The 70,000-nt window shown below is 43.8% G+C and overlaps 1 protein-coding gene and 1 long non-coding RNA gene across 3 annotated transcripts in view; one reads left to right on the plus strand and one right to left on the minus strand.

Moving 5' to 3' along the window:
* Nucleotides 1-26,350: 26,350 nt before the first annotated feature.
* On the plus strand, nt 26,351-32,390 carry LOC123758091 (mucin-22-like). The gene is made up of 2 exons (XM_069338457.1): nt 26,351-27,634; nt 32,343-32,390. The coding sequence occupies exons 1-2, from the start codon at nt 26,351-26,353 to the stop codon at nt 32,388-32,390; spliced, it is 1,332 nt and encodes a 443-aa protein (XP_069194558.1).
* Nucleotides 32,391-65,103: 32,713 nt separating this feature from the next.
* Nucleotides 65,104-70,000, minus strand: part of LOC123757925 (uncharacterized) — a 17,954-nt gene continuing 13,057 nt past the window's right edge. For both annotated transcript variants that reach the window (XR_011231010.1, XR_006772824.2), the window contains 2 exons: nt 68,337-68,514; nt 65,104-68,090 (listed from right to left, as the gene is read on the minus strand). This is a non-coding gene — a long non-coding RNA (uncharacterized lncRNA). The remainder of the gene's footprint in view (nt 68,091-68,336; nt 68,515-70,000) is intronic.

Genomic DNA, 70,000 nt, shown 5'->3' on the forward strand with positions numbered 1-70,000 from the left:
CCACCACCACCACCACCACTACCACCACCACCACCACCACCACTACCACTACCACCACTACCACCACCACCACCACCACTACCACCACCACCACTATCACCACTACCACCACCACCACCACCACTACCACCATCAACACTACCACCACCACCACCACCACCACTACCACCACCACCATCACCACTACCACCACCACCACCACTACCACCATCACCACTACCACCACCACCACTACCACCACCACTACCACCACCACCAGCACCACCATCACTGCCACCACCAGCACCACCATCACTGCCACCACCACCACCATTACCACCAGCAGCACCACCACCAACAACCCCCCCCTACACCCACTTACACCCTCCTATATATGTAAATATATATATATATATATATATATATATATATATATATATATATATATATATATATATAATATATATTTGTAACAACGTTTAAATACATCAAATATACATGTATATATTCAAAACAATGGGATTGGTAGGTGAAGAAAACATTTAAGTGAACAAACTCACAAGGGCCGTGACGAGGATTCGAACCTACGTCCGAGAGTATCCCATTTCCCCATGCACTATGTATATATGCATTATGTATATATGCATTATGTATATATTCAAAACAATGGGATTGGTAGGTGAAGAAAACATTTAAGTGAACAAACTCACAAGGGCCGTGACGAGGATTCGAACCTACGTCCGAGAGTATCCCATTTCCCCATGCACTCGAGCTCTGTCTCGAGACAAAGCTCGAGGGCATGGGGAAATTGTGTAAAATCCTGGTTTGTGTCTCGAAGAGTCACAAACCAGGTTTTTGAAGAGGCAGAAAACAGTCTAATAGTGGGGTACACTTGTACCTCCTATCATACTGTTTTACAGAAACTTCTTTTCGACGGCTCATTAAACTGAGGAAAGTGTCCTGAAAGATATTATTAGTAGGAACGTTATCCCTACAGACAAAAATCAGAAGATACAATCGACAATTTACTACAAAAACAAGAAAACGGCCAACCTACTGATGAAGAACTCAACAGACATCAAACAGGACGCCTTGAAAGAAACCAACGTCGTTTATGCCTTCACATGCCCACTTGGAAAATCTCAGCCCCCAAGATCTGAGTATATAGGCAAGACAACAACGTCTCTTTCTTGGCGACTAACAATGCACAAACAACAGGGCTCCATCAAGGAACATATAATCTCCTCACACAACCAGAGAAATCTTAACAAGCATCACCGTCACCCACCAACACCCACCAACACCCACCTACACCCACCTACACCCACCAACACCCACCTTCACTCACCAACACCCACCTACACCCACCTACACCCACCAACACCCACCTACACCCACCTACACCCACCAATACCCACCTTCATCCACCTACACCCACCTACACCCACCTTCATCCACCTACACCCACCTACACCCACCAACACCCACCTTCATCCACCAACACCCACCTACACCCACCAACACCCACCTACACCCACCTACACCCACCTACACCCACCAACACCCACCTACACCCACCTACACCCACCTTCCAGTATTGTCACTTTGTACATCCCTTTCTTTTTTAAAAAAAATTGTACATTTTGAATTGCACGATTGCACTCAACAACAGAGTTTTGTGTTGCAGAGTGACTATGGAAGCGTACATAGTTTGAAAGCGACATTTTACCCTGAAAATTGAAAGCTTTTGTAAGGCGTGTGTGTGTAAATATGTATAAATGTGTGTACGTATACTCTCCTTTTTTTCCCCCCTGGGAGAGGAAGTAATGTATGATATACCCGGGACGTTTTCATGCATGATTGTATATTTCTTCATTATACACATATGTGTATTCTTGATTTTGATGTATATGTAGACTCAGAAGGTATACATGATTCAGGCCTGCCTCTCGAACTCCTGCCGGCAGAAGTAGGTATTAGCAGCAAATTGCAAAAGAGATTGAGATTGATGCAATGTTTCCAGAACCATTTTTTTATAGGCAATTGCTCATGATTTTATGAGGATTTAAGCAAGAACAAATTAGGGTTGAGGTGTTTTATCTCTCTAACCTGTCCTTTCACCTAATAGGTCGCATTATTTACGGAATTGAGCTATTCGTTAAAAATGCGATGTTTTAATACAAATTAAAAGCACGGTAATATTGCCGTTTTCTATGCCTCGGCCTTGATAGGTTAGGTATGGTTGGGTTCAGACATTTCTGGTTAGGTAAAGCGGTTCTATTATTTACGGAGTGGGAAGTCGAGAGAAACAGAGCGGAACAAAAGGATTCGAGCCCAGACTTGATAAAGAGCATGTGTGTGTGTGTGTACTCACCTAATTGTGCTAGCGGGGGTTGAGCTCTGGCTCTTTGGTCCCGCCTCTCAACCGTCAATCAACTGGTGTACAGATTCCTGAGCCTATTGGCCTCTATCATATCTACATTTGAAACTGTGTATGGAGTCAGCCTCCACCACATCACTTCCTAATGCATTCCATTTACTAACTACTCTGACACTGAAAAAGTTCTTTCTAACGTCTCTGTGGCTCATTTGGGTACTCAGCTTCCACCTGTGTCCCCTTGTTCGCGTCCCACCAGTGTTGAATAGTTCATCCTTGTTTACCCGGTCGATTCCCCTGAGGATTTTGTAGGTTGTGATCATGTCCCCCCTTACTCTTCTGTCTTCCAGTGTCGTAAGGTGCATTTCCCGCAGCCTTTCCTCATAACTCATGCCTCTTAGTTCTGGGACTAGTCTAGTAGCATACCTTTGGACTTTTTCCAGCTTCGTCTTGTGCTTGACAAGGTACGGGCTCCATGCTGGGGCCGCATACTCCAGGATTGGTCTTACATATGTGATGTACAAGATTCTGAATGATTCCTTACACAGGTTCCTGAACGCCGTTCTGATGTTAGCCAGCCTCGCATATGCCGCAGACGTTATTCTCTTTATGTGGGCTTCAGGAGACAGGTTTGGTGTGATATCAACTCCTAGATCTTTCTCTCTGTCTGTTTCATTAAGTACTTCATCTCCTATTCTGTATCCTGTGCCTGGCCTCCTGTTTCCACTGCCTAGTTTCATTACTTTGCATTTGCTCGGGTTGAACTTCAACAGCCATTTGTTGGACCATTCACTCAGTCTATCCAGGTCATCTTGTAGCCTCCTACTATCATCCTCTGTTTCAATCCTCCTCATAATTTTTGCATCGTCGGCAAACATTGAGAGGAACGAATCTATACCCTCTGGGAGATCATTTACATATACCAGAAACAGTATAGGTCCAAGGACTGACCCCTGCGGGACTCCACTTGTGACGTCTCGCCAATCTGAGACCTCACCCCTCACACAGACTCGTTGTCTCCTGTTGCTTAGGTACTCCTCTATCCACCGGAGTACCTTCCCTCTCACTCCAGCCTGCATCTCCAACTTTCGCACAAGCCTCTTGTGTGGCACTGTATCAAAGGCTTTCTGACAATCAAAAAATATGCAGTCTGCCCACCCTTCTCTTTCTTGCCTTATTTTTGTTGCCTGGTCGTAGAATTCAAGTAACCCTGTGAGGCAGGACCTGCCATCCCTGAACCCATGTTGATGCTGTGTTACAAAGTTCCTTCGCTCCAGATGCTCCACTAGTTTTTTTCGCACAATCTTCTCCATCAGCTTGCATGGTATGCAGGTTAGGGACACTGGCCTGTAGTTCAGTGCCTCCTGTCTATCCCCTTTCTTGTATATCGGGACTACGTTAGCTGCTTTCCAAATATCTGGCAGTTCCCCTGTTGCCAGTGATTTGTTATACACTATGGAGAGTGGTAGGCACAGTTCTCTTGCTCCTTCCTTTAGAACCCAAGGGGAGATTCCATCTGGGCCTATAGCCTTCGTCACGTCCAACTCTAGTAAACACTTCCTTACCTCCCCACTGGTAATCTCAAACTCTTCCAGTGGTTCCTGGTTAGCTATTCCCTCACTTACCTCTGGAATTTCTCCTTGCTCTAAGGTGAAGACCTCCTGGAATTTCTTATTCAATTCCTCACACACTTCCTTGTCATTTGTAGTGAATCCTTCCGCCCCTATCCTTAATCTCATAACCTGTTCCTTTACTGTTGTTTTTCTCCTAATGTGGTTATGCAACAATTTAGGCTGAGTCTTTGCCTTGCTTGCGATGTCATTTTCGTATTGTCTTTCTGCCTCTCTTCTCATCCTGACATATTCATTCCTGGCATTCTGGTATCTTTCTCTGCTCTCCAGTGTCCTGTTATTCCTATAGTTTCTCCATGCCCTTTTACTTTGCTGCTTAGCTAGCCTACATCTCTGATTAAACCATGGGTTTCTCATCTTCATTTCTCTGTTTTCCTTTTGGACTGGGACAAACTTGTTTGCTGCGTCCTTGCACTTCTGCGTGATGTAATCCATCATATCTTGGGCCGTCTTTCCCCTGAGCTCTGTTTCCCATGCTATATCTGTTTCCCATGCTATATCTGTGTGTGTGTGTGTGTGTGTGTGTGTGTGTGTGTGTGTGTGTGTGTGTGTGTGTGTGTGTGTGTGTGTGTGTGTGTGTGATCAAAGATTGGTGATGGTTGTGGTGGTGGACCACACCTGTTGTTGTGGTGGTGGACCACACCTGTTGTTGTGGTGGTGGACCACACCTGTTGTTGTGGTGGTGGGCCACACCTGTTGTTGTGGTGGTGGACCACACCTGTTGTTGTGGTGGTGGGCCACACCTGTTGTTGTGGTGGTGGGCCACACCTGTTGTTGTGGTGGTGGCCCACAACTGTTGTTGGGGTGGTGGCACACAACTGTTGTGGTGGTGGGCCACACCTGTTGTTGTGGTGGTGGGCCACAACTGTTGTGGTGGTGGTGGTGGGCCACACCTGCTGTGCTGTAGGTGAGCCACGCTTGCTTCAGAGCACCGCTCCCATTCCAAACACGCGACACAACATTACAAGTGAGTTTCATTTAATGTTTATATTTTAATTTATGCACGATATAATCAGCCCATCTGGGGACATACACATCTAAGAGCTCTGCAGCCCCAACACACACCGCTACGCACACGCATCTTCGGTGAAAAGAATTCAATCTTGATACGTCGGTGATGATAGAGGAGCAGCAGCGAGTCCCACATGCCATTAAACGGAACATCTCTTAGGGGATTCTCCCGAGCGGGAAACGCCCGGAAACGCTTACGCAGGAGGCGAAGAGGACGTACAAAAGAGAGTGGTTTATTGGTTGTGTATGGTGATGCTGGGCCGCCAGGGCATCTCTCCAGCATAGGTAGGTAGGTAGGTAGCATCTCTCGCCTCCGCTCCTGAAGTGCGGTAATGATACAGAGACCTGTTTCTGTCTCCCACGGTGCGGGTTCCAATCTTCTTTCTGGGCTCGTGTCTGCTATGTAAGCGGGGGGGTTGCGCCTTCCGCTTTACGTCAGTGCCCTCCTCCGTCTGTTGGCGGGTATACGCGTCTATTGCGCTTCTCTCCGTTCGCTTGACTCATGTGATTGCAGGTGTGTTTCTGTCTGTTTGCAGGGAGCTTGTCCCGATGTGCCTATGGGTCTTGCAATGGCTGATTCCATAGGTCTTCATCTCAGTGTGTGTGTGTGTGTACTCACCTAGTTGTGTTTGCGGGGGTTGAGCTCTGGCTCTTTGGTCCCGCCTCTCAACCGTCAATCAACAGGTGTACAGATTCATGAGCCTATCGGGCTCTGTCATATCTACACTTGAAACTGTGTATGGAGTCAGCCTCCACCACATCACCCCCTAATGCATTCCATTTGTCAACCACTCTGACACTAAAAAAGTTCTTTCTAATATCTCTGTGGCTCATTTGGGCACTCAGTTTCCACCTGTGTCCCCTTGTGCGTGTTCCCCTTGTGTTAAATAGACTGTCTTTATCTACCCTATCAATCCCCTTCAGAATCTTGAATGTGGTGATCATGTCCCCCCTAACTCTTCTGTCTTCCAGCGAAGTGAGGTTTAATTCCCGTAGTCTCTCCTCGTAGCTCATACCTCTCAGCTCGGGTACTAGTCTGGTGGCAAACCTTTGAACCTTTTCCAGTTTAGTCTTATCCTTGACTAGATATGGACTCCATGCTGGGGCTGCATACTCCAGGATTGGCCTGACATATGTGGTATACAAAGCTCTGAATGATTCTTTACACAAGTTTCTGAATGCCGTTCGTATGTTGGCCAGCCTGGCATATGCCGCTGATGTTATCCGCTTGATATGTGCTGCAGGAGACAGGTCTGGCGTGATATCAACCCCCAAGTCTTTTTCCTTCTCTGACTCCTGAAGAATTTCCTCTCCCAGATGATACCTTGTATCTGGCCTCCTGCTCCCTACACCTATCTTCATTACATTACATTTGGTTGGGTTAAACTCTTAACAACCATTTGTTCGACCATTCCTTCAGCTTGTCTAGGTCTTCTTGAAGCCTCAAACAGTCCTCTTCTGTTTTAATCCTTCTCATAATTTTAGCATCGTCCGCAAACATTGAGAGAAATGAATCGATACCCTCCGGGAGATCATTTACATATATCAGAAACAAGATAGGACCGAGTACAGAGCCCTGTGGGACTCCACTGGTGACTTCACGCCAATCGGAGGTCTCACCCCTCACCGTAACTCTCTGCTTCCTATTGCTTAGATACTCCCTTATCCACTGGAGCACCTTACCAGCTACACCTGCCTGTCTCTCCAGCTTATGTACCAGCCTCTTATGCGGTACTGTGTCAAAGGCTTTCCGACAATCCAAGAAAATGCAGTCCGCCCAGCCCTCTCTTTCTTGCTTAATCTGTGTCACCTGATCGTAGAATTCTCTCAAGCCTGTAAGGCAAGATTTACCCTCCCTGAATCCATGTTGGCGATTTGTCACGAAGTCCCTTCTCTCCAGATGTGTTACCAGGTTTTTTCTCACGATCTTCTCCATCACCTTGCATGGTATACAAGTCAAGGACACTGGCCTGTAGTTCAGTGCCTCTTGTCTGTCGCCCTTTTTGTATATTGGGACCACATTCGCCGTCTTCCATATTTCTGGTAGGTCTCCCGTCTCTAGTGACTTACTATACACTATGGAGAGTGGCAGGCAAAGTGCCTCTGCACACTCTTTCAGTACCCATGGTGAGATCCCATCTGGACCAACAGCCTTTCTAACATCCAGATCCAGCAGGTGTCTCTTGACCTCCTCTCTCGTAATTTCGAACTCCTCCAAGGCCGCCTGGTTTACCTCCCTTTCTCCTAGCACAGTGACCTCACCCTGTTCTCTTGTGAAGACCTCCTGGAACCTCTTGTTGAGTTCCTCACACACCTCTCTGTCATTCTCTGTATACCTGTCCTCGCCTGTTCTAAGTTTCAATACCTGTTCTTTCACTGTTGTTTTCCTTCTGATGTGACTGTGGAGTAGCTTTGGTTCGGTCTTGGCTTTGTTTGCTATATCATTTTCAAAATTTTTCTCTGCTTCTCTTCTCACCCTGACGTACTCATTCCTGGTTCTCTGGTATCTCTCTCTGCTTTCTGGTGTTCTGTTATTCCGGAAGTTCCTCCACGCCTTTTTGTTCAGTTTCTTCGCTTCCATACATGCCCTATTATACCATGGATTCTTCTGTTGCTTCTCGGATTTTTCCCTTTGGGCCGGGATGAACCGGGATGATGTGTGTGTGTGTGTGTGTGTGTGTGTGTGTGTGTGTGTGTACTCACCTATATGTACTCACCTATATGTGCTTGCAGGATCGAGCATTGACTCTTGGATCCCGCCTTTCTAGCTATCGGTTGTTTACAGCAATGACTCCTGTCCCATTTCCCTATCATACCTAGTTTTAAAAGTATGAATAGTATTTGCTTCCACAACCTGTTCCCCAAGTGCATTCCATTTTTCTACTACTCTCACGCTAAAAGAAAACTTCCTAACATCTCTGTGACTCATCTGAGTTTCCAATTTCCACCCATGTCCCCTCGTTCTGTTATTATTACGTGTGAACATTTGATCTATTTACACTTTGTCAATTCCCCTGAGTATTTTATATGTCCCTATCATATCTCCTCTCTCCCTTCTTTTCTCTAGTGTCGTAAGGTTCAGTTCCTTCAGCCGCTCTTCATATCCCATCCCTCGTAGCTCTGGGACAAGCCTCGTCGCAAACCTCTGAACCTTCTCCAGTTTCTTTATGTGTTTCTTCAGGTGGGGGCTCCATGATGGCGCGGCATACTCTAAGACGGGTCTCACGTAGGCAGTGTAAAGCGCCCTAAAAGCTTCCTCATTTAGGTTTCTGAATGAAGTTCTAATTTTCGCCAGTGTAGAGTACGCTGCTGTCGTTATCCTATTTATATGTGCCTCAGGAGTTAGATTAGGTGTCACATCCACTCCCAGGTCTCTTTCTCGAATCGTTACAGGTAGGCTGTTCCCCTTCGTTGTGTACTGTCCCTTTGGTCTCCTGTCACCTGATCCCATTTCCATAACTTTACATTTACTGGTGTTAAACTCCAGTAGCCATTTCTCTGACCATCTCTGCAGCCTGTTTAAGTCCTCTTGGAGGATCCTACAATCCTCGTCTGTCACAACTCTTCTCATTAATTTTGCGTCATCTGCAAACATCGACATGTATGATTCCACTCCTGTAAACATATCATTTACGTAAATTAGAAAGAGGATTGGTCCCAGCACCGATCCTTGAGGTACTCCACTTGTTACTGTTCGCCAGTCCGACTTTTCGCCCCTTACCATTACCCTCTGGCTCCTTCCTGTTAGGTAGTTCTTCACCCATACTAGGGCCTTTCCGCTTACTCCTGCCTGCCTCTCAAGTTTGTATAGCAGTCTCATGTGCGGTACCGTATCAAAGGCCTTTTGGCAGTCAAGAAATATGCAGTCTGCCCAGCCTTCTCTGTCCTGCCTTATCCTTGTTACTTTATCATAGAATTCTAAAAGGTTTGTTAGGCATGATTTCCCTGTCCAGAACCCATGTTGGTGCTTGTTTACAAACCCAATGCTCTCCAGGTGCTCAACAAGTCTTAGCCTAATTATTCTTTCAAGTATTTTGCAGGGGATGCTTGTCAGTGATACGGGTCTGTAGTTAAGTGCCTCCTCCCTATCCCCCTTTTTGAAAATCGGTACGACATTTGCCTCCTTCCAGCAACTGGGCAATTCTCCCGACATAAGTGACTCATTGAAGATCATTGCCAGAGGCACGCTGAGAGCCTGCGCTGCCTCTTTAAGTATCCACGGTGATACTTTGTCTGGTCCAACAGCTTTATTTGCATCCAGTGTTGTCAACTGTTTCATTACATCCTCTGCTGTCACCTCTATATCTGATAGTCTTTCATCTTGGGTAATCTCTTCTAACAATGGGAGCTGCTCAGGCTCGGTAGTGAACACTCCATGGAATTTTGCATTCAGTACCTCGCAGATTTCCTTGTCGCTTTCTGTATATGCCCCTTCTGTTTTCCTCAGTCTTGTCACTTGGTCATTTACCGACATCTTCCTTCTTATATGGCTATGTAGTAATTTTGGTTGCTTTTTCGCTTTGACTGCAATATCGTTCTCATAATTTCTTTCCGACACTCGTCTTATGTTAATGTAATCATTCCTAGCTCTGTTACATCTAATCCTGTTGTCCTCTGTCCTTTGCCTTCTGTACTTCCTCCACTCCCTCCTGCTTCTCACCTTTGCTTCCTGACACTGTCTATTAAACCATGGGTTATTATATTCCCTCCTGCTTTTTTCCTTTATTGTTGGAATAAATCTATCTTCAGCCTCCTTACATTTCAATATGACTTGGTTCATCATACCTTGCACTGTTTTTCCTCTAAGTTCTTCCTCCCACTGCACTTCTCCCAGGTAGTCCCTTATCCTTCTGTAGTCCCCTTTTCTGTAATCAAGTCTCCTTTCCCGGACCTCTTGTCCTTTGGTCACAATTTTAAGCTCCATCATGTAGTCAAAGGCTAGGACACAATGGTCACTAGTGTGTGTGTGTGTGTGTGTGTGTGTGCGCGAGAGGCGCTCTTTCAATTTACTGTTGATTAAATCAATTGAATGTTTACGTTGATATTTCGTTTAATAGATGGCTGTGGTTTCCAGCGAAGGGTTTCGTTATCTTAGGAACGGGAGACTGACGATAACCTTAGATATCAATTTTGCGCATATGTACTTTGAGATTTGTTGTGTTGAAATTAATTTTCAGAATGAGCCAATAAGATTGGACTTTCTTCTTCGTCTAGACTCCATTATAGGACTTGATGTGATAAGTTTATGCTTTTCAGAATGTGGTGTCTGGCAAGGTGAGAAATGTGGTGTGGTGTGATGAGGGAGATGGACCGTCCAGTGTGGTGTGATGAGGGAGGTGGACCGTCCAGTGTGGTGTGATGAGGGAGGTGGACCGTCCAGTGTGGTGTGATGAGGGAGATGGACCGTCCAGTGTGGTGTGATGAGGAAGATGGACCGTCCAGTGTGGTGTGATGAGGAAGATGGACCGTCCAGTGTGGTGTGATGAGGGAGATGGACCGTCCAGTGTGGTGTGATGAGGGAGATGGACCGTCCAGTGTGGTGTGATGAGGGAGATGGACCGTCCAGTGTGGTGTGATGAGGGAGATGGACCGTCCAGTGTGGTGTGATGAGGGAGATGGACCGTCCAGTGTGGTGTGATGAGGGAGATGGACCGTCCAGTGTGGTGTGATGAGGGAGATGGACCGTCCAGTGTGGTGTGATGAGGGAGATGGACCGTCCAGTGTGGTGTGATGAGGGAGATGGACCGTCCAGTGTGGTGTGATGAGGGAGATGGACCGTCCAGTGTGGTGTGATGAGGGAGATGGACCGTCCAGTGTGGTGTGATGAGGGAGATGGACCGTCCAGTGTGGTGTGATGAGGGAGATGGACCGTCCAGTGTGGTGTGATGAGGGAGATGGACCGTCCAGTGTGGTGTGATGAGGGAGATGGACCGTCCAGTGTGGTGTGATGAGGAAGATGGACCGTGTAATATGGTGTGATGAGGAAGATGGACCATCCAGTGTGGTGTGATGAGGAAGATGGACCGTCCAGTGTGGTGTGATGAGGAAGATGGACCGTGTAATATGGTGTGATGAGGAAGATGGACCGTCCAGTGTGGTGTGATGAGGAAGATGGACCGTGTAATATGGTGTGATGAGGAAGATGGACCGTCCAGTGTGGTGTGATGAGGAAGATGGACCGTGTAATATGGTGTGATGAGGAAGATGGACCGTCCAGTGTGGTGTGATGAGGAAGATGGACCGTCCAGTGTGGTGTGATGAGGGAGATGGACCGTCCAGTGTGGTGTGATGAGGGAGATGGACCGTCCAGTGTGGTGTGATGAGGGAGGATGGACCGTCCAGTGTGGTGTGATGAGGAAGATGGTCCGTGTAATATGGTGTGATGAGGAAGATGGACCGTCCAGTGTGGTGTGATGAGGAAGATGGACCGTGTAATATGGTGTGATGAGGAAGATGGACCGTCCAGTGTGGTGTGATGAGAGAGATGGACCGTCCAGTGTGGTGTGATGAGGAAGATGGTCCGTGTAATATGGTGTGATGAGGAAGATGGACCGTCCAGTGTGGTGTGATGAGGAAGATGGACCGTGTAATATGGTGTGATGAGGAAGATGGACCGTCCAGTGTGGTGTGATGAGGGAGATGGACCGTCCAGTGTGGTGTGATGAGGGAGATGGACCGTCCAGTGTGGTGTGATGAAGGAGATGGACCATCCAGTGTGATGAGAGACACTCGAGACATCTCTCACCTAACACAGCATATACACACACACGTGTAAACATACATTTTAAAAAAAAAAAAGCATCGTGAATTTTTTTTACTTCTCTCTTTTTTTATGTTTTTATTGTGTTTCTGTTACATGAGAAACGCCACGTGACGTCACAATCCGAGCCGAGGTCCGTGTGCCTTTCATGTGAGTTAAGAAGAACGTGGTAATAACAAGGCCTGCCACAGTCACGTGACACCTTATTCAGGTAATCTCTCATGAAATTTCAATTTAGGAGAGAACACTTTTTCATCTTCCTCGAGCTCCGACGGCGGGCATGATAGCAGCACTAAGCTTAGTCCCTGAATCCCGGCTAGACCCCCCCAAAAAAAGTATTAGGGGCATTTGTTGTTGCTGGTTGGTTGGTTGGTTGGTTGAGTGGTGGTTGGGTAGCATGAGGGTGGTTGGGGTTAAGGGGGGGGGGTAGTAGGTTTAGAGGAGTTGGTTGGTTGGTTGAACGTTCAGTTGATTGATTGGATGATTTTTTTTTTATTTGGTGGGGGATATGTTAGGAAATTATAGGCAAAACGTTCCGAAGCTTATCATGCTGAGGTCAGCTCTATCTTATAGACACACCTTAAGCTTTTCCTTGTCAAATTAGGGGGGTTTAAATCTCCCGTGACTCGCAACACAGCTTAATTAAGCTTGTGTAAATCATCTTGCATTCTTGTGGGGGAAGGGGGGGGGGGGGGTGGAGACGGGTGTTTCTAAGCATGCAGGTGTAGGAGAATTTCAGAACACCGGGTAAAGTCACGTGTGTATACTCATATGTAAGGAAATTACCTCACACCTGCCTTTTGGGCCATCCTAGTCTGTTTTTTCCTGTCACTCCCACGCTCCTCTCTCCCACACACAGTCCTCCCACACTCCAACCTCTTACACCCGCCCCCTCTCCCTCTTTAAAATCATATATATATCTCCCCTCCCACACCCCCTCCACCTCCCACACTTTCCCTCCACACATCCCCCCCCCCCCCACCACCACCCCCACCACCCCAACTCTGGCCACAGAACAGCCATTATCATCCCAAAATCTTGAAGAAAACAAAATTAAAAATAACATACTATCATACCCCCCTTAATTTATTGAAACTATTACTTATAGTAAAATAGTACCCGCAATAGCAGTAAAAATAGTAGTCAGACTAGTAATTAAACTTACAGCTGTTGTGTTATTAAATTATTTAAATTTATGTAAATTTTTATCGCAGGTGAATTTTTTTGGGGTGAATACGTGAGCGTCGGCGGCATACGTCAGCGGGCGGCCCCCTGGTGTAGCCTGCCAGACAAATTGCTTTACATCTGATGTTATCACGTTCGATACCCCAATTTCTTCCGTAAAAGTGGATTCCATGCAACTACCGGTGAGAGAGAGAGAGAGAGAGAGAGAGAGAGAGAGAGAGAGAGAGAGAGAGAGAGAGAGAGAGAGAGAGAGAGAGAGAGAGAGAGTGAGAGAGAGAGACAGACAGACAGACAGACACAGACAGACATAAAGACACAGACAGACAGACAGAGAGACAGACAGACAGAGTTTTTTGTTGTTGTTATTAGTCATAAGTCCCCTAGATAAGATACCCCCCTAGATAAAGATAAATAGGTGGGGGTACCCGGCAGTGCCCGAGTCTCTCCTCCCCTCTTACCCCCCCCAGTCTATCACCCCCTCCCCTCTCCTCACCTCTCTTTTTCCTTATTAACCTCTCCCCACCCACTTCCCCCCCCTCCCAATATCACCATTCCTCCTCCTCTTATATCTCATTCTCTATCACCCCCTTTCTCACCTCTCTCACTTCTCACACCTCTCACCACATTTCTTCTCCCTCTCTCCCCTCATCCCCCGGTCTACCCCCCCCCCCCCCGTCTTCCTCTGTTATTTCAAACGCCGATGAGTACAGGAGTAGACGACTTCTGAGTTCTCTGAGCCGGCTGAGAGCTTCCCTTCCCATAGCTCAAGATAAATCTTGCTAGGATTACTTACTTTTCCCTGCAACACAACCCGGCAATCGGTTTTACTCCCAAGTTCTAAATTATTGCTGGCTGAACAGGGGTGAACAATTTTTTGATTGTTTATCTTCACTGGGTTTTGTCACGAGGCGAATGAGTGTGTTTAGCCAAACTGTCCTCCTACAACCTGTCCTCCTACGGCCTGTCCTCCTACAACCTGTCCTTCTACGGCCTGTCCTCCTACGGCCTGTCCTCCTACAACCTGTCCTCCTACAGCCTACAACCTGCAGCCCGTAGCAGCTGTCTAGCTCCCAGGTACATATTTACTGCTAGGTAATAGTTGCATCAGGGTGAAAGAAACTCTGCCCATTTTAGTTTCCCGCCGACGGGTTTTCTCTCTCTCTCTCTCTCTCTCTCTCTCTCTCTCTCTCTCTCTCTCTCTCTCTCTCTCTCTCTCTCTCTCTCTCTCTCTCTCTCTCTCTCTCTCTCTCTCTCTCAAAAATTATATTATCACTTTTTTTTACACTTATGACACTCCCAAACCCCCTCATGTGTCATCTTCGAAAGTTGGAAGTGGCTACCTACCTTGAGGCTACCTTGAGGTGCTTCCGGGGCTTAGTGTCCCCGCGGCCCGGTCGTCGACCAGGCCTCCTGGTTGCTGGACTGATCAACCAGGCTGTTAGACGCGGCTGCTCGCAGCCTGACGTATGAGTCACAGCCTGGTTGATCAGGTATCCTTTGGAGGTGCTAGCCTCAACCGTCTGCATTGCCAGGCGCTGGGACAGACAGACAGACAGACGGGTTGCTAAAAATTTACTTCCCTTAAAGAAACATTAGCATTTTTATTTTTCAAAATTTTTACTTGAAATCTAAGCTCTATAGAGATACGAGTCCGGGCACGAATTATCGTACAATCTATCATGTGTTTTATTGCTAACACCTGCTTGATACCTGCTTGATGGGGTTCTGGGAGTAGTTCTACTCCCCGGGCCCGGCCCGAGGCCAGGCCTGACTTGTGAGAGTTTGGTCCACTAGGCTGTTGCTTGGAACGGCCCGCAGGCCCACATACCCACCACAGCCCGATTTTTCCGGCACCCCTTGGAGAAAATTATCAATTTTTGTCTTGAAGATGTCCACGGTTGTTCCGGTAATATTTCTTATACTCGCTGGGAGGGTGTTGAACAATTGTGGACCTCTGATGTTTATACAGTGTTCTCTGATTGTGCCTATGGCACCTCTGCTCTTCACTGGTTCTATTCTGCATTTTCTTCCATATCGTTCACTCCAGTACGTTCTTATTTTACTATTTGCTGTTATTTTATTTATACACGTTTGCATTCATACATAATACAAATATAAGTTAATGCAAAATCTAATAATAATACACAAAATATAATTTGGAGCTTAGCCTACAAAATTTAAATATACATTATGCATTTACGAATTAATAAAGTATTTTTTTTCAAGGATGAAGAAAGTATTAGATTTTTGGAAAGAAAAATAATAGCTTTTCAGAACTATAGTTTTTATAAATAAAATATATACAAAAATTTAAAACTGAAAATAACCATGTTTTTTTAACAATGAAGAAAGTAATATTTTAAAGAACGAAAAGCTAAATAATTTGTAAGAGTTTTTGTGCAATTTCTTTTGTGAAGGTCGAATATTGCGAACGATTCATTCGTTTGTTGAAACGACATTCATGAAACTCGCTGAGATATTCGTATGACCTGGAAACCGAACTTTCAATCGTTTCAAATTCGTATTTGAAACGAATGTAAAAACAATAGCCAAAAAAGTTGGAGGAAATATTGACAACTCAAAGAGCCATATGGCCCAACAAAAGCACATACTCTACTGCAAAACATTATAACCAAAATTTCCCTAGTTGGCAATTAAGAGATGGTGTTAAGGGAGTTTCGTTTCTCATTACTCGTGTCATAAAGGTGGTTTTATGCTTCATTATCATGTTTGACTTTTAAGAAGTGATGTCGGTAAATTTTTCAAGTTAGCTCTTTTCCAAGACATTTTTGTAGCTTTATGGTAAAGGTTTTTCGACACTATAGACAAAATTAACCTCACGATCAGTCTCTGTTGTGCAATTTAAGTCGAGTCGTTAAACCCTTCGTTTATCTAGCGAAGGTTCTACTTTCTTCGATGCTATACGCCACAAACTTTCATAAACTAATGTCTTTCTAACGAAGATTATATTATAGTTTTTTTTCCAACGAATATTTTATTATAGTTTCCCTTCCTCCTCTAAGAGATATCACATCTGTTATTTATTTGGAGGTTGACTGAGAAGCATTATCACCAAGATAGATTATAATCATTTGTTGTCCTTAAAAATATATATATATTTTTTTAAAGGGGAGGGAGTACCACCTCTAGCTGGAAGAAAGGGACCCATAGCCTCGGAGGAAAGCACAAATAACGCATTAGAAGGGATGTTTAGGTCCCCTCCAATACAATTTCTCGTGTTCTTTTCTCCTAACACCCCTTCCTTTTGTGTTTTGTTGTACTTTATTAGATATTTAAAGGTTACAAGATGTACATTAGTTAATACAATAGGTGTTTAAAGATTATGGATCTCTTGAAGCTCCTCCGCTTCCGAACAGGAGTCGAGGACGCAGCAGACGTTTCCCCTCTTGATCGCCACACTGAGGCATTGAAACAAAAAACTGGCAGTTCTTGGGTCTCTGGTGATGCCAATAAGCCTAGATTCCAATTCTTTGAGAAATCCCAAGGCCATGCATACCCCAGGGGCCATGCGTCTCAGACGCTATGATAACAAAGGTGTAGTGACCTTCCAGTCACCTGTACTTGATTGATCTTGCTGTTTCCCTGTGCTTGGCCGCCCCACCTGCTTGATCAGCACCGAAGTGTATATAGGTGTCAGCCAGGGTGGATACACATGTGTAGTCCCACACCTACAGTCTGCCACTTTTCCAGGGGTATATTGTAATGCCATCTGGGCGAAGTGCAGGGTCATCCTGGTTTTGGTCCCCTTAGATGCAGGGTTCTATCTCTGCTGGGCACTGAGCTGAGACAAGGCTCCTCTTGATGATGCCATTAAACCCGTTGTGTCTTGCATGCCAGCCCTTTGAGCTTCCGCAGTGCAACTCATGCAGACCATATTGGTCTGCTTCCACCCTGTTGCAAAAACACTTGTATTCAGTGTGAATTGGGGCACCAAGGCGGAGGGCCACTGCTACATGAAAGGATTCTGGATCTAAACGCGTGCCTGTTGCCGATATGGGTACTGCCAGGAGGAAGTCTCCTGCATGGGGGGCACGCACTGCTCTGAGGCGGGCTTTCTCCTTATCTGTTGTTGCGACTCTGAGCATGGCATCAGCTATTTTTTTCCACTAGTGGGTGGTCCCAGCTTGATTGTTTTTCTTGTTGTTGTTGTTGTTGTTGGCTCTATGATGGGTGCTGGGGCTGCAAGAGCATCCCACTGGTTTGAACATTCAATGAAAGCAGGATCGTGTATTCCTGCTGAATCACTCAGGAAGTTCTGGTAGGATATCTATTACAAGGTCGTACGATGCATGGGAGGATGAAAGGAAAGTTGGTAGAGCAATTTGGGAGGCTGTGCGGACACCAAGGCCGCCGAGTCTTACAGGGAGGGTTGCTTGCTCCCATTGAGAGTCGGAAGGTTAAGGACTTTCTCCAGAATGGACCTCAGAAGGGTGCCACACTTATTTAATTTAGGGCTGTTGTAGGATGGAGAACACCTCAGAAAGTAAGTCAACTTAGGGAGCGATAGGCATCTTGTGAGGAGGAAGAGAGCATCATGGGCATTAATCTTGTCAATCCTGTCCAGCATTCTCTTTAGATCAGTGATTTTTGCCTCCAGGACCTCCTCGATACCTTGTGGGCCAATGGGGGCACCCAGGAGGGTGCAGTCAGGTGGCTCGACAACGAGATGTCTGGAAGAACAGTTTTTATTTGGCCTTTTTATTTTATTTTTTTATAATTTTTTAAAGTATATTCTACGTTGTCATGGCCGTAAAAAAAGAGAAAACGGCATTAAAACCGGCGCGGGCCCATACACTCTTTGAAGTCTTTATGTAATTAATAATAAATTAAAAACCAGAACAGTTTAATATTTAGCGGCTAAACAGGCCATAAATGATACAAAATTGCCGTAAAATATGTATATTCCGCGATATTTAATGGGAGAACCAGGCTCAAGACAATTTTTGCACAAATTACCTATAAGTAATGACATGTTTTCTTCGTATGGACACGTTGCCCTCTCAAAGCAAACTGTCCTTCTAACAGAGCGTCGCACTTTGCCGTATACTCTGCTTAAGGCCAAAATTTGTCGTACTAGAAAATAGTAGCGGCTCGCAAAATTGCAATCCGTTCTCCCACTTGCTTATAGTCAATATCTGGCTTAATAATAAGTGCATATGTGACATATTAATTTATTGTGAATATTTGAATTTACCCTTAAAAGCTGAATAGAAAACACCGACCTAACCTAACCTTCTTAGTACGTTAAGATAAGCATCTTATTGCTTCTTAATTACAATTAGTACTTAACCTATACGTATATGTATATTGCAGTTTTATCAAAATAATAAAACAAAACTAAAATATTTAAATAAATTGTAAAGTAACTCAGGATATTGTCAAAATTTTGTATAAAATCTCTATTGTTTAATAAAACTGAAACAAGAAATTCCAAATATTAAAACTGGTGTAAAGCAAATCTGTAGGAAGAGTTTGTACCTTGAAAACAAAATATAACTTGGAATATACCACATATGTACTTATTAATATGCCAAATATTGACTATAAGCAATAAGTCATATATGTACTGTCTTGTGTGAGAGCGGGTTGCAAATTGACATGCTCTCCCGTTTTCTGTTTTCTGTCCTCTGTTAGGTTAAGATAAGGACACTTTAGTACAACAGTTTCTTGACGTTGGAAAACCTTAGGAGAACGGGCTGCTAAATCGGCAGTTTGTGGAATCTTGAGAAATATAGCAAGACGCTAAGTTACTGTTGTCAGGTCAAGGATGAAGGTTGTTGGTTAGACAAGGGGTGACAGGCTGTCCCATTTATACAAGGGGGCAGGCTGCGGCAGCTATGCAAGAGGGGAAGGCTGCGGCAATTATGAGGGGGAGGGCAGGCTGCGCCAATTATATAATGGGGCTGATGAACAACGTTGAACAAATATGAACACAAATAACCAGTTACTGGGTTCAATGTGTGTGGAAGCCTCATTATGGAGCCTTAGAAACAAGAAAAACAATGTAATTTGGCCATAAAATAAAAATAAAATAGTGAAATACCTTCATTTCAGCGGCAATGATTTGGACCCCCTGGCGCGATAGGCAGTAATGTTATATAATGATTTCTGCCATGACAGTGAGAGCAAATTATATTATTACAGTTCTTTTTTGTCATTGTTATTATATCAGTATCTTCAACAATACTATCAGCATCACATTCATCACCATCGTCACTATCATCAGCATGATTATCACCATCACTATCAACAGCATCTTTATCACCAGAATCACAATTGCTTTTACTCTTTCATCATCACCATAACTCTCAGTTCAATCACTACCACCATCAAAATAAGAAGTACTGTATTAGAATATGCATTTCATCAGACAATGTAATCCATATCCATATGTATGAATTAGATTGTGTGTCAGTCTGGGGTCAGAGGCCAACTGATGGTGGGTACGTGCTCAACATGGGCAGGTTCGACGTCCACTTGACACAGTGCCAATAATACCCTCCACAGCGAGTCTTGCAATGCCATATTAACTGAAATCTGAATTATTAGTAGTAGTATTTTTTAATCTTGCCGTTAGGGAGCCGGCCGGCCGAGCGGACAGCACGCTGGACTTGTGATCCTGTGGTCCTGGGTTCGATCCCAGGCGCCGGCGAGAAACAATGGGCAGAGTTTCTTTCACCCTATGCCCCTGTTACCTAGCAGTAAATAGGTACCCGGGTGTTAGTCGGCTGTCACGGGCTGCTTCCCGGGGGTGGAGACCTGGTCGAGGACCGGGCCGCGGGGACACTAAGCCCCGAAAAAAAACTCAAGATGGTCAAATATTCACACTGGTGTCTGCAAAATTTTCGAAAAACTCTATCATACTTTGCCCGTAATAGCCTGTAGAATGTTTTCATGATATCACCTTACCCTGGATCCCCCAATATCCGCCCTCCTGCTGCCTCCCTAGTGCCAACCCTTCCATTTTGCATGGCCAAAGTATGCTTGTGGCCTACAAACTGGTACCAAAAGAGACAGATATATAGACACATATAGAGACAGAAACAGAGAGAGAGAGAGAGACAGTGAGAGTCAAAAACAGAAGTCAGGTACAGAGACGTGAGACAGACACAAAGAGAGGCACAGAAAGAGATCCGGTTGACATAGACAACGCTGGATGCCTCACGCAGTAAAGAATAAGTAGTGTGAGAGAGCACGCTTGGAAACACGGCACCAAAGGAGACACAGGAAAACAAATGAAGGAAGCTGGGCACGTCTCTGATCTGGAAATGCGAACCTGGATAAAGCAAAACAAAAATATGGAAGAATTCAACAATATGAATATGAATATTAACATCAGAAAGAAGAAAAGACTAGAATCTGGAAAAAAGAATATTGTCTATGAGACATGGCTAGATGGATAAAAGCTGGAATTAAGAACATAACGGGCCTGGAGAACATTCCACGAAGAACACCTCCTGGAAGGAACTTCCTGGGTAGGTGAGGTTTTCCAAGTTTTCCAAGTGTTTCAGTTTCCAAGTTTTCCAGTTTTCCAAGACACGTGGGTTGTGGTGGGGGGCTCCTTGTATATATATATATATATATATATATATATATATATATATATATATATATATATATATATATATATATATATATATGTCGTACCTAGTAGCCAGAACGCACTTCTCAGCCTACTATGCAAGGCCCGATTTGCCTAATAAGCCAAGTTTTCATGAAATAATGGTTTTTCGACTACCTAACCTACCTAACCTAACCTAACCTAACTTTTTCTGCTACCTAACCTAACCTAACCTATAGAGATAGGTTAGGTTAGGTTAGGTAGGGTAGGTTAGGTTAGGTAGGGTTGGTTAGGTTCAGTCATATATCTACGTTAATTTTAACTCCAATAAAAAAAATTGACCTCATACATAATGAAATGGGTAGCTTTATTATTTCATAAGAAAAAAATTATATTAAATATAATAATTCAGGAAAACTTGGCTTATTAGGCAAATCGGGCCTTGCATAGTTGGCTGAGAAGTGCATTCTGGCTACTAGGTACGACATATATATATATATATATATATATATATATATATATATATATATATATATATATATATATATATATATATATATATATATATATATTAGAACAGTGTCCTAACAGCTATTCCAAAAGACCAGACGAAGGACCAGCATCCACGAATATCTCCGAGGCTACTCGGGCCAATAAGGACCCGTATATTCCCCGCGGGAAGTGGGTGAGAACAGCCAGGAATATTTATGAAACCTTGGAATATATGTGAAGCAAATTTTTACCCCTTGTGTAGCAGTCGGTGTAATACATTCAAAGGGGGAGAGGCGGGAATTAAATGATGTTTAATGTTTTTATTGGGTGAAATGTCAGCGGGGGGAAATGTAGATTAGTGTGGGTTCCTTCACGTGTGCTTATTGGAGCAAGTGCGTGTTGAGGGTAAAGTGTGCGGCTGGAGGGATTCTGAGCTAGTGGCACTTACGAACGATAGAGGTAAGGGAGAGGAAAAAGGGGTACAAAGTGAAGCAAAATGGCATTCAAGAATAGAGATAAAGAGAATTGAGAAAATAGATTTGTGTGTGTGTACTCGCCTAGTTGTGTTTGCGGGGATTGAGCTTTGGCTCTTTGGTCCCGCCTCTCAACTGTCAATCAACTGGTGTACACAATCCTGAGCGTATTGGACTCTATTATATCTACTTTTGAAACTGTGTGTGGAGTCAGCCTCCACCACATTACTTCCTAGTACATTCCACTTATCAACTACTCTGACACTGAAAAAATTCCTTCTAATGTCTCAGTGGCTCATTTGGGTACGAAGTTTCCACCTGTGTCCCCTTATTCGTGTTCCACCCGTGTTGAAGAGTTTGTCTTTGTCCACCCAGTCAATTCCCTTGAGAATTTTGTAGGTGGTTATTATGTCTCCCCTTACTCTTCTGTTTTCCAGGGATGTGAGGTTCAGCTCCCTTAGCCTTTCCTCGTAGCTCATACCTCTCAGTTTCAGGACCAGTCTGGTGGCATACCTCTGAATCTTCTCTAACTTCGTCTTGTGTTTAACCAGGTATGGATTCCAGACTGGAGCTGCATACTGCAGGATTGGTCTTACGTAAGTGGTATTCAGGGTCCTGAACGATTCCTTACACAAGTTTCTAAAGGCAGTTCTTATGTTATGTCAATACACTGTGGTCACTAATTCCTATTGGGGCTTCAAAATTGACTTCCCTTATTTTTGAGACATTCAAGGTGAATATTAGGTGGAGTCTAGCTGGTTCGTCATTCCCTCTCATTCTTGTGGGTCCCTTGACATGTTGACTCAGAAAGTTCCTTGTAGTCACTTCCAAGAGTTTAGCTCTCCATGTATCTTCACCTCCATGTGAGTCCCCATTCTCCCAGTCTATCTTTCCATGGTTGAAATCGCCCATGATTAAGAGTCTGGATCCATTCCTGCACGAAACTGAAGCTGCTCTCTCTATTATGTTAATGGTAGCCATGTTGTTTCTCTCTAACTCTTGTCTGGGTCTTCTGTCATTTAGTGGAGGGTTGTAAATGACTGCCACTATTAATCTTAGGTCCCCTATTGGCATAGTTCCTGTTATGTAATCTGTGTGTGTGTGTATTTCCGAGGGGAATAAATTTTTGAAATAAACATTGAAGACGAAGCGTCTTAAATAAAAGAAGGAAGCAAGCACGAATTAAAGAACAAGTACCAAGAGAGACAGTCTTTACGTAGGCCAAGACGAACAGTAGACTTGAGAGAGAAGAAGCGGAGAAAGACTAGAGAGAGAGGAAGATGAGAGAATTGAACTAAGACTATGGAAGTATTACAAGAAAACTTTATCAAATGATAGCTCTGGTGCACAGTAATAATATAGTTGATGCTAATATTAACCTTCCGAAGCACGTTCTTCAAGTGACTGTCAACGGTACCGAAGCCGTTCTCAGTTTCTAAAGAGTTTGCGATCTCGATGATTCGTCACGGGTTTGTGGTCTTTTGCGAGTTCGTGACCTCTTCTGAATTTGATGTGGTCTCAGGGGCAGGAGATGGGATAAAGAGCTGAGGGATTTAGTGGTCATATCACCCTTACCTGTTCTCCAAACCAGCGTAATCAACCCGGGTTCGAACCCTAGACAGGTTGGGCTTCGTCTCACCATTCCTTCCCTGTTCGCCCATGAGCAAATACCAGCAAGTGAGGGGGGGGGGGGAAGACCTCTTCGTCTGCACATAAGAGTCGCAACAAGTCAGCTCCTGCTTTTTCTGCAAGTCTAGTCAACACAAAATGTTTTCTGGTCAACACAAAATCTTTTCTGATCAACACAAAATGTTTTCTGGTTATGTCTTCCAGTTCACAGGAGGCAGCGTTCATAAGCTCGATGTTGTCACGCTTAAGGAAAACATTTGTCAACTCAAGGAGCCGTGGCAGGTGTTGGTCGTAGAGCCGTGGCAGGTGTTGGTCGTAGAGCCGTGGTAGGTGTAGGTCGTAGAGCCGTGGTAGGTGTTGGTCGTAGAGCCGTGGTAGGTGTTGGTCGTAGAGCCGTGGTAGGTGTTGGTCGTAGAGCCGTGGCAGGTGTTGGTCGTTGAGCCGTGGCAGGTGTTGGTCGTAGAGCCGTGGCAGGTGTTGGTCGTAGAGCCGTGGTAGATGTTGGTCGTAGAGCCGTGGTAGGTGTAGGTCGTAGAGCCGTGGTAGGTATAGGTCGTAGAGCTTTGATTATTGTTGTTGGTCGTGAACGCTGACTAGTGCTGACCAGAGCGCCCTGAATCCCATCAAGGCATAAACGCAGTCAAAACATATATATACAACTTATGCCCGAGAAGAATTTAAATGAGTGAGAAGACGTTTGAGATGGATTCCAAAACCTTAAAATAGGAGATTAATGGAGAGTGCCAAACGGAATGGAAACAGAAAAGAAATGAACGACACCTGATAACCATCTCCCATTTCCGAATCCCCAGGAATATGTTTTGGGGTCGCAATGCCTAGCATGAATTGGTGAAAAGGGGAAAAGTTAGATCACATTTTGAAAAAACGAAGCCTACTTTGTTCCGCATGTTTGACATTTTTGTTTAGAAAGTTCCGGAATTTGATATTGCCAGCAAAGGTAATTAGTTTTAGTCAGCGGGGCCAGATAAACGCAACCAGGTTTGGGAATGGTTGGGTTGATATTTTTGCCAGTGGTGGAATTTCAGTCAACCTTTCCTACTAGTCCAGGAACTATCATAAGGGAAGGAGGGAGGTGGCTGAGAATCCCGGGTGCTGAGAGTGCTGGATGCTGAGGTTGCAGGCTGCCAGGAGTGCAGGCTGCCAAGAGTGCAGGCTGCCAAGAGTGCAGGCTGCCAAGAGTGCAGGCTGCCAAGAGTGCAGGCTGCCAAGAGTGCAGGCTGCCAAGAGTGCAGGCTGCCAAGAGTGCAGGCTGCCAAGAGTGCAGACAAAAAAAACAGAATTTGGAATATGTTTGTAAGGAATATTTTTTTGGTTCAAATGATACACGTCAAAAGAACAGACATTCCATTTTTACCTACGAACTTTTCCATATTTTTATATATTTTTTATCTGAGAACAGTTTTTTTTCCTTTTTGTTAACATGTTTTAAACACGTCTGTGACAGAATATATTCGAAATAAATCATGGAATAACTGGCTGAGCGTTCAGGTTCAGACTGAACTAGACAATGTATTTTTAAATCACATATATTGCCTGACTAATTGCGCTTGTTGAGGTGTTGAGGTAGAGCTTCGGCTCTTTGTATTTGTCTCTCAACCATTTATGAACTCTCCTACGTACTCACCCGGTTGTACTCACCTAGGGTTGAGGGGCGGGGGTTGAGCTCTGGCACTTTGATCCCGCATTTCAACTGTCAATCAACTGGTATACAGATTCCTGAGCTTGCAGGGCTCTACATATCTACATTTGAAACTGTGTATGGAGTCTGCCTCCACCACATCACTGCCTAATGCATTCCATCTGTTAATTACTCTGACACTGAAAAAATTCTTTCTAACGTCCCTGTGGCTCATTTGGATACTCAGTTTCCACCTGTTTCCCTTTGTTCGTGTACCACCCGTGTTAAAAAAAATGACATTTTTATCTACCTGTCAATTCCTCTGAGAATTTTGTAAGAAGTGATTATGTCTCCATGAGTTTTCTTGTCTTCCAGCGACGTGAGGTACATTTCCCGCAGCCTTTTCTCGTAACCCATGCCTCTTGTTCTAGAACTAATCTAGTGGCATACCTCTGAATTTTTTCAAACTTCGTCTTGTGCTTGACAAGGTTTGGGTTCCATGCTGGGGCCGCATACTCCAGGATTGGTCTTACATATGTTAGTATACAAGTTTCTGGATGATTCCTTACACAGGTTCCTGAAGGCAGTCCTGATGCTAGCCAGCCTTGCATACGGCCGCTGATATTATTATTTTGATGTGGGCTTCAGGGAACAGGATTGGCGTGATATCAACTCCTAGATCTTTCTCTCTGTCCGTTTTATGAAGGACTTCATCTCCCATTCGGTATCCTGTGGCTAGCCTCATGTTTCCACTGCCTAGTTTCATTACCTTACATTTACTCGGGTTGAACTTTAGTAGCTATTTGTTGGACCATTCCTTCAGTCTGTCTAGGTCATCTTGTAGCCTCCAACTATCTTCCTCCGTCTTAATCCTCCTCATAATTTTTGCATCATCAGCAAACAATGATGAAAACGAGTCTATACCATCTCGGAGATCATTTACATATTTCAGAAACAGTATAGGTCCAAGGACTGATCCCTGGGGACTCCACTGGTGACGCCTCGCCAGTCAGAGCCCACACCCCTCACAGTGACTCGCTGCCTTCTGTTGCTTAGGTACTCCCTTATCCAATGGAGTACCTCTCCTTTCACTCCCGCCTGCATCTCCAGCTTGTGCACTAGTCTCGTGTGTGGTACTGTCACGTGTATTTGAAGCTATGTATCTTATAAATCTTATATATCTTATAAATATTCTATCACTAAATAATCTTTACCGTAATAGACAATTACTGGTACATGTACCGGACGAGGAGGTACTGGGGGGGGGGGGGGTTCAGGAGTCCCGGTATAACCTACCAGTCAAAGGTCGCGAGTTTAATGACTAAAAGCTAATTTTCATGCATCTCCACATGCCTAACTCCAAGCAATCCTTCTTAACACTTGTTAAGATTAGACATCCAACCGATACGTCTCAAAATAAAGGCAGTAACGATGTTTCAGTCCATCCTGAAACATTTTCAGGTCTTTCTTTACAAGACTCGGTAATCGTCCGGAACGGACCGAAATGTCGTCAATTCCTCAAGATTCTTTCTAAATATATAAAAATAGGCTCTGCGCCACATTAATATGCAAATAACCATGGCAGCACCACCATGACCTCTAACCATGGCAACACCACCATGACCTCTAATCATGGCAGCACCACCATGACCTCTAATCATGGCAACACCACCATGACCTCTAATCATGGCAGCACCACCATGACCTCTAACCATGGCAGCACCACCATGACCTCTAACCATGGCAACACCACCATGACCTCTAATCATGGCAACACCACCATGACCTCTAATCATGGCAGCACCACCATGACCTCTAATAATGGCAGCACCACCATGACCTCTAATCATGGCAGCACCACCATGACCTCTAACCATGGCAACACCACCATGACCTCTAATCATGGCAACACCACCATGACCTCTAATCATGGCAGCACCACCATGACCTCTAATCATGGCAGCACCACCATGACCTCTAACCATGGCAACACCACCATGACCTCTAATCATGGCAACACCACCATGACCTCTAATCATGGCAGCACCACCATGACCTCTAACCATGGCAGCACCACCATGACCTCTAACCATGGCAACACCACCATGACCTCTAATCATGGCAACACCACCATGACCTCTAATCATGGCAGCACCACCATGACCTCTAACCATGGCAGCACCACCATGACCTCTAACCATGGCAGCACCACCATGACCTCTAATCATGGCAGCACCACCATGACCTCTAATCATGGCAGCACCACCATGACCTCTAACCATGGCAGCACCACCATGACCTCTAACCATGGCAGCACCACCATGACCTCTAACCATGGCAACACCACCATGACCTCTAACCATGGCAACACCACCATGACCTCTAATCATGGCAACACCACCATGACCTCTAACCATGGCAACACCACCATGACCTCTAATCATGGCAACACCACCATGACCTCTAACCATGGCAACACCACCATGACCTCTAATCATGGCAACACCACCATGACCTCTAATCATGGCAGCACCACCATGACCTCTAACCATGGCAGCACCACCATGACCTCTAACCATGGCAGCACCACCATGACCTCTAACCATGGCAACACCACCATGACCTCTAATCATGGCAACACCACCATGACCTCTAATCATGGCAACACCACCATGACCTCTAATCATGGCAGCACCACCATGACCTCTAACCATGGCAGCACCACCATGACCTCTAACCATGGCAGCACCACCATGACCTCTAACCATGGCAGCACCACCATGACCTCTAACCATGGCAACACCACCATGACCTCTAATCATGGCAGCACCACCATGACCTCTAATCATGGCAGCACCACCATGACCTACCAGTCCGTATGCCATTTCTGCGAGTCTTTAGCTTATAAAATGTTAAAGACCTCAAGCACCTGTTTGAGGACCCACACCTGGACGACGACCCCTCCTCCCCCCCCCCCACAGTGTCACGGTCTAAGGGGCGTCCGGGTGTCTCATCAACAACACACATCCACCCCCAGTGATACTAATTTTCCCTCAACTCAACTCAACAAAAACTAAGGATTGACTTCTGCTTTTCTTGTGCCTACAATTCTGAATATATTCTGTAGCCTGTACCTGGACGCGGGGAAACACTGTCAGCTCGACCCACTGTCTGGCCGACACAGTCCAGTCGACCACAGCTTCCCGGGCAAAGACGTGCAGACGATGTTGTCACGCTAACGTAGCTGAAGATGTAATGACCAAACCACACACCAGATGATGACGAGACGACGACGTTTCGGTCCGTCCTGGACCATTATCAAGTCGAACTAAAATGTCCTCCACTCTGACTTACTGTCAGATCACTTATTTTCAATAAATTCTATCGTAATCTCAGCTAGGTCATATAGTTTGTCAGAATCTTCTATGATCGTTCCACAGATCTCAAGGCACGAGTGAGTACAAGTTATGGCAATCTTTAATATAAGTTTACTGAAATCAGTAATTTTCACACTTCTTTATCAAACATAAATCAACGAATCATCAATACTCATGACCACTTCTGAATATCGTCGTCATGAGTCTTCAATTGCTTGACCACTTCTGAATATCGTCGTCATGAGTCTTCAATTGCTGAAACTGTGTAGCCTAGTTGCTCGCGCCGACACAAAAATCATTGTTGTCCTTGCACAATTCAAATTTATCACAATGTCTTCCTCTGTCCAGTATAATATTAATTCATTAAATCAATGCCATAAAGTCATGTACACAAAATCATGGCAATAAAAGATGAGTATCTCACAGTCGAAGGAAATAATAATAATAATAGGATATCACCTCTCGTAGAGACAAGAATGAATAATTCTTGTTATACAGCCCCTAACATACATTCGAAATCAATCTCTCAATAAATCTCTTACCCACAGGAAATGATTCATTTCCTGCATCACTCACCACTTTTGTTCCTCACTTTATAATTCAAATCTCGCTTACGCAAAAACAAACAAATGTGCAGTAATGAAACCACATTTCCCTGATGCTGGAAATAAAATCATTTCTAGGGCTACCAAAATTCACCCTCCAACATCTGGATTAGGTTAGGTTTACTTAGGTTATGTTTGGTTAGGTTAGGTTAAATTAGGGTTAGTTAGGTTAGGATTGGTGAGATTTTGTTAGATTTGGTCAGGTTAGGTTCATTTTGGGTAATGATTAGTTAGGTTAAGGTAGGCTAGGTTAGGTTATGTTAGGTTCGATTGAGTTAGATTGGGTTTAGTTAGCTTAAATTTAGTTAGGTTTGGGTTTGGTTAGGTTAGGTTTAGCTTGGTTATATTAGTTTGGGTTCTGTAGTTTCGGGTTAGCTTAGGTTGGTTTAGTTCATGCTGGTTTGGTTAAGCCCAGGACTGATAAGGGTTGACGAGTGATTGACAAACATATATGATTTTTGTTGTTAGTGTATAATTAAATAAACTGAGCAAAAAAGTGGTTAATTTTTATTTATTTATTTATTTATTTATTTATTAAAGCACGTGATATTCTCTCCGATCTCTTCATATATTCTGCTACTTTCGAGTGTCTATTATTTTATTTTTTATTTGGAAGATAATGAATTCAAAGGATAACAAAAACTCTATCCAGAGTTGGTATTGATTGAAGGCCATTTGTTCATTCAGTGCAAGGTTCTGCTCCTCCTCCATGACCTGCGATCGAAAATGCGAGCTATTTGCAATTGATGTCACTATTGTTGCATCTTATGATGCTAATGTTGCTGTTTAGTTAGATGTTATCGTGCAAACAATGAGCGTGTGACAAAGGGGACACACACACCCTGACCTATCTATCTCCAAACATGGCTTCTCTACATTTCGAAAATTTTTAGTCCTGTTTTTTTTTGTGTGTCCCTCTAATCTGACGCCCTTGTGTGATTTTTTTTTTTTGGGGGGAAGGGGGGTTGAGTCTGCTTGTCCGGATGTGTTGGAGTGTGAGGCTACGTTGTCTGCGTATCTTTATGTCTGCCGGTGTACATGATTGCGTTTGACTGTATATCTGAATGTCTGCTGCTGGCATATGGGATTGCGTGGATCGGAATGGCCGGTCTGCTGGCGTGTGTGTATCTGCGTGTAGCGCTGCCTCCTGATCCTATCTCCGTAATGAAACAATAAATCAATCCCCCTCTTCTTCCTATCCACCACCGGCATGGGCGCCTTCTTCTGCGCCAACCTTTTTTTTTTTGTTTGCTTCTCGAAGCTTCCTTGCCGATAGATGAATCAAAATATGGGTGATAGATATGAATACCTCGAAGACCAAGGCCAGGCTTTATCAAGCATTTACGCAACCACTAACGAAACCTGTACATCTTTCTTCAGTCATGGATACTTTATTTTCACTTATTAAACAGTTTATGAGCTCCGAAGCACCACGATGGTTGTTTATAACAATAACAACCTTGGGTTGTGAAGTTTTTCCAAGCTCGTAAACTAATTATTATATAACTGCAAACAAAGCCGCCATGATTAAGAAAAGATGTACAGGTTTCGTATATGATTGCTTGATGAATGCTGCCTATCAGTCGGATTCGGAGGAAGACAAAGACCTCGGGGAGACAAGAAGGATGCGATCACAATGTTGATCGCCTGTGTCCTGGCTGATGACAAAATGCTTCAGTTTGTTTCTTGTGTTGAGATAGGATGAAAGACAAGGGTTACTGGTGTTAAATGCATAGTTTGCGTAGCTCTTGAGCATCCATGTACTGGTGGTTGGCGACAGGTGTCCCGGAACTCACCTAGTTGTGCTTGCGGGGGATGAGCTCTGGCTCTTTGGTCCCGCCTCTCAACCATCAATCAACTGATATACAGATTCCTGAGCCTACTGGACTCTTATCATATCTACATTTGAAACTGTGTATGGAGTCAGTCTCCACCACATCACTGCTTAATGCATTCCATCTGTTAACTACTCTGACACTTAAAAAGTTCTTTCTAATGTCCCAATGGCTCACACACAGAGATCACACTAACGTGATGCATCAAATGAACAATTCCACAAGGATTTGTGGATTTGTGCAAGCTCAGTCGATTAAGGCAGTGTCTGGGATGCTCCCGGACGCAGGTTCGAATCCTCGTCACGGCCCTTGTGGATTTGTCCCAATGGCTCATTTGGGTACTCAGTTTCCACCTGTGTCCCCTTGTTCGCGTACCACCCGTGTTAAACAGTTTATCCTTATCTACCCTATCAATTCCTCTGAGAATTTTGTAGGTAGTGATCATGTTTCCCCGAGCTCTCCTGTCTTCCAGTTTCGTGAGGTGCAGTTCACTCAGCCTTTCCTCATAACTCATGCCTCCTAGTTCTGGGACTAGCCTAGTGACATACCTCTGAACTTTTTCCAGCTTCGTTTTGTGCTTGACAAAGTACGGGCTCCATGCTGGGACCGCATACTCCAGGATTGGCCTTACATATGTGGTATACACATATGGTTGGTGGTTGACGACAAGTCTACTAGTGATTCACTCCATCAAGTCGGGATAGGAAAAAAATATATATAATCCAACTTTAGTTGAGTTTCAACACAAAACTCTTAATTACGTTTAAATTTTTAAATCATATATTAACGTTAAAGATAATTATTGTGTTTGAATTACCACCTTGAGCTTCATAATATTGGTAAAAAAAATATATTTTTCAAAGAACATGTCGTAATATATATATTTTAAGTCACAAGCAGAAAATAAAGTTATATTAAGGGTGAGAATCATACTTAAAATATTTTTGTTCCCAAAAATAATGGTATTTATGAATTACCTGTAAACTGTAGAGAGGGGATGTCAGAGGCAGGGAATAGGGAATCGATCCAGTGAAGAGTATAGTTGCCGTAGACACAGTGAGAGAAGTACATCCTCTGTGTAAAATATCAGAGGCCCCGCGGCTCCTCAATATCCTCCCAGCCAAAAACCTTTTCCAGATCACGGTGTATGAGTGTCATGCCTCATGACGTGTGCAGTACTGTGCCCACTCTGCCAGCAGACTGTAGTTTTAAAATACTGAATCCTTCAGGGGGTCAAGAGTTTTCTGAGGCATGTTGGCTTGGGGACCATTCAAGTTTGACGCGCAAATGTTACTCCTGCGGCCCACAGCGTGATGATGAAGTGATTTGATGAAATATCTGCGGCCCAAAATTGTCACGAGCCCTGTCGGGTATTGGAGTTAAAAGTCAACCGACTTTCCGAAACTGTTTAAAAGTACAGTCTGCTGGCAGAGAGGTTACAGTAATGGATACGCCAAGGGGCATGGAGGCCCTGGCTGATATATATATATATATATATATATATATATATATATATATATATATATATATATATATATATATATATATGATGAAATTAACATTTTAAACTCAAGGTATTTTTCAGCTAACATTTATACTGAAATAAGACTTACACAACCATCCAAAAACGTGCAACAGTTTAAAGTGTTAATTGTCGACTCATTTCTTTAGCATCTTGTTTAGTATCGCTCTTAGCTAATGGACCATTGCTAATAACATCAGTTAATTTAATATCTAAACACATTCATGTAATATTGGTGTCCTCAGTTGAAGGTTCCTCTTGGCCGCGGTGAATATCGTCAAATGTCTTTTTAAGAGACGATACAGTATTTCATTTTGGCTTTTATACAAGTAATAAAAAAAGCATGTCGCTTCATATTTTTATCGTAGGACGCGAAGAGATTTCATACATGCAACCTGTGGAAAAATAAGGGCAATAATATATTCAAATTTGCATTCGAGTGATATAGGAATCGTGTACATGTTTTATATTCGTCTTGGAAAGGGTATTTCCTGTCCTGAGGGAGACGGAACTTTCAAATATATTAAACTTAATCTCTTTTTCACAATAGGGATAGAAGGTGTAAATGTTTAAGGGCGACCAAATGGACATTCCCTGAATCACTATTACCTCAGCTGTAATTACCTCCAGCAGGTAAGAAACAGTTTTCAAGATCAAGTTGTATCAGTGTCATCCAACCTAATTCTTGGGCCAGGATTCGTCAAGGATTTACGCAATCACTTACGAAGCCTGTACATTCTTCATCATTACTTAATCATAGCGCCTTTGTTAACATTTATTAGATTGTTGATGAGCTTCGACACGCTACAACACTCTTTGTATAAACAACCTCATAGTGTTTCGGAGCTCATAAACTGTTTGAAATACGTAAACAAGGGAATTCGACAAAAAACAGATGTATGTATGTATATATATATATATATATATATATATATATATATATATATATATATATATATATATATATATATGTCGTACCTAGTAGCCAGAACGCACTTATCAGCCGACTATGCAAGGCCCGAATTTGCCTAATAAGCCTAGTTTTCATGAATTATTGTCTTTTCGACTACCTAACCTACCTAACCTAACCTAGCCTAACCGTAACTTTTTCGGCTACCTAACCTAACCTAACCTATAAAGATAGGTTAGGTTAGGTTAGGTAGGGTTGGTTAGGTTCGGTCATATATCTACGTTAATTTTAACTCAAATGAAAAAAAAATTGACCTCATACATAATGAAATGGGTAGCTTTATCATTTCATAAGAAAAAAATTAGAGAAAATATATTAATTCAGGAAAACTTGGCTTATTAGGCAAATCGGGCCTTGCAGAGTAGGCTGAGAAGTAGTGTTCTGGCTACTAGGTACGACATATATATATATATATATATATATATATATATATATATATATATATATATATATATATATATATATATATATATATATATATATATATATATGGCGATCGAAATCGACAATTTTATCTGCAAATGTTTGTTGTGTTCTGGGAACTTGTTCTCACGATTCATCACTGTTAAAATCCAACTATTTTTCCTGACCAGATACGTAAGAACCTCCACATAGCCTATAGAACCAATGTACAGAAAACGTCAATATTGCAGTGCTTTAATTGTTAATTCTACATCGCATTTATAACGGATTGGCTAAATTCGTAAAAAAAAATCAACGTATTAAGTTAAGTAGCCGAGACAGCACAGTGTGACAAATTTGTCCACTAGGTACACAGAGCTACTAATCCCGCCAATAGATGGCGGTAAAAGGTAATATTTACTAACTGCAAACTAGACTAAGACAGCGCTGTGTACCGCGAGAGCCGGAATAAATAGTTCGCTATTTTGATAGTGTGTTCCGGTATTTGTCACAGAAAAGGGTTATAATACAAATTTGTGTTAAATACACAGTTTTATTAATACTACATATTAAATTAAATTAATGTGACGAGACCAGAGGTAAGGGAATTCTCACTACTCAGTCAGCAGTGAGTGAGAATTGCACCCCCCCCCCACCCTCGGCCAAGCGGCAGTCAGTAGTGACAGACGACGAGACCAGACGAGGGTCAGCAGTGACACTTCAGCACTGTCAAGGGGCAGGTATCCGTTCATCCCCGCCAAAGAACACTATAGTCATCCTTCCACTAGTGAACGTAGACCCACCAAGGGTCACTGGTTAAGAACTCGTCGTCAGACTAGTCGTTGAAGAACAATCTTGATGCAGTGTACGACCCGTCACTCTTCTGACCATATTTTCCAAGGACCATCCGACTCTTGTGTTCCGGCCTCGTCACCGCATGTTGGTATGCACAACTACGTCAGCTTTTACTGCTGTAAATTACCGAGTGGTGATTTTGCGGTTCTGCATAATCTGAACCATTGTCCATCCTGGAACCCAGCAATTGGTAAGACCTCCTTTATTTTAATTAGGCCAATTGTATATTAACTGGAGTTAAGGAATTTCTCAAGGGGTCCCGTTTATCAAGTAGGAAAACCAAACATTTCGCAGGAACGTGATATACTCCAGGTGTACGTGATATACTCCAGGTGTACGTGATGTACTCCAGGTGTACGTGATATACTCCAGGTGTACGTGATATACTCCAGGTGTACGTGATATACTCCAGGTGTACGTGATGTACTCCAGGTGTACGTGATATACTCCAGGTGTACGTGATATACTCCAGGTGTACGTGATATACTCCAGGTGTACGTGATATACTCCAGGTTGACTGACTTTTATAGCGAGTCCAGTAGAGCTTAACGTACAACAAGCCTAACCTGCGATCCATAAGCTGCCGCGGTCCAGTATTTAACTAATATTTAACATGTGGGTATCGCAAGCTTGGACAAGTAGCGGCCAACCTGAAAACTAGACTAAGAGCGGGTACATCCCTACTAAGCTTCTCCAGTTAAGAAGGACAAGATTTGACAACTATTTAGATTCATTTATTTATTATGCACCCCATACCCGTCCTGTGGGCGGTGGTGAAAGAGGCTACAGAGGCACATAATGGGATCAGGAACTGAACCCCATAGTTCGTTTTAGCTAAGCAAGTGACAACCTTGTCAGCTGAGAGATTCTATTTCATTACTACTAATTGCATGGGGGAGACCACTGTAATTGCAGTGTTGCCCTAACTCGGCAACTTGTTAGGGTGTTGCATTAGCTTTGATCAATATTTTTAGCACCGAGTTTTGTAAAAGGAAAACCTAGTTCGTAAACACGAAATCGACGTTAACACTCAATTACCGTTTCTCCAAGCTAACGTCTCTATTGTAACGTAAAATCAACGAAGATTCGACGTTGGGTTTACGTGACTTGAGCCTAGTTTACCTGCCGGGACGATCAATTGTTTGCGAGGATTGGCAGGAGACGATAATGATTAGGGCTGACAGAGTGAGTGTGGATATCTGGTTTTACAGCGGGGCTGCATGACCCCGTGAACACCAGCGATGATAACATGTGTACATGTGTCGCTTTTATCGTGAACATTTGTTTAATGGCTTCCTGGCGTGTCCCTTTGAGTGTTGGCATTGATTTTATATATATATATATATATATATATATATATATATATATATATATATATATATATATATATATATATATATATATATATATAATGTCGTACCTAGTAGCCAGAACGCACTTCTCAGCCTACTATGCAAGGCCCGATTTGCCTAATAAGCCAAGTTTTCATGAATTAATGTTTTTTCGACTACCTAACCTACCTAACCTAACCTAACCTAACTTTATCGGCTACCTAACCTAACCTATAAAGATAGGTTAGGTTAGGTAGGGTTGGTTAGGTTCGGTCATATATCTACGTTAATTTTAACTCCAATAAAAAAAATTTACCTCATACATAATGAAATGGGTAGCTTTATCATTTCATAAGAAAAAAATTAGAGAAAATATTAATTCAGGAAAACTGGGCTTATTAGGCAAATCGGGCCTTGCATAGTAGGCTGAGAAGTGCGTTCTGGCTACTAGGTACGACATTATATATATATATATATATATATATATATATATATATATATATATATATATATATATATATATATATATATATATAATACATCGATTTATGAGTTTTTTTACGGGAGGCGTTGATTTATTAGTTCTTTTGATGTAGTTTTGGTAATTTGTGTTTTAATTTCATCAACTGTGACAGGGTGTAAATAGAGATTTGAAGATACAACTAGCCTAACGGGGGAATACTGGTTGGCGTGGCACTGAACCGTCCCCCTCCACACTCGCTTTTCAAACCAATATGTTTTCAAGTTTTTGTGTATATATATAAAAGCCACAGTGTCGGCTGGTCCATCAGTGCTCCGGTATTATTAAATTAAAACGTTGGTTCGTCCGTCGATCCAGAATTCGGACGTAGCTTCACCGAACTGAACCTACCTGCCGGGCTTTTACAGGTTCGCTGATTGATATTAAGAGACGCTTTAGGTTATGTTTGTGAGAAGCTAGAAGAGTATTAAGTAAGGTGTGTGTGTGTGTTCACATTTAGCAAGACGAGAAGCAAGATCTAAATTGTTGTAGCTTCTCGTGCCTTGGCCACCGCGTGTCCTCCTGCTTCTGTAGCCTCGTTCAGTTACGTTTTTGCACTCTTTACTAACCACAACTACAAAGATATTATAAATTGACTTTGAGGATATAATTGTCAATGGAGATCTTAGCTTTTTCATTTGATAATTACTTAAGGCATTGGCGGATGTTGGGTAAACTTATGTGTATTATGAAAGGCTCTTTAGAACCTGAAACCCATAAAACGTGGCGTACAGAAATTAGTGGTAATGTGATGACTAACCTGCGGAAGTACTTTTTTTTCTCTAGTAAATAATATACAGTATAAAAGTCATATATATACATCAATTTACAAGGAAAATATTACATTACATATAGTTTATATAATTCTCAGTAAACCAATGTTTCCTATCACAGAGCATTAGCCTCAAACCCCCAAATGTTATACATGATCCTGTCTCGCAAGAACTTCAATATTTTGTTTACTGAGAAATCCTCCTGCCTGCCTATCTACATAAAAAAATTAATCAGAAAGTAGCATAATTATTGTATTCCTAATTTTCTTGCATTTTATATCAATATTAAACATTTAGACCTTCATTAATTCCACTCTAATGCTTGGTCCTCATAAAACTTTAAGAAAGTCTAATCCAGTTTATAAGAACAACTCTTTGCTTACAAAAATAAAATATATGCATATTCTCAATTTCGGTACACTTGTCACTCTTCCTATGGCCCATATAAGGCAACTCCTATATTTCCTGCTAATGTAGACTTGGCCAAATGTAAGCTGTGTCAGCTAAATTATTCTCATACCCTCCGTTACTGTGATAGAGAGAGATCAGCGAGTTTAGAGACAGCTCTATAACAAGTGTTCAAGAAGTGTGTAAATATTTTATTCAAAATGATCTACTAACACAAATTTTGAAAAAAGTACCCCCAGTTTGCTAACTGTAAGTAGAAAATGTGGGCGATTAACCTTTCCACCGCTGCTCACAGGTTTGGCTGGGAGGGGTGCAGGATGAACACATTAATTGTGAAACTTGCTCTCTACATATGTAAGTTGTTCAACTTAGAGACTGCACTTGTGGTCGGTTTCTAACCCATTGTTGATATAACAATGTGCATTAAATAATGTAACTAGCTTATCAAGACTGTAACCTGCTTAGTTAAATGAATTTTTGGGTTCAGTCCCTGAGCCCCTTATGTGCCTCTGTAACCCTTCCCACTAAAAAAAAAGGACGAATACATTATTGTATTGCTAATCTGGCATTTTTTACTTTAACATTTCAATTACGTTCGAAGCCTCAACGGTGGACCTCTTCAACGCGTTGATTAGTTGAGCTGTAATTCGTGTAATTACGCCTGCTAATTACCACTGAAGTAATTAGTACAACAGGTAATTAAGGATGTTTTGATTTACTGGACTCGCTCTATATAAAATGGTTGGCGCCAATTCCTATGCGTATCTAGTTTTTTCTGTGCTTAGTGATTGCCTTGTGTTTACTTCTGTAGTTCTTTGTGGACGATTTAGATCTATTTCTTTAATTATTTATGAATATCAGGTCATATATATATATAATATATATATATATATATATATATATATATATATATATATATATATATATATATATATATATATATATATGCGAACAAGCCTGAATGGTCCCCAGGACAATATGCAACTGAAAACTCACACCCCAGAAGTGACTCGAACCCATACTCCCAGATGCCACGCAACTGGTATGTACAAGACGCCTTAATCCACTTGACCATCACGACCGGACATAATGAGGTGATAGCCGAGGCTATTTGAACCACCCCACCGCCGGCACTCGGATAGTAATCTTGGGCATAGCATTTTACCAAATCACCTCATTCTTTGGGGCACACGTGAGGAACACAAATGCGAACAAGCCTGAATGGTCCCCAGGACAATATGCAACTGAAAACTCACACCCCAGAAGTGACTCGAACCCATACTCCCAGATGCCACGCAACTGGTATGTACAAGACGCCTTAATCCACTTGACCATCACGACCGGACATAATGAGGTGATAGCCGAGGCTATTTGAACCACCCCACCGCCGGCACTCGGATAGTAATCTTGGGCATAGCATTTTACCAAATCACCTCATTCTTTGGGGCACACGTGAGGAACACAAATGCGAACAAGCCTGAATGGTCCCCAGGACAATATGCAACTGAAAACTCACACCCCAGAAGTGACTCGAACCCATACTCCCAGATGCCACGCAACTGGTATGTACAAGACGCCTTAATCCACTTGACCATCACGACCGGACATAATGAGGTGATAGCCGAGGCTATTTGAACCACCCCACCGCCGGCACTCGGATAGTAATCTTGGGCATAGCATTTTACCAAATCACCTCATTCTTTGGGGCACACGTGAGGAACACAAATGCGAACAAGCCTGAATGGTCCCCAGGACAATATGCAACTGAAAACTCACACCCCAGAAGTGACTCGAACCCATACTCCCAGATGCCACGCAACTGGTATGTACAAGACGCCTTAATCCACTTGACCATCACGACCGGACATAATGAGGTGATAGCCGAGGCTATTTGAACCACCCCACCGCCGGCACTCGGATAGTAATCTTGGGCATAGCATTTTACCAAATCACCTCATTCTTTGGGGCACACGTGAGGAACACAAATGCGAACAAGCCTGAATGGTCCCCAGGACAATATGCAACTGAAAACTCACACCCCAGAAGTGACTCGAACCCATACTCCCAGATGCCACGCAACTGGTATGTACAAGACGCCTTAATCCACTTGACCATCACGACCGGACATAATGAGGTGATAGCCGAGGCTATTTGAACCACCCCACCGCCGGCACTCGGATAGTAATCTTGGGCATAGCATTTTACCAAATCACCTCATTCTTTGGGGCACACGTGAGGACCAGGAATTGTCCTGGGGACCATTCAGGCTTGTTCGCATTTGTGTTCCTCACGTGTGCCCCAAAGAATGAGGTGATTTGGTAAAATGCTATGCCCAAGATTACTATCCGAGTGCCGGCGGTGGGGTGGTTCAAATAGCCTCGGCTATCACCTCATTATGTCCGGTCGTGATGGTCAAGTGGATTAAGGCGTCTTGTACATACCAGTTGCGTGGCATCTGGGAGTATGGGTTCGAGTCACTTCTGGGGTGTGAGTTTTCAGTTGCATATTGTCCTGGGGACCATTCAGGCTTGTTCGCATTTGTGTTCCTCACGTGTGCCCCAAAGAATGAGGTGATTTGGTAAAATGCTATGCCCAAGATTACTATCCGAGTGCCGGCGGTGGGGTGGTTCAAATAGCCTCGGCTATCACCTCATTATGTCCGGTCGTGATGGTCAAGTGGATTAAGGCGTCTTGTACATACCAGTTGCGTGGCATCTGGGAGTATGGGTTCGAGTCACTTCTGGGGTGTGAGTTTTCAGTTGCATATTGTCCTGGGGACCATTCAGGCTTGTTCGCATTTGTGTTCCTCACGTGTGCCCCAAAGAATGAGGTGATTTGGTAAAATGCTATGCCCAAGATTACTATCCGAGTGCCGGCGGTGGGGTGGTTCAAATAGCCTCGGCTATCACCTCATTATGTCCGGTCGTGATGGTCAAGTGGATTAAGGCGTCTTGTACATACCAGTTGCGTGGCATCTGGGAGTATGGGTTCGAGTCACTTCTGGGGTGTGAGTTTTCAGTTGCATATTGTCCTGGGGACCATTCAGGCTTGTTCGCATTTGTGTTCCTCACGTGTGCCCCAAAGAATGAGGTGATTTGGTAAAATGCTATGCCCAAGATTACTATCCGAGTGCCGGCGGTGGGGTGGTTCAAATAGCCTCGGCTATCACCTCATTATGTCCGGTCGTGATGGTCAAGTGGATTAAGGCGTCTTGTACATACCAGTTGCGTGGCATCTGGGAGTATGGGTTCGAGTCACTTCTGGGGTGTGAGTTTTCAGTTGCATATTGTCCTGGGGACCATTCAGGCTTGTTCGCATTTGTGTTCCTCACGTGTGCCCCAAAGAATGAGGTGATTTGGTAAAATGCTATGCCCAAGATTACTATCCGAGTGCCGGCGGTGGGGTGGTTCAAATAGCCTCGGCTATCACCTCATTATGTCCGGTCGTGATGGTCAAGTGGATTAAGGCGTCTTGTACATACCAGTTGCGTGGCATCTGGGAGTATGGGTTCGAGTCACTTCTGGGGTGTGAGTTTTCAGTTGCATATTGTCCTGGGGACCATTCAGGCTTGTTCGCATTTGTGTTCCTCACGTGTGCCCCAAAGAATGAGGTGATTTGGTAAAATGCTATGCCCAAGATTACTATCCGAGTGCCGGCGGTGGGGTGGTTCAAATAGCCTCGGCTATCACCTCATTATGTCCGGTCGTGATGGTCAAGTGGATTAAGGCGTCTTGTACATACCAGTTGCGTGGCATCTGGGAGTATGGGTTCGAGTCACTTCTGGGGTGTGAGTTTTCAGTTATATATATATATATATATATATGTCGTACCTAGTAGCCAGAACGCACTTCTCAGCCTACTATACATGGCCCGATTTGCCTAATAAGCCAAGTTTTCATGAATTAATTATTTTTCGACTACCTAACCTACCTAACCTAACCTAACCTAACTTTTTCTGCTACCTAACCTAACCTAACCTATAAAGATAGGTTAGGTTAGGTTAGGGAGGGTTGGTTAGGTTTGGTCATATATCTACGTTAATTTTAACTCCAATAAGAAAAATTGATCTCATATATAATGAAATGGATAGCTTTATCATTTCATAAGAAAAAAATTAGAGAAAATTTATTAATTCAGGAAAACTTGGCTTATTAGGCAAATCGGGCCTTGCATAGTAGGCTGAGAAGTGCGTTCTGGCTATTAGGTACGACATTATATATATATATATATATATATATATATATATATATATATATATATATATATATATATATATATATATATATATATATAATGTCGTACCTAGTAGCCAGAACGCCCTTCTCGGCCTAATATACAAGGCCCGATTTGCCTAATAGGCCGAGTGATTTACTTTTTTTCAATAAATTGTTTCCAATTAGTTTATTTGAATTATTATTATTATATTATGTTAAGAACATAAATTATTGACTTAGTTGTGTTAGTTTAGGTTAGGTTAGGTAGGGTTGGTTAGGTTTGGTCATATATCTACTTTAGTTTTAACTCTAATTTAAACAAATTAACTTATACATAATGAAATGGACAGATTTATCATTTAATAAGAAAAAAATTGGGAATATATTAATTCAGGAAAACTTGGCTTATTAGGCAAATCGGGCCTTGCATATCGGGCCGTCGTATCGGGCCAGATACGACGTTCTGGCTACTAGGTACAACATATATATATATATATATATATATATATATATATATATATATATATATATATATATATATATATATATATATATATAATATGGAAATGTTCGTTTGTTCAAAATCGCTAATCTCCGAAAGTTCTTCACCGATTGCTTTGAAATTTTCACACAACGTTCCATTAGCATTCGAGCAGGTTTTTATATACATACTATATAGATGTCACGTCTGTGAGGGTAAAAAAAAAAAAACATGCTTTTCCTGTAAAACTGTGTTTTTCATGTGAGGGAAATCTTCGAAACCTCTTTACCGATTGCTTTCAAATTTTGACACAACGTTGCATTCGAATAGGTGCGTCTTTTTATATATCTACTATATACATGCTTCACCTGTGACAGGAAAAAACATGTTTTTTTTAAAAACAGCGCCATCTGTTGGACGTAAGAGCAACATACGCTGTAATCTCCGAAAGTTCTTCACCGATTACTTTGAAATTTTGACTCAACGTTGCATTCGAATAGACGCGTCCTTTTATATCCCTACTATATAAATGCCACCCCTCTGACAGGTAAAAGCATGCGTTTTTGAAAAACAGCGCCATCTGTTGCACATAATAGCAACATGCACGCTATACTAAATATGTCACGAATTCCATTTCAATGTTTCCAATTGCATTATAAATTGTATTTTCATATATTTCGATTTATTTTATTTTTTATTTTATTATTTTGTGACATTGTGTTGGAATTGAGCTGTGTTGTTTACCATACCGTTCATTTCGTAAGAATATGTATAAATGCCACACCTGTGACGGTTAAAACTATACTGTTCTTGAAAAACAGCGCCATCTGTTGCATGTAAGAGCAACACACACACATGCCATACTAAATATGTTACAATTTCATTTCAATGTTTCTGATTGCATTGATAAATGGAATTTTCATTGATTTTGATATATTTTCATTTTTATTTAATTATTTTGTGTGAATTGCATTGGACTTGAGCTGTGTTGTTTACCATACCGTTCATTTCATGATTATAGTTTATTTTTTAATTTTTTCATCTTTTCATTTCATTTTTTAACTGTTTTTCTTATATTTCAGTGATGGGAACATCAGATCACTTGATGTTCCCAATTTCCCAAACCCCCCTGCAGTTTTCAAAATGTCTGAAATGTCCGAAATTTGACTCCTGAGCGTGATTTTTTATCCGAATTCTGACTCTCTGCACCTATTTTCAGTTTCAAATTACGACTTTTTATACCGAAAATATGCCAATTACTGAAAACGGCGATGGGTCATATTTTGCCCAAACCCCCCTGCAGTTTTCAAAATGTCTGAAATGTCGGAAATTTGATTCCTGAGCGAGATTTTTTATCCGAATCCTGACTCTCTGCACCTCTTTTCAGTTTCAAACTACGACTTTTTATACCGAAAATATGCCAATTACTGAAAACGGCGATGGGGCTAATTTTGCCCAAACCCCCCTGCAGTTTTCAAAATGTCTGAAATGTCGGAAATTTGATTCCTGAGCATGATTTTTGAGCCAAATCCTGACTCTCTGCACCTATTTTCAGTTTCAAATTACGACGTTTCATACCGAAAATATGCCAATTACTGAAAACGGCGATGGGTCATATTTTGCCCAAACCCCCCTGCAGTTTTTAAAATGTCTGAAATGTCGGAAATTTGACTCCTGAGCGTGATTTTTGAGCCGAATTCTGACTCTCTGCACCTATTTTCAGTTTCAAATTACGACGTTTCATACCGAATATATGCCAATTACTGTAAACGGCGATGGGTCATATTTTGCCCAAACCCCCCTGCAGTTTTCAAAATGTCTGAAATATCGGAAATTTGAATCCTGAACGTGATTTTTTATCCGAATTCTGACTCTCTGCACCTATTTTCAGTTTCAAATTACGACTTTTTATACCGAAAATATGCCAATTACTGAAAACGGCGATCGGTCATATTTTGCCCAAACCCCCCTGCAGTTTTCAAAATGTCTGAAATGTCGGAAATTTGACTCCTGGGCGTGATTTTTTATCCGAATTCTGACTCTCTGCACCTATTTTCAGTTTCAAATTACGACGTTTCATACCGAAAATATGCCAATTACTGTAAACGGCGATGGGTAATATTTTGCCCCAACCCCCCTGCAGTTTTCAAAATGTCTGAAATTTGACTCCTGAGCGTGATTTTTTAGCCGAATTCTGACTCTCTGCACCTATTTTCAGTTTCAAATTACGAAGTTTCATACTGAAAAAATGCCAATTACTGTAAACGGCGATGGGTCATATTTTGCCCAAACCCACCTGCAGTTTTCAAAATGTCTGAAATGTCGGAAATTTGACTCCTAAGCGTGATTTTTTATCCGAATTCTGACTCTCTGCACCTATTTTCAGTTTCAAATTACGACTTTTTATACCGAAAATATGCCAATTACTGAAAACGGCGATGGGTCATATTTTGCCCAAACCCCCCTGCAGTTTTCAAAATGTCTGAAATGTCGGAAATTTGACTCCTGAGCGTCATTTTTAAACCGAATTCTGACTCTCTGCACCTATTTTCAATTTCAAATTACGACGTTTCATACCGAAAATATGCCAATTACTGTAAACGGCGATGGGTCATATTTTGCCCAAACCCCCCTGCAGTTTTCAAAATGTCTGAAATGTCGGAAATTTGACTCCTGAGCATGATTTTTGAGCCAAATCCTGACTCTCTGCACCTATTTTCAGTTTCAAATTACGACTTTTTATACTGAAAATATGCCAATTACTGAAAACGGCGATGGGTCATATTTTGCCCAAACCCCCCTGCAGTTTTCAAAATGTCTGAAATGTCGGAAATTTGATTCCTGAGCGTGATTTTTTATCCGAATCCTGACTCTCTGCACCTATTTTCAGTTTCAAATTACTACTTTTTATACCGAAAATATGCCAATTACTGAAAACGGCGATGGGTCATATTTTGCCCAAACCCCCCCTGCAGTTTTCAAAATGTCTGAAATGTCGGAAATTTGACTCCTGAGCATGATTTTTGAGCCAAATCCTGACTCTCTGCACCGATTTTCAGTTTCAAATTACGACGTTTCATACCGAATATATGCCAATTACTGTAAACGGCGATGGGTCATATTTTGCCCAAACCCCCTTGCAGTTTTCAAAATGTCTGAAATGTCGGAAATTTGACTCCTGAGCGTGATTTTTTATCCGAATCCTGACTCTCTGCACCTATTTTCAGTTTCAAATTACGACTTTTTATACCGAAAATATGCCAATTACTGAAAACGGCGATGGGTCATATTTTGCCCAAACCTTCCCCTGCAGTTTTCAAAATGTCTGAAATGTCGGAAATTTGACTCCTGAGCATGATTTTTCAGCCAAATCCTGACTCTCTGCACCTATTTTCAGTTTCAAATTACGACGTTTCATACCGAAAATATGCCAATTACTGTAAACGGCGATGGGTCATATTTTGCCCAAACCCCTTTGCAGTTTTTAATATGTCTGAAATGTCGGAAATTTGACTCCTGAGCGTGATTTTTTATCCGAATTCTGACTCTCTGCACCTATTTTCAGTTTCAAATTACGACTTTTTATACTGAAAATATGCCAATTACTGAAAACGGCGATAGGTCATATTTTGCCCAAACCCCCCTGCAGTTTTCAAAATGTCTGAAATGTTGGAAATGTGACTCCTGAGCGTGATTTTTTATCCGAATTCTGACTCTCTGCACCTATTTTCAGTTTCAAATTACGACTTTTTATACCGAAAATATGCCAATTACTGAAAACGGCGATGGGTCATATTTTGCCCAAAACCCCTGCAGTTTTTGAAATGTCGGAAATTTGACTCCTGAGCGTGATTTTTGAGCCGAATTCTGACTCTCTGCACCTATTTTCAGTTTCAAATTACGACGCTTCATACCGAAAATATGCCAATTACTGAAAACGGCGATGGGTCATATTTTGCCCAAACCCCCCTGCAGTTTTTAAAATGTCTGAAATGTCGGAAATTTGACTCCTGAGCGTGATTTTTTAGCCGAATTCTGACTCTCTGCACCTATTTTCAGTTTCATATTACGACGTTTCATACCGAAAATATGCCAATTACTGAAAACGGCGATTGGGTCATATTTTGCCCAAACCCCCCTGCAGTTTTTAAAATGTCTGAAATGTCGGAAATTTGACTCCTGAGCGTGATTTTTGAGCCGAATTCTGACTCTCTGCACCTATTTTCAGTTTCAAATTACGACGTTTCATACCGAAAATATGCCAATTACTGAAAACTGCGATGGGTCATATTTTGCCCAAACCCCCCTGCAGTTTTAAAAATGTCTGAAATGTCGGAAATTTTACTCCTGAGCGTGATTTTTGAGCCGAATTCTGACTCTCTGCACCTATTTTCAGTTTCAAATTACGACTTTTTATACCGAAAATATGCCAATTACTGAAAACTGCGATGGGTCATGTTTTGCCCAAACCCCCCTGCAGTTTTCAAAATGTCTCAAATGTCGGAAATTTGACTCCTGAGCGTGTTTTTTGAGCCGAATTCTGACTCTCTACACCTATTTTCAGTTTCAAATTACGAAGTTTCATACCGAAAATATGCCAATTACTGTAAACGGCGATGGGTCATATTTTGCCCAAACCCCCCTGCAGTTTTCAAAATGTCTGAAATGTCGGAAATTTGACTTATGAGCGTGATTTTTTATCCGAATTCTGACTCTCTGCACCTATTTTCAGTTTCAAATTACGACGTTTCATACCGAAAATATGCCATTTACTGTAAACGGCGATGGGTCATATTTTGCCCAAACCACCCTGCAGTTTTCAAAATGTCAGAAATGTCGGAAATTTGACTCCTGAGCATGATTTTTTATCCGAATTCTGACTCTCTGCACCTTTTTTTCAGTTTCAAATTACGACTTTATATTCCGAAAATATGCCAATTACTGAAAACGGCGATGGGTCATATTTTGCACAAACCCCCCTGCAGTTTTCAAAATGTCTGAAATGTCGGAAATTTGACTCCTGAGTGTGATTTTTGAGCCGAATTCTGACTCTCTGCACCTATTTTCAGTTTCAAATTACGACGTTTCATACCGAAAATATGCCAATTACTGAAAACGGCGATTGGGTCATATTTTGCCCAAACCCCCCTGCAGTTTTTAAAATGTCTGAAATGTCGGAAATTTGACTCCTGAGCGTGATTTTTGAGCCGAATTTTGACTCTCTGCACCTATTTTCAGTTTCAAATTACGACGTTTCATACCGAAAATATGCCAATTACTGAAAACTGCGATGGGTCATATTTTGCCCAAACCCCCCTGCAGTTTTAAAAATGTCTGAAATGTCGGAAATTTGACTCCTGAGCGTGATTTTTGAGCCGAATTATGACTCTCTGCACCTATTTTCAGTTTCAAATTACGACTTTTTATACCGAAAATATGCCAATTACTGAAAACTGCGATGGGTCATATTTTGCCCAAACCCCCCTGCAGTTTTCAAAATGTCTGAAATGTCGGAAATTTGACTCCTGAGCGTGTTTTTTGAGCCGAATTCTGACTCTCTACACCTATTTTCAGTTTCAAATTACGAAGTTTCACACCGAAAATATGCCAATTACTGTAAACGGCGATGGGTCATATTTTGCCCAAACCCCCTTGCAGTTTTCAAAATGTCTGAAATGTCGGAAATTTGACTCCTGAGCGTGATTTTTTATCCGAATTCTGACTCTCTGCACCTATTTTCAGTTTCAAATTACGACTTTTTATACCGAAAATATGCCAATTACTGAAAACGGCGATGGGTCATATTTTGCCCAAAACCCCTGCAGTTTTCAAAATGTCTGAAATGTCGGAAATTTGACTCCTGAGCGTGATTTTTTATCCGAATTCTGACTCTCTGCACCTATTTTCAGTTTCAAATTACGACGTTTCATACCGAAAATATGCCAATTACTGAAAACGGCGATGGGTCATAGTTTGCCCAAACCCCCCTGCAGTTTTCAAAATGTCTGAAATGTCGAAAATTTGACTTATGAGCGTGCTTTTGAGCCGAATTCTGACTCTCTGCACGTATTTTCAGTTTCAAATTACGACGTTTCATACCGAAAATATGCCAATTACTGAAAACGGCGATGGGTCATATTTTGCCCAAAACCCCCTGCAGTTTTTAAAATGTCTGAAATGTCGGAAATTTGACTCCTGAACGTGATTTTTTATCCGAATTCTGACTCTCTGCACCTATTTTCAGTTTCAAATTACGACGTTTCATACCGAAAATATGCCATTTACTGTAAACGGCGATGGGTCATATTTTGCCCAAACCCCCCTGCAGTTTTCAAAATGTCTGAAATGTCGGAAATTTGACTCCTGAGCGTGATTTTTTATCCGAATTCTGACTCTCTGCACCTATTTTCAGTTTCAAATTACGACGTTTCATACCGAAAATATGCCAATTACTGTAAACGGCGATGGGTCATATTTTGCCCAAAACCCCCTGCAGTTTTCGAAATGTCTGAAATGTCGGAAATTTGACTCCTGAGCGTGATTTTTTTATCCGAATTCTGACTCTCTGCACCTTTTTTTCAGTTTCGAATTACGACTTTTTATACCGAAAATATGCCAATTACTGAAAACGGCGATGGGTCATATTTTGCCCAAACCCCCTTGCAGTTTTCAAAATGTCTGAAATGTCGGAAATTTGACTCCTGAGCGTGATTTTTTATCCGAATTCTGACTCTCTGCACCTATTTTCAGTTTCAAATTACGACGTTTCATACCGAAACCATTAGCGGCCAAAAATCGTGCGAAATTCGCCGCTAGCGGCCAAAAATCGCGCGATTTTCGCCGCTACCGGCTAAAAACCGCCCGATTTTCGCCGCTTGCGGCAAAAAACCGTGCGATTTTCGCAGCTGGCGGGCAAAAATCGCGCGCTTTTCGCCGCTACCGGCCAAAAACCGCGCGATTTTCGCCGCTAGCGGCCAAAAACCGTGCGATTTTCGCCGTCCAGTGGCGAAATTCACCCGATTTTTGCCCGCTAGCTTCGAAAATCGCATGGTTCTTGGCCGCTAGCGGCGAAAATCGCGCGGTTTTTGGCCCGTAGCGGCGAAAATCGCGCGATTTTTGCCCGCCAGCTGCGAAATTCGCCCGATTTTCCGGCTACCGGCGAAAATCGCGCGATTTTTGGCCGCTAGCAGCGAAAATCGCACGGTTTTTGGCCGCTAGTAGCGAAAATCGCGCGGTTTTTGGCCGCTAGCGGCAAAAATCGACCGATTTTCGCCGCTAGCGGCCAAAAAATGGGCTATTTTTGCCGCTAGCGGCCAAAAATCGCGCAATTTTCTCCGCTAGCGGCCAAAAATCGCGCAATTTTCTCCGCTAGCGGCAAAAATCGACCGATTTTCGCCGTTAACGGCCAAAAATTGGGCGATTTTCGCCGCTAGCGGCCAAAAATCGTGCGAATTTCGCCGCTAGCGGCCAAAAATCGCGCAATTTTCTCCGCTAGCGGCCAAAAACCATGCGATTTTTGCAGCTCGCGGGCAAAAATCGCGCGATTTTCGCAGCTGGATGGCAAAAATCGGGCGATTTTTTCTGCTACCGGCCAAAAACCGCGCGATTTTCGCCGCTAGCGGCCAAAAACCATGCAATTTTCGCAACTGGCGTGCAAAAATCGCGCGATTTTCGCCGCTAGCGGCCAAAAAAGTGGCTATTTTCGCCGTTTGAGGCGAAAAATCGGGCAATTTTCGGCACTAGCGGGCAAAAATCGTGAGAATTTCGCCGCAAGCGACCAAAAATCGTCCGATTTTCGCCGCTAGCGGCGAAAAACCCGCGAATTTTGCCCCCTAACGGCGAAAATCGCCCGATTTTTAGACGCTAGCGGCGAAAAATCGTGCGAATTTCGCCGCTAGCGGGCAAAAATCGCGCGATTTTCGCTGCTAACGGCAAAAATGGCTAGATTTTTGGCCGCTAGCGGCGAATATCGCCCGATTTTTGCTCGCTAGCGGCGAAAATCGCACGATTTTTGGCCGCTAGCGGCGAAAATCGCGCAATTTTTGGCCTTTACTCTCGAAAATCGCGCGATTTTTGACCGCTAGCGGCGAAAATCGCGCGGTTTTTGGCCGCTAGCAGCGAAAATCGCGCGATTTTTGCCCTGTAGCGGCGAAAATCGCGCGATTTTTGCCCGCCAGCTGCGAAAATCGCACGGTTTTTGGCCGCTAGCGCCGAAAATCGCGCCATTTTTGGCCGGTATCGGCGAAAATCGCGCGATTTTTGCCCGCCAGCTGCGAAAATCGCATGGTTTTTGGCCGCTAGCGGCGAAAATCGCGCGGTGTTTGGCCGGTAGCGGCGAAATTCGCACGATTTTTGGCCGCTAGCAGCGAAATTTGCACGATTTTTGGCCGCTAGCAGCGAAATTCGCACGATTTTTGCCGCCAGCGGCCAAAAACCGCGCGATTTTCGCCGCTAGCGGCCTAAAATCGCGCTTTTTTAGCCGGTAGCGGGCAAAAATCGGGCGAATTTCGCCGCTAACGGGCAAACATCGGGAATCGGGACTTTTGGCCAGTAGCGGCGAAAATCACGCGATTTTTGGCCGCTAGTGGCGAAATTCGCACGATTTTTGGCCGCTAGCAGCGAAATTCGCACAATTTTTGGCCGCTAGCGGCGAAAATCACCCGATTTTTGGCCGCTAGCAGCGAAAATAGCCCCTTTTTTGGCCGCCAGCGGCCAAAAATTTCGCGATTTTCGCCACTACCGGCCATAAATGGCGCGATTTTTGCCGCCAGCGGTAAAAAACCGCGCGATTTTCGCCGCTAGCGGTCAAAAATCGCGCGACTTTTGCAGTTAAAGGCCAAAAATTGCGCGATTTTCGCCGGTACCGGCCAAAAACGGCGCAATTTTCGCCGCTACCGGCCAAAAATGGCGCGATTTTCGCCGCCAGCAGCCAAAAACCGCGCGATTTTCGCCGCTAGCGGTCAAAAATCGCGCAATTTTCGCAGGTAAAGGTCAACAATTGCGCGATTTTCTCCAGTAGCGGCCAAAAAACGCGCGATTTCCGCTACTAGCGGCCAAAAACCGTGCGATTTTCGCCGGTAGCGGCCAAAAACCGCGCAATTTTCGCCGCTAGCGGCCAAAAACCTTGCGATTTTCGCAGCTGGAGGGAAAAATCGCGCGATTTTCGCCGCTACCGGCCAAAAATGGCGCGATTTTCGCCGCCAGCAGCCAAAAACCGCGCGATTTTCGCCGCTAGCGGTCAAAAATCGCGCAATTTTCGCAGGTAAAGGTCAACAATTGCGCGATTTTCTCCAGTAGCGGCCAAAAAACGCGCTATTTCCGCTGCTAGCGGCCAAAAACCGCGCGATTTTCGCCGGTAGCGGCCAAAAACCGCGCAATTTTCGCCGCTAGCGGCCAAAAACCTTGCGATTTTCGCAGCTGGAGGGCAAAAATCGCACGATTTTCGCCGCTACCGGCCAAAAATGGCGCGATTTTCGCCGCCAGCAGCCAAAAACCGCGCGATTTTCGCCGCTAGCGGTCAAAAATCGCGCAATTTTCGCAGGTAAAGGTCAACAATTGCGCGATTTTCTTCAGTAGCGGCCAAAAAACGCGCGATTTCCGCTGCTAGCGGCCAAAAACCGCGCGATTTTCGCCGCTAGCGGCCAAAAACCATGCGATTTTCGCAGCTGGCGGGCAAAAATCGCGCGATTTTCGCCGCTAGCGAGCAATAATCGGGCGAATTTCGCCGCTAGCGGCCAAAAACGGGCGATTTTCGCCGTTAGCGAGAAAAATTCGCGTGATTTTCGCCGCTAGCGGGCAAAAATCGGTCGATTTTCGCCGCTAGCGGCCAAAATCCCGCGAATTTTGCCCCCTAACGGCAAAAATCGCTCGATTTTTGGCGGCTAGCGGCCAAAAACCATGCGATTTTCGCAGCTGGCGGGCAATAATCGCGCGATTTTCGCCGCTACCGGCCAAAAATCGCGCGATTTTCGCCGCTAGCGGCCAAAAATCGCGCGATTTTCGCAGGTAAAGGCCAAAAATTGCGCGATTTTCGCCGCTAGCGGGAAAAAATCGGTCGATTTTCGCCGCTAGTGGCCAAAATCCCGCGAATGTTGCCACCTTACGGCAAAATTCGCCCGATTTGTGGCCGCTACCGGCGAAAATCGACCGATTTTTGGACGCTAGCGGCAAAAATCGGTCGATTTTCGCCGCTAGTGGCCTAAAAAGGGGGTATTTTCGCCGGAACAACCGTGGACATTTTCAAGAGGAAACTAGATTTATTCCTCCAAGGAGTGCCGGACCAACCGGGCTGTGGTGGGTATGTGGGCCTGCGGGCCGCTCCAAGCAACAGCCTGGTGGACCAAACTCTCACAAGTCGAGCCTGGCCTCGGGCCGGGCTTGGGGAGTAGAAGAACTCCCAGAACCCCATCAACCAGGTATCAACCAGGTATCAACCAGGCTAGCGGCCAAAAATCGGGTGATTTTCGCCGCTAACGGCCAAAAATCGGGCGATTTTCGCCAATAGCGGCCCCAAAATCGGGCGATTTTCGCCGCTAGCGGCCAAAAATCAGGCTATTTTCTCAGCTAGCGGCCAAAAATCTGGCGATTTTCGCTGCTAGTGGCCAAAAATCGGGCGATTTTTGGCCGCTAACGGCAAACTAATCGGCAAACTACTTTACAAAGTAGCGAAAGTAGCCCAATTTTGGGCTATAAAGTAGCGAAAGTAGCCCAATTTTGGGCTACAAAGTAGCGAAAGTAGCCCAATTTTGGGCTACAAAGTAGCGAAAGTAGCCCAAATTTGGGCTACAAAGTAGCGAAAGTAGCCCAAATTTGGGCTACAAAGTAGCGAAAGTAGCCCAATATTGGGCTACAAAGTAGCGAAAGTAGCCCAAATTTGGGCTACAAAGTAGCGAAAGTAGCCCAATATTGGGCTACAAAGTAGCGAAAGTAGCCCAAATTTGGGCTACAAAGTAGCGAAAGTAGCCCAATATTGGGCTACAAAGTAGCGAAAGTAGCCCAAATTTGGGCTACAAAGTAGCGAAAGTAGCCCAATTTTGGGCTACAAAGTAGCGAAAGTAGCCCAATTTTGGGCTACAAAGTAGCGAAAGTAGCCCAAATTTGGGCTACAAAGTAGCGAAAGTAGCCCAAATTTGGGGTTCAAAGTAGCGAAAGTAGCCCAATTTTGAATAGAATAGTAGCGCAATTTTTGCAGGTAGCGGCCAAAAATCGGGCGTTTTTTGCTCCTAGCGGCCAAAAATCGGGCGATTTTCGCTGTTAGCGGCCAAAAATAGATCGATTTTCGCCGCTAGCGGCCAAAAATCGCGCGATTTTCGCAGGTAAAGGCCAAAAATTGCGCGATTTTCGCCGCTAGCGGGAAAAAATCGGTCGATTTTCGCCGCTAGTGGCCAAAATCCCGCGAATGTTGCCACTTTACGGCAAAATTCGCCCGATTTGTGGCCGCTACCGGCGAAAATCGACCGATTTTTGGACGCTAGCGACAAAAATCGGTCGATTTTCGCCGCTAGTGGCCTAAAAAGGGGGTATTTTCGCCGCTAGCGGCCAAAAATCGGGCGATTTTCGCCAATAGCGGCCCCAAAATCGGGCGATTTTCGCCGCTAGCGGCCAAAAATCAGGCTATTTTCTCAGCTAGCGGCCAAAAATCTGGCGATTTTCGCTGCTAGTGGCCAAAAATCGGGCGATTTTTGGCCGCTAACGGCAAACTAATCGGCAAACTACTTTACAAAGTAGCGAAAGTAGCCCAATTTTGGGCTATAAAGTAGCGAAAATAGCCCAATTTTGGGCTACAAAGTAGCAAAAGTAGCCCAATTTTGGGCTACAAAGTAGCGAAAGTAGCCCAAATTTGGGCTACAAAGTAGCGAAAGTAGCCCAAATTTGGGCTACAAAGTAGCGAAAGTAGCCCAATTTTGGGCTACAAAGTAGCGAAAGTAGCCCAATTTTAGGCTACAAAGTAGCCCAAATTTGGGCTACAAAGTAGCGAAAGTAGCCCAATATTGGGCTACAAAGTAGCGAAAGTAGCCCAATATTGGGCTACAAAGTAGCGAAAGTAGCAGAAATTTGGGCTACAAAGTAGCGAAAGTAGCAGAAATTTGGGCTACAAAGTAGCGAAAGTAGCCCAATTTTGGGCTACAAAGTAGCGAAAGTAGCCCAATTTTGGGCTACAAAGTAGCGAAAGTAGCCCAATTTTGGGCTACAAAGTAGCGAAAGTAGCCCAAATTTGGGCTACAAAGTAGCGAAAGTAGCCCAAATTTGGGCTACAAAGTAGCCCAAATTTGGGGTTCAAAGTAGCGAAAGTAGCCCAATTTTGAATAGAATAGTAGCGCAATTTTTGCAGGTAGCGGCCAAAAATCGGGCGTTTTTTGCTCCTAGCGGCCAAAAATCGGGCGATTTTCGCCGTTAGCGGCCAAAAATAGATCGATTTTCGCCGCTAGCGGCCAAAAATCGCGCGATTTTCGCAGGTAAAGGCCAAAAATTGCGCGATTTTCGCCGCTAGCGGGAAAAAATCGGTCGATTTTCGCCGCTAGTGGCCAAAATCCCGCGAATGTTGCCACCTTACGGCAAAATTCGCCCGATTTGTGGCCGCTACCGGCGAAAATCGACCGATTTTTGGACGCTAGCGGCAAAAATCGGTCGATTTTTGCCGCTAGTGGCCTAAAAAGGGGGTATTTTCGCCGCTAACGGCCAAAAATCGGGTGATTTTCGCCGCTAGCGGCCAAAAATCGGGTGATTTTCGCCGCTAGCGGCCAAAAATCGGGCGATTTTCGCCAATAGCGGCCTCAAAATCGGGCGATTTTCGCCGCTAGCGGCCAAAAATCAGGCTATTTTCTCAGCTAGCGGCCAAAAATCTGGCGATTTTCGCTGCTAGTGGCCAAAAATCGGGCGATTTTTGGCCGCTAACGGCAAACTACTTTACAAAGTAGCGAAAGTAGCCCAATTTTGGGCTATAAAGTAGCGAAAGTAGCCCAATTTTGGGCTACAAAGTAGCGAAAGTAGCCCAATTTTGGGCTACAAAGTAGCAAAAGTAGCCCAATATTGGGCTACAAAGTAGCGAAAGTAGCCCAAATTTGGGCTACAAAGTAGCGAAAGTAGCCCAATATTGGGCTACAAAGTAGCGAAAGTAGCAGAAATTTGGGCTACAAAGTAGCGAAAGTAGCAGAAATTTGGGCTACAAAGTAGCGAATGTAGCCCAATTTTGGGCTACAAAGTAGCGAAAGTAGCCCAAATTTGGGCTACAAAGTAGCGAAAGTAGCCCAAATTTGGGCTACAAAGTAGCGAAAGTAGCCCAAATTTGGGCTACAAAGTAGCGAAAGTAGCCCAAATTTGGGCTACAAAGTAGCGAAAGTAGCCCAATTTTGGGCTACAAAGTAGCGAAAGTAGCCCAATATTGGGCTACAAAGTAGCGAAAGTAGCCCAAATTTGGGCTACAAAGTAGCGAAAGTAGCCCAATATTGGGCTACAAAGTAGCGAAAGTAGCCCAAATTTGGGCTACAAAGTAGGGAAAGTAGCCCAATTTTGGGCTACAAAGTAGCGAAAGTAGCCCAATTTTGGGCTACAAAGTAGCGAAAGTAGCCCAAATTTGGGCTACAAAGTAGCGAAAGTAGCCCAAATTTGGGGTTCAAAGTAGCCCAATTTTGAATAGAATAGTAGCGCAATTTTTGCAGGTAGCGGCCAAAAATCGGGCGTTTTTTGCTCCTAGCGGCCAAAAATCGGGCGATTTTCGCTGTTAGCGGCCAAAAATAGATCGATTTTCGCCGCTAGCGGCCAAAAATCGCGCGATTTTCGCAGGTAAAGGCCAAAAATTGCGCGATTTTCGCCGCTAGCGGGAAAAAATCGGTCGATTTTCGCCGCTAGTGGCCAAAATCCCGCGAATGTTGCCCCCTTACGGCAAAATTCGCCCGATTTGTGGCCGCTAGCGGCGAAAATCGACCGATTTTTGGACGCTAGCGGCAAAAATCGGTCGATTTTCGCCGCTAGTGGCCTAAAAAGGGGGTATTTTCGCCGCTAGCGGCCAAAAATCGGGCGATTTTCGACAATAGCGGCCCCAAAATCGGGCGATTTTCGCCGCTAGCGGCCAAAAATCAGGCTATTTTCTCAGCTAGCGGCCAAAAATCTGGCGATTTTCGCTGCTAGTGGCCAAAAATCGGGCGATTTTTGGCCGCTAACGGCAAACTAATCGGCAAACTACTTTACAAAGTAGCGAAAGTAGCCCAATTTTGGGCTATAAAGTAGCGAAAGTAGCCCAATTTTGGGCTACAAAGTAGCGAAAGTAGCCCAATTTTGGGCTACAAAGTAGCGAAAGTAGCCCAAATTTGGGCTACAAAGTAGCGAAAGTAGCCCAAATTTGGGCTACAAAGTAGCGAAAGTAGCCCAAATTTGGGCTACAAAGTAGCGAAAGTAGCCCAATTTTGGGCTACAAAGTAGCGAAAGTAGCCCAATTTTAGGCTACAAAGTAGCCCAAATTTGGGCTACAAAGTAGCGAAAGTAGCCCAATATTGGGCTACAAAGTAGCGAAAGTAGCCCAATATTGGGCTACAAAGTAGCGAAAGTAGCAGAAATTTGGGCTACAAAGTAGCGAAAGTAGCAGAAATTTGGGCTACAAAGTAGCGAAAGTAGCCCAATTTTGGGCTACAAAGTAGCGAAAGTAGCCCAATTTTGGGCTACAAAGTAGCGAAAGTAGCCCAATTTTGGGCTACAAAGTAGCGAAAGTAGCCCAATTTTGGGCTACAAAGTAGCGAAAGTAGCCCAAATTTGGGCTACAAAGTAGCGAAAGTAGCCCAAATTTGGGCTACAAAGTAGCGAAAGTAGCCCAAATTTGGGGTTCAAAGTAGCGAAAGTAGCCCAATTTTGAATAGAATAGTAGCGCAATTTTTGCAGGTAGCGGCCAAAAATCGGGCGTTTTTTGCTCCTAGCGGCCAAAAATCGGGCGATTTTCGCTGTTAGCGGCCAAAAATAGATCGATTTTCGCCGCTAGCGGCCAAAAATCGCGCGATTTTCGCAGGTAAAGGCCAAAAATTGCGCGATTTTCGCCGCTAGCGGGAAAAAATCGGTCGATTTTCGCCGCTAGTGGCCAAAATCCCGCGAATGTTGCCACCTTACGGCAAAATTCGCCCGATTTGTGGCCGCTACCGGCAAAAATCGACCAATTTTTGGACGCTAGCGGCAAAAATCAGTCGATTTTCGCCGCTAGTGCCCTAAAAAGGGGGTATTTTCGCCGCTAACGGCCAAAAATCGGGTGATTTTCGCCGCTAGCGGCCAAAAATCGGGTGATTTTCGCCGCTAGCGGCCAAAAATCGGGCGATTTTCGCCAATAGCGGCCTCAAAATCGGGCGATTTTCGCCGCTAGCGGCCAAAAATCAGGCTATTTTCTCAGCTAGCGGCCAAAAATCTGGCGATTTTCGCTGCTAGTGGCCAAAAATCGGGCGATTTTTGGCCGCTAACGGCAAACTACTTTACAAAGTAGCGAAAGTAGCCCAATTTTGGGCTATAAAGTAGCGAAAGTAGCCCAATTTTGGGCTACAAAGTAGCGAAAGTAGCCCAATTTTGGGCTACAAAGTAGCGAAAGTAGCCCAATATTGGGCTACAAAGTAGCGAAAGTAGCCCAAATTTGGGCTACAAAGTAGCGAAAGTAGCCCAATATTGGGCTACAAAGTAGCGAAAGTAGCAGAAATTTGGGCTACAAAGTAGCGAAAGTAGCAGAAATTTGGGCTACAAAGTAGCGAAAGTAGCCCAATTTTGGGCTACAAAGTAGCGAAAGTAGCCCAAATTTGGGCTACAAAGTAGCGAAAGTAGCCCAAATTTGGGCTACAAAGTAGCGAAAGTAGCCCAAATTTGGGGTTCAAAGTAGCGAAAGTAGCCCAATTTTGAATAGAATAGTAGCGCAATTTTTGCAGGTAGCGGCCAAAAATCGGGCGTTTTTTGCTCCTAGCGGCCAAAAATCGGGCGATTTTCGCAGTTAGCGGCCTAAAATAGATCGATTTTCGCCGCTAGTGGCCAAAAATCGGGCGATTTTCGCCGATAGCGTCCAAAAATCGGGCGATTTTCACCGTCAGCGGCCAAAAATCGACCGATTTTCGCCACTAGCACCCAAAAAACGGGCTATTTTCGCCCCTAGCGGCCAAAAATCGGGCGATTTTCGCCACTAGGGGCCCAAAAATCTGGAGATTTTCGCCGCTACCAGCCAAAAATCTGGCGATTTTCGCCGCTAGCGGCCAAAAATCACGCGTTTTTTGCAGGTAGCAGCCAAAAATCGGGCGATTTTCGCCACTAGCGGCCCCAAAATCGGGCGATTTTCGCCGCTAGCGTCCAAAAATTGGGCGATTTTCACCGCTGGCGGTAAGAAATCGACCGATTTTCGCCACTAGCAGCCAAAAAACGGGCTATTTTCGCCCCTAGCGGCCAAAAAATCTGGCGATTTTCGCCACTAGCGGCCCAAAAATCGGGCGATTTTTGCTGCTACAAGCCAAAAATCGGGCGATTTTTGCTGCTACAAGCCAAAAATCGGGCGATTTTCTCCGCTAGCGGCCAAAAATCGGGCTATTTTGGCCGCTAGCGGCCAAAACTCCGGCTATTTTTACCGCTAGCGGCCAAAAATCTGGCGTTTTTCGCCGCTAGCGGCCAGAAATCGGGCGAATTTCGCCGCTAGCGGCCAAAAATCGGGCGATTTTCACCGGTAGCGGCCAAAAGTCGAGCGAATTTCGCCACTACGGGGCAAAAATCGGGCGATTTTCGCCGATAGCGACCAAAAATCGCGCGATTTTTGCAGGTAGCGGCCAAAAATCGGGCGATTTTCGCCCCTAGCGGCCAAAAATCGGGTGATTTTCGCCACTATCGGCCCAAAAATCGGGCGATTTTCGCCGCTAGCGACCAAAAATCGCGCGATTTTTGCAGGTAGCGGCCCAAAATCTGGCGATTTTCGCCACTAGCGGCCCAAAAATCGGGCGATTTTTGCTGCTACAAGCCAAAAATCGGGCGATTTTCTCCGCTAGCGGCCAAAAATCGGGCTATTTTGGCCGCTAGCGGCCAAAACTCGGGCTATTTTTACCGCTAGCGGCCAAAAATCTGGCGTTTTCGCCGCTAGCGGCCAAAAATCACGCGATTTTTGCAGGTAGCAGCCAAAAATCGGGCGATTTTCGCCACTAGCGGCCCCAAAATCGGGCGATTTTCGCCGCTAGCGTCCAAAAATTGGGCGATTTTCACCGCTAGCGGTAAGAAATCGACCGATTTTCGCCACTAGCAGCCAAAAAACGGGCTATTTTCGCCCCTAGCGGCCCAAAATCTGGCGATTTTCGCCACTAGCGGCCCAAAAATCGGGCGATTTTTGCTGCTACAAGCCAAAAATCGGGCGATTTTCTCCGCTAGCGGCCAAAAATCGGGCTATTTTTATCGCTAGCTACCAAAAATCTGGCGTTTTTCGCCGCTAGCGGCCAGAAATCGGGCGAATTTCGCCGCTAGCGGCCAAAAATCGGGCGATTTTCGCCGCTAGCGGCCAAAACTCGAGCGATTTTCACCGGTAGCGGCCAAAAGTCGAGCGAATTTCGCCACTACGGGGCAAAAATCGGGCGATTTTCGCCGATAGCGACCAAAAATCGCGCGATTTTTGCAGGTAGCGGCCAAAAATCGGGCGATTTTCGCCCCTAGCGGCCGAAAATCGGGTGATTTTCGCCACTATCGGCCCAAAAATCGGGCGATTTTCGCCGCTAGCGACCAAAAATCGCGCGATTTTTGCAGGTAGCGGCCAAAAATCGGGCGATTTTCGCCTTTAGCAGCCAAAAATCGGGTGATTTTCGCCACTATCGGCCCAAAAATCTGGAGATTTTCGCCGCTAGCGGCCAAAAATCGGGCGATTTTTGCCGTTAGCGGCCCAAAAATCGGGCGATTTTCGCTGTTAGCGGCCAAAAATCGTTCAATTTTCGCCTCTAGCGGCCAAAAATCGGGCTATTTTCACCGCTAGCGGCCAAAAATCAGGCGATTTTTTACCCTAGCGGCCTAAAATCGGGCGATTTTCGACGCTAGAGGCAGAACTGTGGCGATTTTTGGTGCTTGCGGCCAAAAATCGGGGTATTTTTGCCCGTAGCGGCCAAAAATCGGGCGATTGTCGCCACTAGCGGCCCCAAAATCGGGCGATTTTCGCCGCTAGCGGCCAAAAATCAGGCTGTCCTGTAGACCCGCTACACCGCTACATACAGCACTTATTCTTAAGATATATTTCCCCAAGACTCGAGCCTGCGTCCCTGGACCCCCTGGCACCCGTGGGGGCGTCCCTGGACCCCCTGGCACCCGTGGGGGCGTCCCTGGACCCCCTTACACCCGTGGGGGCGTCCCTGGCTCACTTGGCACCCGTGGGGGTGTCCCCTGGACCCCCTGGCACTGGTGGGGGGGGGCGTCCGTGGACACCCTAGCACCCGTGGGGGGCGTCCCTGGACCCCCTTACACCCGTGGGGGCGTCCCTGGCTCACTTGGCACCCGTGGGGGTGTCCCCTGGACCCCCTGGCACTGGTGGGGGGGGCGTCCGTGGACACCCTAGCACCCGTGGGGGGCGTCCCTGGACCCCTGGCACCCGTGGGCGTCCCTGGACCCCTGGCACCCGTGGGGCGTCCCTGGACCCCTGGCACCCGTGGGGCGTCCCTGGACCCCTGGCACCCGTGGGCGTCCCTGGACCCCTGGCATCCGTGGGGGGCGTCCCTGGACCCCCCTGGCACCCGTGGGGGGGGGGGAGTCCATTCACACTAAACGATGACATTCGTTTGTGAATTAGTTCTTCAAGTGTAAGCGTGGACACGAGGCCAGGTGGGGGAATGTGGGGAGTCTGGGGTTCGACTACCAAGTTACATCTTGAACATTTAAGGTCCTGTACCACAGTGGTCTTCGTCTTCGGCTCATAATCTAGAAAACCGGGTTTAATATCTGGGCTGGAGGGAAACGGTTGAGCACATTTCCTTCCACCAGATGCCTCTTTCTCGTCAAGCAGAAAATAGGTTCCCGAAAGCTAGTAAATTATTGTGGGTTGCATCATGACCTTGCATCATGTGCAAGGTCAGTAATTAGCTTGCACGTGGCGTGGGGGGGGGCCGTAGGACCCCTCGATAAACCAAAATAGTGTTCTTGTCTCTAACATCGAGCCCGACCTCAGACCAAATCCAGTGCCCCCCCCCCACCCCGCCCTCAAACCACCTGGATAGTAAATATATAGATGTTATCTACATATTTGTGATAGTCTGAAACCATACGGTTCCAGTACTAGTCTACATGTAAACTGGGAAGAAACCTTTGTCTTAAACATAAATTATTCTTAAATTATAGCTTTATTGTATTATAAATTGTTAGTTTAAAATTGAAAAGTGTGTTTTGAAAATGTTTTCTTTAGAGAATTTGGTTTTCTGTAAATGGAATTCTCGAGTACACTGGAAAAGTTCTCAGACTCCGTATTTGATATTGTTAATAATGCACCGTATTAACGTAACTGGAAATGTGGAAGCCTAACCTAACCAAATCTCAACCTAGTATATCATTAATCTTACCTAACCATGGGTAGAGTAGATAATAGAACTACTGTAATTATGTACTCATTCTCAATCTATTCCCCTGAGTGTATTTCCGCCCCGAGGATATTTTGCAATATTGGAAATTATTTCCTCCATACCCAATGCAGCTTATCCAGGTATGCATTTTGAACGTCCCCATAGATCTTTGATCAACATTGTAAGGTTACGAGGTCATTACAGCCAGCTATAGTGTTTACTTAGAATTACCTACTTCATATCGCAACATTACTGCTACTTGTATTTTGTTGAATAAAGGTGCAGATAAGTAGCCTACATTATGGAGACTGCTGGCGCGGCCGAGCCAATGAATGCATCAACAGCCAAAAGTTGTAATACAAGTGGGAAGCGAGTTGCTCGCTCACACCCGCCTTTGGTTCTTCTAAATGCAAAAAAGGTGGCGAGCGGAAGTTGTTTACCCTGGCACCTCCCAGATTGCTGCCTCGACTTGCAGATTAAATCTTCATCCCTCCCTTTCTTCGTTACTGCCTTCTCTTGCGTCCCTTCACCGATCCCCCTCCTTCCGACCTCTCCCTCCCTCATTCCCTTCCATTTCCACGAATCGCGATATATCATGGTGGCCAACACAGGGCTTTCACTTTCAAGTTTTCATGTTGATATCCTGTCTGGTCTCGTCGCCTCAGTTGTGTCCTGCTCCACTGGTTGTCTCCTTCATTTCTGCCATTCTCAGTCTTTCATTGTTGTTGCCCCATGAAGACCTTTAGATTCTTGTGTGTGTATTCACACACACACACACAGGAAGCAGCCTGTAGCAGCTGTTTAACTCCCAGGTACCTATTTACTGCTAGGTAACAGGGACATCAGGGTGAAGGAAACTCTGCCCATCTGTTTCCGCCGGGTGTGGGGATCGAACCCCGGTCCCTAGGTCCACGAATCTAGAGCGCTGTTCACTGAGCCACCAGAGTGTGTGTGTGTGTGTGTGTGTGTGTATTCACTGAACAAACTATATTAAAATTGCACAATCTTCAGTTCAGTTCCCTCTACATTCACACCCAAGGTTCCACTTGCCACGCTGAATTCTGCAAGAAAAAGTGGTCATTTGGATAATTAGTCTCATTAATGACCAAATAAATAATTAGTCGGGCAGGGAAGTAGGAACACTTATAATTAGCATAACTGAATATTAAGAACCTTAACTTTAGATTCTCTTACTTTCTTGTAGGAATTGATAAATTAAATGAGATACCTCTTAGTTATTGAGTTGAAAATCGGATAAATTTCTTTAGATGTAATAGATATTTCCTATAAAATCTTACAGGTGACTAGTCCATGAAATGTTCAATAAAGCGTTGCTATTGACAAATTTTAGTTTCGGCAATGATTTAGTTGGTTGTCTAATTTATTTATATATTTGTCTAAGCAGGCGCTTGCTTGGGATTACCCAGAAGATAGGTTCCAATCCTCAAGCTTCTACTGATTTTCTCAGTGAAAGTGTTATATAAGCAGGAGGCGTTTAGGGGCCCCAAGAGTTATCTAAGAACCGGCCGCTTAATGCAGACTACTGATCACATGCCTCAGTATGACTAACCATCCTGCGAGATGGGGATTTGTATCACAACGTAGCTAGCTTTCTGATACACTGTACTCCCCTTCATATAGTCTAGGGTAGCTGCACAAATGTAGATGTACCTAAATGTGCTAAAATAAAAGAGTAACGGTGAGATTTATACAACAGTGAGGCGGTCACATGGAACCGCCCTGTGTTTAGCTTAACAGAATTTGGGGGCCAAGAGTTAGAGCCCCCGGGAGCTGTGAGGATCAGCCCGGCTAGGTATATTCTATGAGTAAGCACTCAGGACTTGCCTGAGGCTGTGTTATCCTTCTTGAATATTTAAAGTTACTCCTCAACGAGCCTAGTAATTAGTACATTCTTATTCAGAGCAACTTGGCTATTATTAAAGTTAAGGCTGCGAGGAGCCACCACCACCACCACTACTCTTGTGCCAAAAACCACACACATCACCTTCAGAAAACTTTTTATTAATCAAGTTTCTCGGGTCCAGGTAGGGCAGACACCTGTGAATATAACTACCAGATTCTCTTACCGTGACGTCAAGCTGGAAATAAACATCGAGCGCAACATCAAGGTGACATGATTTGATGTTATTTAAATAGGTAAATATAGTGTATCATGCAGTATAGTGTATATATAATGCAGTATATAGTGTATATAATTTGTGTAATCTTTTGTATGAGTTTCCGTGAATGCCCCAAATATTGAGTTAGACTCTAATAGGAGGCCATTTATGAACTTAACTTTATTTCTTGACTTTGGCTTTAAACCTTGAATGTTTGCAAATATGAATGATTGTCCATATTGTGTGTCACTTCTGGAAGGTTTTGGTAGTTCTCCCTCCTCTCTACCCTGACCCAGGGTGTGTTGTTGTGGCAGTGGTTTGTCCAGTTTTGGTAGTGATACTGAGGAGTGTGGTAGTCTCTGAATGTGAGAACAAATATATGAATAGGTAATGACCTATTTGAATATGTAATGACCTATTTGAATATGTAATGACCTATTTGAATAGACAGTGACATATTTGAATATATAATGACCTAATTTGAATAGGTAAAATACTGCATCATATGCGCTCATGTACACAAACTATTTGAATAGGTAATGGCCTAGTTGGATAGGCAATGACCTATTTGAATAGTTAATTACCTATTTTAATATGTAAATTTCTGTATATTTTATATATGCGCTCATATACATATAAATTAGCAATATAAATATGTAAATTTGTGTATAATTACTGCATAAGTTATATATGTGCTTTTGTACACATGACCTATTTGAATAGAACTATTTGAATAGGTAAATTTGTGTATAATTACTGTATGCACTCTTGTACACATAAATGCGCTATTTGAATAGGTAATGACCTATTTAAATAGGCATTGACCTACTGTAATAGGTAAATTTGTATAAAATTACTGTATAATTTATATATGTGCTTTTGTACACAGGACCTATATGAATAGATATGGACCTTTTTCGAATACGTAAGGACATATTTGAACAGGTAATGGCCTATTTGAATAGATGAATGTGTATAATTACTGTATAATCTATACATGTGCTCTTGTACACATAAATTACCTATTTGAATAGGTAAGGACCTATTTGAATAGGTAAGGACCTATTTGAATAGGTAAGGACCTATTTGAATAGGTAAGGACCTATTTGAATAGGTAAGGACCTATTTGAATAGGTAAATTTGTGTATAATTGTATAATTTATGTGCTCTTGTACATATAAATGACCTATTTGGATTGGTAAGGCCCTCCTTCAATAGGTAAGGACCTATTTGAAAAGATAAAGACCTATTGAAAAAGGTAATGACCTATTTGGATAGGTAATGACCTATTTGGATAGGTAATGACCTATTTGAATAGGTAAGGACCTATTCGAATAGGTAATAATCATATGCCAATCAGAGTTCTGATGATAATTACAAATAACTTTGAAAGAAAAGGTTAAGGAATTCTTCAAGGCCATAGTTTAAAACACGTTTATTTTTGGAAAAATCATATACACAATACCCAGCATTTAATGCTTTCATTGAATGCAGACTGGAGAGAAGAATTTCGATAACGGATCAACTAAATTCTTATGATTCTATTATAAGAGCTAAAAAATGTATTTTACAGAATTGCAGACATTTTGAACTTTGTTGTAACAATGTTTTCTTCATGAGAAGTTGAATTTAGGATACAAATATACAACCACTGTAGAAATGTCACTCTACACTGCAGTCACAGGAAGAGGAGCGGCCCAGTCACTGCCACAGGGGAACGTCCACTATGTACAATAAACAAGGGAAAGCAGCTCATAAATCGATTAGATTTTTACTACTACACAGTTACCTAACCATACGGGGTCCACTGACGCCAAAAACAGCTTTATAATATTACAATGTGGCAACACAAGAGCACAGTAACAAGAAAACCCATTTCAGTCGCTTTCCTTTAAGATTCATATAATGAACAGTTGAATAAAAAATATAAAAAGATACTAAATAAAAAAAATACATCAGACTGAGTGTGCACATGAGCTGATAAAACAAGGGGGCTAAGTCTTTCTCTCTCTCTCTCTCTCGCTCTCTCACATTAAAAATAGTTTTAACTTTCATTAATTGCAATACCCACAACTGTTGTATTTATACAATGAATTCGACTGATGATACTGTATAAAGTTAACATCAATGTACGTGGTGGGTTACCAGGGATGATTTTTTATTTAAAACTTTATAAATTTTAGTGTAGCTTAATTTAGGATTTACAAAATGGATACAACTAAATTCATACATTTTTTGAATGTGCACTTAAAGATGGGAAAGGGGGTTGGGGGCACACAATTATCTGGATACCTTTTATGAGATAGGAAAATATAAATGATAACAATAATAATAATAATAATAAATGATAAAAGTATAAAAAATGAACGGTTACAAAGCAGTACTCGGTTATGGTCATCGCTGGAGGTGAGCGTGTTAAACTGTGGTCGACATTGTGCAACAAGTCGCTCACATACTCTGTCACGGGTGTGTCGTCTGGCTCTACAAGGGCACCGGACACACGGCATTAACACAGAACATCACAGAAATAATATCAATATTGCTGCATGTGTGAAAAGTGTGTTTTTGGTTATTTTTTTTATTAACTTCTTGCTTGATTTATTTTTATTTAAATGTTACCTATTATACAAAGTTAAGTAGGAGTAGTAATGAGTCCCCCTTAGACACCAATGTCTGTGTTCTGCCAACCACTGTTGCCAGGCCCAACAACGTTGCGGAACCAATTTGCTAGCACTTGCCAATTCGGATCTGGGACCACTGATCTGTGCTGGCATCCTTCGGGGGGTCGGCTGTGGGGACTCGTGACCACTAAAGCGTTTATATTACATTTATTGGGATTATCACCAGTCTTTTTTTTTTCTCTCTGACCACACAGTTTACCATCGTACCAGATGATGATATCTGTCGCAAAAGTTAGAAATCGAAGCTTGTTTTTTTAAAATCGAGGTATTTTTTTAGGCTTTCTTAAAACCCACAAGCTATTGCAGAAAGTCGCTTCCCCTAAAAGTTGTGTAAACCACCAATGTACAATGCACAATATACAAGAGTAACGTACAAAGTACATACAGGATGAAAACTCCAATCGTATACTGAATTCGCTATCGTATACAGCCGCCACAGTCTCCATTACTTTCTGCAATATCAGAGTGCGAAGGTTGGGTTGATGAGAGGGAACTGGTTGAGGGAGCTGAAGGGATGTATGTATGAGGGGAACGTGGGGTTGTGTGTAGTGAGGTAATTGATGAGCCATAAGATGGCAGTTTAGGATACATGATTGGTTTAGGTTCGAGAGCTGGGGAAGGATGAGAGGTGCTGCTGGCTGTGTCAAGAAGTGCAAGACTTTGGTGGGGATAAAATCATATTCGGAGATAATGAGGGTGTGTGTGTGTGTGTGTGTGTGTGTGTGTGTGTGTGTGTGTGTGTGTGTGTGTGTGTGTGTGTGTGTGTGTGTGTGTGGTTTATAAGAGTGCGTGTATGCGTGTTCACGCTACATATTTTTAACTGTGGGTTGGCTAAATTACCATCATGCCAGGGTCGTCCTGCCATCACACTTTTCCTGAGTTTGGGGGGGTCACAAAGGCGAGCTAGGTCATCTTAGGTCATCTGTCTGACCCGACCAGTGGCGCATCTCGGTGTGGATGTTGGCTTATGAGTACTTGGCGGATTATTGTGGCTTTTACCGTTAATGTTCTCTTGAGAGTCACCACTGCACTGAATATTCGCCATTGTTTTTGTTTTCTAATTGCTTAGGAATTGTTCGTAAAACGAAAATCTGGTGCAAAATAATTACATATATCACTTTCAAATTAGTTCAGGTATGTGACGCTACGCGGCACTTGAGAGGTTGTTCAAAACGAGGACCTCGCACCGTTAGTGCAGCTGTTGCACCAAAGATGGCGCGTCGCTTCACTCCTGCTGCTGCCGATGCTGCTGACGTTGGTGTCGATTACAGTGACGTCATGGAGAGGTGCTGCTCCTTCTGCTGTGATCCGTATGACGTCATGAGAGGGCTGGCGCCTCGCCCTCCTGATCCTGGCGTTACGGAATACGCCAGACACACGGGCTGGCGCCGGTGGTGTTCTGGGGGGGTGAGGGGTGAGACGAGCCTCACAGCGACCCGGCGGGCGTGTGTGGAGGAGAAGAAGGGTGTCATGCCCTGCCCTGCCCGCGCCACCCCTGGCCGTGCTTACAAACTCACCAAGACACCCAAGGTTTATGTACACTGTTTTCTCTGACACCGCCGCCACTGGCCGGCACCGCCGGCGCGCTGACAGTCCTCTCTGCCGCCGGCGGCCGCCGCACTTGTACACCTTCGGCCACTCGACACGGGGGGAGGGGGGAGGGGGATGGGGCTGCACGCGGCGTGAGGGACCACATCGCTCAAGCCTACTTACGCTGCTACACGCTGCAATACAATACACAACTTATAAAACCTATTATTACAAAAATATTCAAATTACAAAATCATTGACTTGCAAATTACAACGTATTACACAAATCTAATGTTACAACTTTCATAGCTTACTAACGTTACAGCTTCTTAGAAGGCATATAAGGTGTGCAGCTTTACTGACAAAAAAATAAAAAAAAATTTATATCGAGGCCAAAAACAAAGGCAAGTGACCAACCGGCAGAGAGGGCGTAGACCTACCGAACCTATAGATGGTGGGGATAGTTGTACGCTGCCGCTGGGTGGCCGTAGTAGGCAGCGGCCGCTGCGTGGTCCGTGTAAGGGTCTGAGCGGAACATGTGCTGTTGGCCGTCCATCATGTAGCCCATGGACGCCGCGTCCGGGGAGTACGCGCCCGCTGGACCTGGAAAGTGCGGCACTGTGGCCAACATATTCATTACCCAGGTGAACCGCCGTTAGTCGCTACCTACAGGAGCTGAGGGCCAGATGGAGGAGGGGGGCCCCAAAGTGCTGTCAGGGCCCCCCTGGTGGCTCGCCCAAGTAACTACTGCTACCTAATTATTTATCATTAACTAATGCCAACTTGATACCAAAATGCTTATTTATAAGATTCCATTACATATATATATATAACTAAACACTGCTAGCTACTATCTAATGATAGTAGCTAGCAGTGATAATATTCCATGATGATAATATTCCTTCTTTAAACCGCAAAAATGCGTAAACTACTAAATAAAAATTCTCTGATCCGGTGGCAGCGTTCAGTACTAACGAGGAACACTGCGCCTCGTAAGCACTCCGCCACTAACGAACGAGAGATTAATTACCAGTCTGTCTAGAGAGAAACAACACAAACAAGGAACTCTTTGTCGTTGTTGCAGGAAGATGAAAATAGAGGCTATCCTCCCCCGCTGACTTTTCATTCACAGACAGTTTTAGGGAGATGAAGAAGGGACGCCCAGGGGCAAGGCGTCGACAATAGGGAGTGTGTGTTGGTGTCTTTGTTTTGTTGATAATGGTCGGGAGGATGTATGCCATGGCGGTCGCCATAGTCTCCGTCTGCTCTACCTCCTCCATCCTCCTGTATCTCTCTCTCTTCCTTTCTTTATGCCTTCTCGGAAGACAGTAAGAATAGTAAGGAGAGGAATGCAGTTATCAACTGTGGTATTGCAAGACTGATACACAGAAAAATTATTTGATAGAAGAGGCTATTCACATCTTTAGTGAAGGCTGGTGGAACTCACTCTCTCTCTCTCTCTCTCTCTCTCTCTCTCTCTCTCTCTCTCTCTCTCTCTCTCTCTCCGTAGGCTGCTGCCCGGCAATCCGTCATGGGTTGTCAAAATGCACAAAAGCAGGCCTATCCTTCCCACAGGCCTAAGAGGATTTCTCAATCAGCTGATGAGAATCTCCCCTCTGGCTACTGCTGGAGGCGAGAACACGAGATGCTTGAGAGGGAGGAGGCGAGGGGAGGCAGATGAGGGCTAGTAGAGGTGAGGAAGGGAAGAGGGAGTGTGAAAGGAGGAAGGAAAAAGATGCAGAAACGGAGTGGAAATCATAGAAAAGGGGTGGCAGAGGCGCGAAGGAGGGGGGAAGAGGAGTGAGAGGGGATTATTATTGTAGGGGATAAAAGGTGGTTGTGGTAAGTAAATAATCTTCAAAATAATGAAGACCTTAGAAAAAGGGGAAAGTTTCAAACATTTATTTGTTACATTGTGAAATTATCACTCGTCTCCACGAATACATAGTTCACACACACACACACACACACATATTATATATATATATATATATATATATATATATATATATATATATATATATATATATATATATACACACACACAAATATATACACACATACACAGCGGGGGACCCAATACCTATGAACATATCAAGTCCCT

Source organism: Procambarus clarkii, chromosome 40, assembly GCF_040958095.1.
Source record: "Procambarus clarkii isolate CNS0578487 chromosome 40, FALCON_Pclarkii_2.0, whole genome shotgun sequence".
In the NCBI taxonomy this organism is placed as follows: Eukaryota; Metazoa; Arthropoda; class Malacostraca; order Decapoda; family Cambaridae; genus Procambarus; species Procambarus clarkii.

Bases quoted from the DNA above. Each gene is read 5' to 3' on its own strand.
- LOC123758091 (XM_069338457.1), top strand. From the start codon at position 26,351: ATGACCTCTAACCATGGCAACACCACCATGACCTCTAATCATGGCAGC. The intron at 27,635-32,342 runs GTATGCCATTTC...TGGTGTCCTCAG, and splicing joins CCACCATGACCTACCAGTCC to TTGAAGGTTCCTCTTGGCCG.